This window comes from Pinus tabuliformis, chromosome 6, assembly GCF_031772625.1.
Source record: "Pinus tabuliformis cultivar Carrire ecotype Pingquan chromosome 6, CPIR1, whole genome shotgun sequence".
In the NCBI taxonomy this organism is placed as follows: Eukaryota; Viridiplantae; Streptophyta; class Pinopsida; order Pinales; family Pinaceae; genus Pinus; species Pinus tabuliformis.
In genome coordinates this window covers 619,646,616-619,710,799 of record NC_142292.1, presented here as the reverse complement: position 1 = coordinate 619,710,799, position 64,184 = coordinate 619,646,616, and the positions used below count along the sequence as shown (strand labels likewise).

General features: G+C 37.0%; 3 protein-coding genes across 3 annotated transcripts; 1 reads left to right on the top strand and 2 right to left on the bottom strand.

Annotated features, from left to right (window-relative positions):
- Positions 1-15,352: 15,352 nt before the first annotated feature.
- On the bottom strand, positions 15,353-18,758 carry LOC149260108 (uncharacterized). Its single transcript, XM_089456670.1, has 5 exons — positions 18,387-18,758; positions 17,596-17,756; positions 17,048-17,388; positions 16,104-16,678; positions 15,353-15,598 (listed from the first exon to the last, which is right to left on the bottom strand). Exons 1-5 carry the CDS (start codon positions 18,756-18,758, stop codon positions 15,353-15,355), a joined length of 1,695 nt encoding a protein of 564 aa, XP_089312796.1.
- A 96-nt stretch (positions 18,759-18,854) lies between these two features.
- Positions 18,855-20,659, bottom strand: LOC149260107 (uncharacterized). Its single transcript, XM_089456660.1, has 4 exons — positions 20,623-20,659; positions 20,253-20,425; positions 19,467-20,093; positions 18,855-19,364 (listed from the first exon to the last, which is right to left on the bottom strand). Exons 1-4 carry the CDS (start codon positions 20,657-20,659, stop codon positions 18,855-18,857), a joined length of 1,347 nt encoding a protein of 448 aa, XP_089312786.1.
- A 440-nt stretch (positions 20,660-21,099) lies between these two features.
- Positions 21,100-21,982, top strand: LOC149260106 (uncharacterized). Its single transcript, XM_089456655.1, has 4 exons — positions 21,100-21,193; positions 21,256-21,396; positions 21,496-21,566; positions 21,667-21,982. The coding sequence occupies exons 1-4, from the start codon at positions 21,100-21,102 to the stop codon at positions 21,832-21,834; spliced, it is 474 nt and encodes a 157-aa protein (XP_089312781.1). The 3' UTR covers positions 21,835-21,982.
- The last annotated feature ends 42,202 nt before the right edge of the window (positions 21,983-64,184 follow it).

Here is a 64,184-nt window from a genome sequence, read left to right as displayed (position 1 = left end):
TATTTAAAAACTGATTGTTTCTTTCAGCAGTAACACAAAAAAAACTTTTAGGAATACTTGGGTTCTTTTGCCTCAGACTTCACTTTGCTGGAGAGGATTTACTGCTGCAACAAAAGGAACCATCCTTCAGCTTCTTTATCACATTCAAAGAGCCTCGATCTGCTCTGATACCACTGTTGGAAATTTCTGGTAATTTCAAACACAAATTAACTAAATACAGAGCAATGCTCTGTTTTTCTCCGCAGGATCATTTGCACAGGGAAGCCCCAAAAAAAAATTATGAGTAAAGCAGAGTTTCTCAGCTAAAATAAACTTATATTAATTTATAAACTGCCTGATACAATTTTCTTCCTCTCTCTCAGAGGGATTCACCAAAAACTTTCTCCAAAAAAAAAAACTCTGCCTCTTTTACAACTGATTTTTACACTGCTGTGTAAAATCCTCATTCACATTTACTGCTATAAAAAGGGTTTTTACATTTACTGCTGTAGAATAAAAATTCTTACATTGATTTATGCTGTAAAAAACAATTTTCTTACATGGGTTTACTGCTGTAAAATAAAAAAAACCTTCACATTCGCCCAAGAATAATTTCTTACATGCCTCGTGGTTTTTCACATCCCATTTAACCAAAGTTTTCATTTAGGCTGCTGCTGCACACCATACACTTAATTATGCATTTCAATGCATATGCTCCACAAGAATTCGCACTGCTGTGCATTGATTTTCTTGTTATTTCCCTTGCATCCGTGAGCCCTCTTCTTTCCTAGTTTTCTATTCGCTACCGCGAACCAGTTTTTTTCCTTCCCATGTGCAATTACTATTAAAAGTCAATACTCACACATCATATTGGTTAACAAAAAAATACATGTCGTATGAAAACTTTAAATATTTTACCTAAAAGTACGACAAAGCATTAAATGCATTAAATGAAATGGGCGGTAAAAACAAAAACTAATGTTCTGGCAGGTTGAATGAGATCGAAGTGCGTTGACTTGATCGAACGCTTTTCGGATCCTACAGCCACACAACCTAAATGAACTTTAATGTTCGGGAGATGGGAAGTTTTGTGTTTGTACAATGGACACGTGGCTGGAGCGGATTGTGTTGGAGGACTCCAGGGAAAAACAACCTTTGACAAAAGGCGGTGCGATAAGGGACAATGGTTTTCTAAAGTGGTTTTCGGTTGCCATTTAATGCTACCACACGACAGGTGAAATTAATGTTTCAACAAATAAATATGACAAGATAATACCTTGGGTTTAGGTGGAGCGAAAGTGAGATAGATGCAAATAAAGCAGCACTCAAGTAGGATGAAAACAGCATTGACAACCATAACAACAATCTTTTCCCACCCATTGCTGATTAGAGGCTATCCATACCACGTGTATGTTGGAATATTAATTCCAACTGCATGCAGTGTTGGCGGACGTGGATAGTTGGACAGCGACGGCAGCACAGTCAGTTGCCAAATCCGCCATCGTGCAGCAGCAAACCTTCCAGCGAAACCGCCGTGAGCCTATTAGACCACTTTTGGTCAGCAAGCGGTTTTCGTACTAACGCACCCGATGCAATAAGATTTTTCCACGCGTAAAATGTACCTTCTCCAAAATAGCCATTCCATCAGGACATAATGTTCAGCAAGTAAGGAGCATTCGATATTGTTCCGGACCGTCTGATCGCAAGGGAGTTTGTCCGCCGTCGATTAACCCAAGCTCAGGGAAAATTTTAAGAACCCCCCCTAAATTTATAAATATAATAAATGGGCGAATCTCCATGGTATATAGGAAAAATGGAAGGCGATTTTATCAATAATATAATATGTATATATAATTTTTTGGCGAATCTCTCACCAGGCATGGCGAATATTTTACTCAATTATAAAATTTTGTAAGATCTTGGCGAGTCTTTCACTAAATAATAAAACTTTGTAAATTCCTAGTGAATCTTAGCATAGGCTACATGCTGGTTTAATTCCCCCATTTAAATAGGCTACATTCCACGCGAATACCATGGGTCAATACCATGTCCCATTTTGGTGAATACCATGGGTCAATACCATGTGCCATTTTTATTTTTATTAGAATATTTTACTCAATTATAAAATCTTGTAAGATCTTGGCGAGTCTTTCACTAAATAATAAAACTTTGTAAAGTCCTAGTGAATCTTAGCATAGGCTACATGCTGGTTTAATTCCCCCATTTAAATGGGCTACATTCCAGGTGAATACCATGGGTCAATACCATGTGCCATTTTGGTGAATACCATGGGTCAATACCATGTGCCATTTTTATTTTTATTAATTCTAATATTAGGGTTAATAATGGTTTTTTGCATGGTATTAATAACAATCTAGTCCATGGTATTTGTCCCACAATATTTTGGCCATAGGTTTCACCTAAATATAACCCATTTTTTTAGTGTTCGTAAATATAAGGTGACTTATGGAGTAAATATAAAAAAAAATGTTTTACTTGTTTACCATACCTCTCGTTTATTTATATTTTTATTAATTTACCATACCTCTTTTACAAATATGGTATTTCGCCCATAGGATTCACTTAAATAAAACCTCTTTCTTGAGCCTTCATAAATAGAATGAGGGTTATGGACTAAATATAAAAAGAGGTTTTATTTATTTATGATATGTCTAGTTTATTTATATTTTTATTTATTTACCATACCTTTTGAGTAAGTATAAAAAGATGTTTTATTTATTTACCATACCTCCACTTTACTTATATTTTTATTTTTTTACACCCTTACATGTATATAAGGTGACTTATGGAGTAAATATAAAAAATGTTTTATTTATTTACCATACCTCTCATTTATTTATATTTTTATTAATTTACCATACCTCTTTTATAAATATGGTATTTGGCCCATAGGATTCACTTAAATAAAACCTATTCTTGAAAATGGGCGAATGGATTCACTTAAATAAAACCTATTCTTGAAAATGGGCGAATGGAAGGTTGTAAGTCCTAATTTCAAGGGCTAAATTTACCTTTTTTACCCTCTCCCTTAAAATAAGGTGGGCTATTTGAGGTGATTTGTAAAAATGTACTATGATACAAAATATTTTCCCACTAAAAATTTAAAACCCCTTAATTTCGCCAAAGGGCGAACATTCGCCCCTAAAATTATCCTTGCACAAGCTGCGGACAAGCCTGCAGTTAATATTGCATGGAGTAAAACATACTTTTGGTTGACTGCCGTTCATCCCAGTAAAACAATTAATGCAATTTATTTGGGCTAGTAAAGTTTTTTAATTTTAATGTTTTTTATTATTACAGAAGTATGGGCGTAAAGACGTATGTAAGTTTTTATTTGAATGCATATGAATTGTATTCGATATCTTTTTATTATGGGTTGAATTTTGAAAAGCAATGGTGAAAAAATGCACAGCTTGTTCAAACAAAAATAGATAGAGTCTATGGTTATTGAGATGCGCAACAATGCATAAGAAATGTGTTGTTCATTGTAATCAAAGTTGCGCAACGCGTGAGAAATGTTTTTACGCACAACAGTGCGAATGTAAGTGCAGTGAGTGTGTTGTTTATTGAACTGAAAAAGGCAGCAGTGTGATGGCAAGAAGGAGAAGCACGACAGTGCGAATGTAAGCAGTGTGAAGACACAACACACAGCAAGATTTTGTTGAGATGGGAAATACGTGCAGCAGCGCGTGAGATGAAAAAGCATTGCAATATACAGCAGTGTGAATATAGAGGAACAGGCCAGCGTGGGAATTTTTTTTGTTGAAAGAAAACAGAGCAGCGCCTGTATATATTTTTGAGAATATGAAATTGCCATACGCAGTAGCGGAGAGGTAAGTTTTGTTGTTACTTGTTGAGATAAAACGAGAAGGAATTTGTAGCAGAGCATGAATGTAATATTTTGTTGAAAGAGAAATGTGTGGGATGCAGTAGCATATGTAATTTTTTTTTATTGCAAGGTAAATGTGAAATTCACCGCAGTGAGAATGAAGAAATGTGTTTTTACACAGCAGTGAAAAGGGAAATCGTGAATGAAGCAAGAGGATTTTTTTTTACAGCAGTAAATGTAAATGAGATCTTTACACACAACAGTGTAAAACCTGAGGAGGAGACAGAGTAATATTTTGTTGTTGAAATGTTTTCTTGGTGAATCCCTCTGTTAAAGAGGAAGGTGCTCTTCAGCACAGTCTCTTGGTGAAATCCCTTTGGTTAAGAGGAAGATGCTCTTCAGCATAATCTATGGTGAATCCCTCTGTGTGAGGAAGATGGTTTTTGTAACAGCAGTTTTGTAATCCCTCTGTTAAGAGGAAGACCTTTTTTTTGTAACAGGCAGGCATATTGATGAATGCAAAGTTTTTTTGGGTGTAGAAAAAATTTGTTTCTCTATGTCAAAAACAACGTCCCTGTGTTAAAGATCCTGTGGAGAAAAACAGAGCGTTGACTCTGTGTTCAGTTTATTTTGTTTTTGGGATTTTACCAGAAAAATCCCCAACAGTGGTATCAGAGCTAGTCCAGGCTCTTTGAAGGTGTCAAAGAAGCTGAAGGAAGGTTTATGGCTGTAGTATCTTCTCCAACAGAGTGAAGACTCAGTGAAGAAAGGATCCAGGTATTTCTCAAAGTTTTTTGTGTAGCTGTTGAAGAAACAGTCAGTGATTTTAAATACATAGTCAGGTATTTGAAGCATAGTTAAAAATGGCGAGGTCAAAGAAGAAAGTCTCCAATCCTCCTAAGTATGTGTCTCCCTCTACTACTAAAATAGAAGACAATCAATTTGAAAGAATTCTATTTGAGGCTCCAAGGTTCAATGGGAAGTTTTATATATGGGAAATAAAAATGAGGACTTTCTTAAAGTCTGAAGGGATTGAAATTTGGGAATCAGTGACTGATGATAGCAAGATGGATAGAGAATCCAAGGAGTACAATGCAAAAGCAGCAAAGACAATCTTGGACGGACTGCCTTATTCTGTAAAGAAGAATCTAGGAAAATATTCATCAGCAAAGGATATATGGGAAAGACTTCATGACCTTCACACAAAGGGAGCACTGACCATGACCATGAGTCAAGAAGGAAATTCTGAACCCATCATAGAAGCTGAAAATGAGAAGGTTGACATCATCAAGCTTCAAGTACAAGAAATGGATGAAGAGCTCGCCAAGCTTAAGAAGGAACTTGATCAAAGCAAAAGGAAGCATCATGAAGAAGTCATATCCATGACAAATCAATTGAATAAAGCAAAGAAGCAGGAAGATATCTTGTCAAGTCAACTTGAACAAAGGCACAAGAGAGTGAACAAACTTGTAGAAGAGATTGGACAGTACAAGGTAGAGGTCTCCTCCCTTAAGTCTGAATTACAAGAAGCCAGGAAGCAGGCACAAGGAGTTGAAAAGAGAATGGAGAGCAGTCAAGCAGAGAATGAAGAAATCTCCAAAATGAAGTTAGATATCATCCCCCTTAAAATAGTAGCAGCTGAAGCTACTCGTAGCAAGGAAGAAACTGAGGAACAACTTGCAAAGAAGAATAATGAGTGTGAAAGATTGGAAAAATAGATTGTCCTCAGAAAAAAGGTTGAAGGGATGAACAAAATCATGAAGATCTCTCAAGCCTTGGATGAAATGCTCAGCTATCACAGATCTCCATCTGATAAATCAGGACTCGGATATGCTGGTGAAGCCTCAAACAAGAATGAAAATGCTTTAAACAAAGGAGATGTGAAGAAAGCAGAAAGAAATTGTGATGCTCCTAGTTCCAGCAAAGGCAAGGAGAAAAATCAAGGCTACAATAGAAGAAATCCTACTCCAAGTAGAAAACCAGCTCCAAGAAGAAATGTTGATGATGTCAAAGAGGCAAGAGGTACCAAAGTTCATTTTTTGGTTATTGTTATTCTTGTTCAAACTTTGGTTATTCATGAACAATGTATAATGTTTCAAGTGTCATAACATTGGGCATATGGCATGTGATTGTAACTTAACATGGGCTCTTACACAAGCTAGACCCATGCAAAAGAAGAAAGTTACACAAGTATGGAGAAGGAAGGAAATACATTCTGAAAGTCCTTCGAGCTCCCCAGCCAATCTAAGTTTCTTTTGAGAAGACTCTGCCAAAAGAAGACAATGCATACACTTAGGGGGAGCATGTATTTCTTGATCATTATTGCTGAACTATATTAACAGTCATTCTTCTCATGAATGGAAGAAAGGAATTGAAGTCCCTTGAAGATCTTTTATAGGGGAGAGATATGGAATTAAATCTGCCATAAGAGCAGAGAAGAAAAGGTTGTAGGATAGCTTGGATATGAAAAGATTGGAAATCTTGCCTAAGGCAGAGAGAAAGAGGATATCACATGATTGGAGTGCCTGAGCAGAGCAGTTGAAATTAAAGGGGAGTGTTGGAATATTAATTCCAACTGCGTGCAGTGTTGGCGGATGCGGACAGCTGGACAGCGATGACAGCATAGTCAGTTGCCGAATCTGCCATCGTGTAGTAGCAAACCATCCAGCAAAACCGCCATGAGGCTATCGGACCACTTTTGGTCAGCAAGTGGTTTTCGTACTAACGCGCCCGATGCAATAAGATTTTTCCATGCGTAAAATCTACCTTCTCCAAAACAACCATTCCATCGGGACATAACGTTCAGCAAGTAAGGAGCATCTGATATTGTTCCGGACCGTCCGGTCGCAAGGGAGGTTGTCCGCTATCAATTAACCCAAGCTGCGTACAAGCCTGCAGTTAATATTGCGTGGAGTAAAACAAACTTTTGGTTGACCGTCGTTCATCCCAGTAAAACAATTAATGCACTTTATTTGGGCTGGTAAAGTTTTTTAATTTTAATGTTTTTTATTATTACGGAAGTATGGGCGTAAAGACGTATGTAAGTTTTTATTTGAATGCATATGAATTGTATTTGATATCTTTTTATTATGGGTTGAATTTTGAAAAGAAATGGTGAAAAAACGCACATCTTGTTCAAACAAAAATAGACAGAGTCTATGGTTATTGAGATGCACAACAGTGCATAAGAAATGTGTTGTTCATTGCAATCAATGTTGCGCAGCGTGTAAGGAATGTTTTTACACACAACAGTGCGAATGTAAGTGCAGTGAGTGTGTTGTTTATTGAACTGAAAAAGGTAGCATCGTGATGGCAAGAAGGAGAAGCACGGCAGTGCAAATGTAAGTTGTGTGAAGACACAGCAGACAACAAGATTTTGTTGAGATGGGAAATACGTGCAGCAACGCGTGAGATGAAACAACATTGCAATATACAACAGTGTGAATATAGAGGAACAGGCCAGCATGGGAATTTTTTTTGTTGAAAGAAAACAGAGCAGGCCCTTTATATATTTTTCAGAATATGAAATTTCCATACGCAGCAGTGGAGAGGTAAGTTTTGTTGTTACTCGTTGAGATAAAATGAGAAGCAATTTGCAGCAGAGCATGAATGTAATATTTCGTTGAAAGAGAAATGTGTGGGATGCAGTAGCATATGTAATTTTTTTTTATTGCAATGTAAATGTGAAACTCACCGTAGTGAGAATGAAGAAATGTGTTTTTACACAGCAGTGAAAAGCTAAATCGTGAATGAAGCAAGAGGATTTTTTTTTTTACAGCAGTAAATGTAAATGAGATTTTTACACACATCAGTGTAAAATATCAGGAGGAGACAGAGTAATATTTTATTGTTGAAATGTTTTCTTGGTGAATCCCTCTGTTAAAGAGGAAGGTGCTCTTCAGCACAGTGTCTTGGTGAATCCCTCTGTTAAAGAGGAAGGTGCTCTTCAGCATAGTCTCTTGGTGAAATCCCTCTGGTTAAGAGGAAGATGCTCTTCAGCATAATCTCTGGTGAATCCCTCTGTGTTAGGAAGATGGTTTTTGTAACAGCAGTTTTGTCATCCCTTTGTTAAGAGGAAGACATTTTTTTGTAACAGGCAGTCATATTAATGAATGCAAAGTTTTTTTTGGGTGTAGAAAAACTTTGTTTCTCTGTGTCAAAAACAGTGTCCCTGTGTTAAAGATCTTGTGGAGAAAAACAGAGCATTGACTCTGTGTTCAGTTTATTTTGTTTTTGAGATTTTACCAGAAACATCCCTAACAGTGGTATCAAAGCTAGTCCAGGCTCTTTGAAGGTGTCAAAGAATTTGAAGGAAGATTTCTGGCTACAGCAGCTTCTCCAACAGAGTGAAGACTCAGTCACGAAATGATCCAGGTATTTCTCAATGTTTCTTGTGTAGCTGTGAAGAAACAGTCAGTGATTTTAAATACATAGTCAGGTATTTGAAGCATAGTTAAAAATGGCAAGGTCAAAGAAGAAAGTCTCCAATCCTCCTAAGGATGTGTCTCCCTCTACTACTAAAATAGAAGACAATCAATTTGCAAGCATTCTATTTGAGGCTCCAAGTTCAATGGGAACTTTTATATATGGGAAATAAAAATGAGGACTTTCTTAAAGTCTGAAGGGATTGAAATTTGGGAATGAGTGACTGATGATAGCAAGATGGATAGAGAATCCAAGGAGTACAATGCAAAAGCAGCAAAGACAATCTTGGATGGACTGCCTGATTCTGTAAAGAAGAATCTAGGAAAATATTCATCAGCAAAGGATATATGGGACAGACTTCATGACCTTCACACAAAGGGAGCACTGACCATGACCATCAGTCAAGAAGGAAATTCTGAACCCATCATAGAAGCTGAAAATGAGAAGGTTGATCTCATCAAGCTTCAAGTACAAGAAATGGATGAAGAGCTCGCCAAGCTTAAGAAGGAACTTGATCAAAGCAAAAGGAAGCATCATGAAGAAGTCATATCCATGACAAATCAATTGAATAAAGCAAAGAAGCAGGAAGATATCTTGTCAAGTCAACTTGAACAAAGGCACAAGAGAGTGAACAAACTTGTAGAAGAGATTGGACAATACAAGGTAGAGGTCTCCTCCCTTAAGTCTGAATTACAAGAAGCCAGGAAGCAGGCACAAGGAGCTGAAAAGAGAATGGAGAGCAATCAAGCAGAGAATGAATAAATCTCCAAAATGAAGTTAGATTTCATCTCCCTTAAAATAGTAGCAGCTGAAGCTACTCATAGCAAGGAAGAAACTAAGGAACAACTTGCAAAGAAGAATAATGAGTGTGAAAGATTGGAAGAAGAGATTGTCCTCCTCAGAAAAAAGGTTGAAGGGATGAACAAAATCATGAAGAGCTCTCAAGCCTTGGATGACATGCTCAGCTATCACAGATCTCCATCTGATAAATCAAGACTCGGGTATGCTGGTGAAGCCTCAAACAAGAATAAAAATGCTTTAAACAAAGGAGATGTGAAGAAAGCAGAAAGAAATTGTGATGCTCCTAGTTCCAGCAAAGAAAAGGAGAAAAATCAAGGCTACAATAGAAGAAATCCTACTCCAAGTAGAAAACCAGCTCCAAGAAGAAATGTTGATGATGTCAAAGAGGCAAGAGGCAATGGTTATCATCAAAGGATCTCAAGGCATAAAGGCTTCAGAAGTACATCAAGGAAACCTCTATCTCCCAGGTAGCAAAGTTCATTTTTTGGTTATTGTTATTCTTGTTCAAACTTTGGTCATATGTCAAAAGACTGTAGAGCATTTCATAGAGATAGATGTTATGGTCTCCAACGACCTCCAAGAAACAATTTTATAGGAAGAAATCATGAAATCTTATTCATGAACAATGTAGAATGTTTCAAGTGTCATAGCATTGGGCATATGGCACGTGATTGTAACTTAACATGGGCTCTTACACAAGCTAGACGCATGCCAAAGAAGAAAGTTACACAAGTATGGAGAAGGAAGGAAATACAGTCTGAAAGTCCTTCGAGCTCCCCGGCCAATCTAAGTTTCTTTTGAGAAGACTCTGCCAAAAGAAGACAATGCATACACTTAGGGGGAGCCTGTAATTCTTGATCATTATTGCTGAACTATATTAACAGTCATTCTTCTCATGAATGGGAGAAAGGAATTGAAGTCCCTTGAAGATCTTCTTATAGGGGAGAGATATGGAATTAAATCTCCCATAAGAGCAGAGAAGAAAAGGTTGCAGGATAGCTTGGAGATGCAAAGATTGGAAATCTTTCCTAAGGCAGAGAGAAAGAGGATATCACATGATTGGAGTGCCTGAGCAGAGCAGTTGAAATTAAAGGGGAGTGTTGGAATATTAATTCCAACTGTGTGCAGTGTTGGCGGACGCGGACAGTTTGACAGCAACGGTAGCACAGTCAGCTGCTGACTCCGCCATCGTGCAGTAGCAAACCATCCAGCAAAACTGTTGTGAGCCTATCATATCACTTTTGGTCAGCAAGTGGTTTTTGTACTAACGCACCCGATGCAATAAGATTTTGCCACGCGTAAAATGTACCTTCTCCAAAACAACCATTCCATCAAGACATAACGTTCAGCAAGTAAGCAACATCCGATATCGTTCTAGACTGCGATCGCAAGGGAGGTTGTCCGCCGTCGATTAACCCAAGCTGTGTATAAGCCTGGAGTTAATATTGCGTGGAGTAAAACAAACTTTTGGTTGACCGCCGTTCATCCCAGTAAAACAATTAATGCACTTTATTTGGGCTGGTAAAGTTTTTTAATTTTAATGTTTTTTATTATTACGGAAGTATGGGCGTAAAGACATATGTAAGTTTTTATTTGAATGCATATGAATTATATTCGATATGTGTTTATTATGGGTTGACTTTTGAAAAGCAATGGTGAAAAAATGCATAGCTTTTGCAAACAAAAATAGACAGAGTCTATGGTTATTGAGATGCATAGCAGTGCATAAGAAATGTGTTGTTCATTGTAATCAAAGTTGTGCAGTGTGTGAGAAATGTTTCTATGCACAGGAGTGCGAATGTAAGTGCAGTGAGCGTGTTGTTTATTGAACTGAAAAAGGCAGCAGCGTGATGGCACGAAGGAGAAGCATGGTAGTGCGAATGTAAGCAGTGTGAAGACACAACAGACAGCAAGATTTTTTTGAGATGGGAATTACGTGCAGCAGCGTGTGAGATGAAACAGCATTGCAATATACAGCAGTGTGAATATAGAGGAACAGGCCAACGTGGGAATTTTTTTTGTTGAAAGAAAACAGAGCAGCCCCTGTATATATTTTTGAGAATATGAAATTGCCATAAACAGGAGGGGACAGGTAAGTTTTGTTGTTACTCGTTGAGATGAAACGAGAAGGAATTTGTAGCAGAGCATGAATGTAATATTTTGTTGAAAGAGAAATGTGTGGGATGCAGTAGCATATGTAATTTTTTTTTATTGCAATGTAAATGTGAAACTCACTACTGTGAGAATGAAGAAATGTGTTTTTACACAGCAGTGAAAAGGGCAATCGTGAATGAAGCAAGAGGATTTTTTTTTACAGCAGTAAATGTAAATGAGATTTTTACACACAACAGTGTAAAATCTCAGGAGGAGACAGAGTAATATTTTGTTGTTGAAATGTTTTCTTGGTGAATCCCTCTGTTAAAGAGGAAGGTGCTCTTCAGCACAGTGTCTTGGTGAATCCCTCTGTTAAAGAGGAAGGTGCTCTTCAACATAGTCGCTTGGTGAAATCCCTCTGGTTAAGAGGAAGATGCTCTTCAGCATAATCTCTGGTGAATCCCTCTGTGTGAGGAAGATGGTTTTTGTAACAGCAGTTTTGTAATCCCTTTGTTAAGAGGAAGACCTTTTTTTTGTAACAGTCAGTCATATTGATGAATGCAAATTTTTTTTTGGGTGTAGAAAAACTCTGTTTCTCTGTGTCAAAAACAACGTCCCTGTGTTAAAGATCCTATGGAGAAAAATAGAGCATTGACTCTGTGTTCAGTTTATTTTGTTTTTGGGATTTTACCAGAAAAATCCCCAACAGTGTATAGAATGCAGTTGTACAACACTATTGCGTATGGAAAGCCTGAAAAACTCTCCGTACTTCTCATTTGGATCACCTTCTTTATTGTAGTTCTGTTCAGGGTTAAAATATTATCATCGTTTATTAATACCATGAACCTCTCTGCGTTTCTCATTTGAATAACTTGCTTCAACCTAGTACTATTCAGGGCGATTACACTAAAATCATATCAGAAATTAATAATATGGGTTATGCGGTGATAACTATTACACTTACATAGATGCTCCGTACATAAGAAGAGCAATGGCACTTCCTGTAAAGTCATGTAAGATAAACCAGACGTTGACGTTACTATACAGTTCAACTACAGTTTAACAGGAACTAGAATCTAAACATTCAATCTATACATCCAACTTGAAAACTATGACATTTATAATAACAAAAAAAAGAGAACAAACACAATATTGCGGACTATGGTAGCGTTGACGAACCTAAAATGCCAGCCCCTAGACGTACAAATTTATTCTTCGTTTCTATGTTCTGGAAACACGAAACTCTGTGTCTGCAGGATGGTTAAACTTAAAAGCGAAAAACGAGGGGGTGAAGATACTATAGTGTGGGGTGCATACTTATAGCGCTAGTGTAAATTTTACTTCCATTCGTTGAAGGGTTCCGGGAAGGTGATCTCTGTGGGACCCTGCACGTATATTGTCACCTATTCGACAACAGAGAAAAAGACGAGATGGTAGCATAAAAATATCACAAAGGCTGGGTAAATATTTGAGTACAGTAAGGTAAAAAAATGTAGATCCGCATCGATTTTGATATTCCACTGGGTTAGGTTCATCTGGTTTGGTTTGGTTTTGTTTAGACTAATTAGGTTTCAAATTTTCCCATGTCACGTCCCCATCCATATATCCATAAATTTTTTTTTAAAAGTTATACATATCAACTTACCTAAACATAACGCTCATATGACTTTCCAATCATTATACCCATAACCATGCCAATTCTATATGCCTACAAGTGCACTTTACCTTTATTTTTCAATTATCAAAACGTTTACATAAGCATGAGCAATTATTAAACATATACATAAGCCTGAGTGTCTTAATGTATATATGCACAACTGTTTACGGATATACATATTCGATCTGCCTTTCTATATACATACATCACAGAGTTAATATATCCCATACTTTGGATTTACTCTACCCATGACAATCTGCTCGAGATAATTTCCAATGGTTAATGGTGTGGACTTGATGTCCCGCCGCAGTGCCTGTTGACAACTCATCCTACCATAAAAGCGGCAGTACTTCCAGGGCAGGTGGCATGACCTGGTTTCACCAGCCACGTGATGCTTTGGGATTGCGGACTTTGGTTTTATCGCCACAGGCTCCCGCCTTACTTCGACGGCTCAGATCAAGTTTGGTGATCGGAGGGTTGGAAATTGTCAAGGGTTTTACTAAGACTTTTAAGTGAATTCAGTTTGTCATTGCCTTCATTTGATGCCGCGGCCTTTGCGGACCTGGTTCGATGTTCCTTCCACGGTTCGATACCAACTCCCTTGTGCTTCCAGACTGCAAACCTCCAGGGTTTGTCTTCCTGTTCAACATCGAATCCTCACAGGTAAATTTAGTTGACAGTCCTTGGTTAAGTTTTTGAAGTTTTGTTAACCCGGAGGTAACGCTTACAGTTTTCTCATAGTTTCCTTGTCGGGTTTGTATAGCTGCAACCTGCTACGCTGCAGATCAATCTATGGCATTCTCTCCAGCGGCGCATCTCACCGGCATTACACAGGTATGTTATGACTTTTCGTACCCTGCCCTGGTTTATAGTGATTAGAGGTTCTAGTCTAAAGCTGTTACATATAATTTGGTATGAATCTTTATTGTTTCAGCACAGATTCCTTGCTTCCATTGTCGGTTATTCCCTGTGGGAAACCCTTACAGCTGCCTTCGCTGCATACGACGGAGAATCCTCTCTTGCGATATTTACGCTTGTAGACAGCCTCCGGCTCTGTCGTGTATGTTCAATCTTTACTATTAATTATCAGGCCGTCCTGTAACAACTTGATATTGACTGTATGGTCCATATAATATTTGGGGTTTAAGATCAGAACCCGTCTTAGTTTTATGGGGCTTGACCCCCTTTTTGAATGTAATGATATATTTATATTTGGACAGTGCTCCGTCGAAGCTGCTAGTATTTGCAACAGTACATAGACATTAAGCCTCCGGGCATTTCCTGTGTTTTAATGGAATTTTCATTTTGGTTGCCGATTTTTCAAATAGATATGTGGGTTATATTTTACTATGGCATTACTTGCTCACACGCGCCCTCCGCCTCGGTGTTACTGGGTTATGTTGACAGTTTTCAGCTCACGCTCTCTGCAACTTCTAAGGTTGCATAATATCATTCTACATGATATGTCTCGGTGGCTGTTCAGCGTCTGAACTCTCAAGCCCTTTCCTTAAGGAATCCCGTGAGCTTTCATGCATAACTTTTTACAGTTCATCTGTTTAATATGAGGGTTTGTATTTTACATTTGCATGCATAGTTTTTTTTTTTTTTTTTTTTCACAGTTCATGTGTTACATACGAGGGTTTGTAATTTTATTTGCATGCATCGCCTTTCGGCCATACTAAGAATAATACCCATCACCGTGTGCATGCACAGGTTCTCTGCTATGATTAAATCATCTCTCACAGTTATTTACTTCAGTTCTCGGGTTGGCTTAAATGTTTCTTTTTCTGGGCTACATGCAATGTGTAACGTACATTTAACACCACTGTCTTGCCTGTACAACATCACACAGTTCTTTCACTTGTTTGTATTCCACCAGTGCACGGTTAAGACCTTGTCACAGGTTCTTTGTTGGAGTCTTTTTATGCAGTGAATACCGTGACCCGATAGTAAATATTTGGAAGAATATAACTATTCTTTGTTTTATAAGTTCGCCCGTTTAAGAATACTCTCTACACAGAGTCATTAAGTAGTTTTGCACAGGTTAATGTCTGTTTTTGTTATTAACTACTCCATTATTCGGGACTGTTTCCAACCGCAGTCGGCTTTTTAGCTCAGAGTGCTAAGTCTGGATGTTAATGATCTTTCCCAAATCTAGACTCGGGATTCAGTCTTTTGGTCTGCGATGTTATGTTCTAAATGCATTATTTTTCTGTCGAACGGAAGAACTCTGTTAATGGAAATGAATCGAGACGGTTACTTGTAACCAGTGCTCAGACTCAGGCTACCTACTCCTATACAGCCTTACACGAACTCTGTAACCTTTACTTGACCCGAGTATTATCCCCGTCTGTCCATTAACTAACAATTTTCTACCTCAAGTTCACAAGGTACATTCTTTTAACAGTATCTAGGAAAAACAACCGTCTTTTCCTATTCAAATTACTGCAACTTTAATGCATTTTCATTTTTTTCTATCAGGGACTACCAGTTTGGAACCGTACCTGATTTCCTCTGTCAGGAATGGTTTTTGTTCAAACAGAAGGTCACCTGAGCTTAATTTCTGCTCTCCTCCCAGCCAATGAGATCCATCCTTCAGACGGAGTTCTCCCCCCGAGCAATCCTGCAGGCCTCCAGCCCTCAACAGGAACAGTGCACTCCTTGTGCCAGGTTATCTGGTCCTCACCAGACTTAACCTCCCTGCTCTCCTTCTTCTTGGAGCAAGATTTTTGTTTTCTTTTTCCTCTGTCTGTCCCAACAGCACAGAATGCCTTAGCTAGGGCTTTTTCCCCCTTTTAGAGGGTAGTTCCATCAGTTATCACAACTGATCCTTTTCTTTAAGATTCACCTCTTAGAGGCTGCCAGCAATTCCAAGAAAATATTTAAATTAAATTATTCATTCAAAATTTGTTTGCCACAGTTTTGTTTAAAACATAACAACAACTGTATTAGTCTTTTACCACAGTAACTTTCAAATTTACATAAACCTGGGGTCATTACATCTCCCCCTCCTGAGATTGGACATCGTCCCGATGTCTATCTCCTGTAAACAGGTTTGGATAAGCCTCTCTAAGGAGTTCCTCATCTTCCCAAGTGGCCTCCTCTGGTCCATAGTGCTGCCACTGCACTTTAGCTTGGGAAATAACTCGTTTCCGCAGCTGCACTTCTCTCCGGTCGAGAATGGTCAGTGGTTCGACCAGAACCTCGCCTTCCGGCTCGACCTGCAAACAGAAACGGATTTAGTTATTTTTCATTTTATAAACAATGCTTATCCATAATAACCAGATTACTTCTTACCTGCACATTCTGCCATTGAATCACATGTTTAGGATCGTAAACGTATTGCTTTAATACGGTTACGTGAAACACATTGTGAATCCTAATATGGTTTGGTAGGGCAAGTTGATAGGCGACCGGTCCTACTTTGGCCAAGATCTGGAAAGGCCCAAAGTAACGAGGTGCTAGTTTGGCACATCCGCTCCACTGCAAGGTACTCCTTCTTGGTTGGATCCTCACAAATACATGATCCCCAACCTGGAATTCCTTAAATCTTCTTTTTTGATCAGCGAAACTTTTATGCCTGTCCTGAGCGGCTTTCAAGTTTGTACGCACCCTTTTTACTGTATTCTCCATTTCCTGTAACATATCAGGACCAATTCGCAACCTGTCTTCCGGTCCACCCCAGCTTGCGGGTGTGCGGTACTTCCGCCCATACATAACCTCAAAAGGACTCATCTGAGTTGAGGAATGGTACCCATTGTTGTATGCGAATTCGAATAAGTGGAGATAGTCCTCCCATTGAGTTGGCTTCATCATAACGCATGCTCTCAGCATGTCTTCCACAACTTGATTTACTCGTTCTGTTTGGCCATCTGTTTGGGGATGATAAGCTGTACTAAAATTCAGCTGTGTTCCCAGTTCCGCAAACAATGTCCTCCAAAAAGTTGATGTAAACTTGACATCCCGATCGGAGATAATCACTTTCGGCAGCCCATGCAATTTGAACACATGCTGCATGAAAATATGGGCAATTTGTACAGCCTTATATGTCGATTGCAAAGGTATGAAGTGTGCTGCCTTACTCAGCTTATCCACTACCACCATAATGGAATCATTATGCTTCTTGGTCTTGGGCAGTCCCGTTATAAAATCCATGGAGATAGTCTCCCACTTCCATTCTGGAATGGGTAGAGGTTGTAACAGCCCTGCTGGGTGCATGTGTTCCGCCTTAATTTGCTGACATTCTAGACAGCGTGCTAGATACTCAGCTATTTCTTTCTTCATTTTTGGCCAGTAGTATTCTTTGCGGAGTGTGGTAACCATTTTCTGGTAGCCCGGATGTCCCGCATAATGGATGGTATGAAATTCATCCAAAATCAGCTTCTTAATGCTGTCTTCTTTGGGCACATACAGCTTATTATTAAAGCACAACATATCAACATCATCTAGTTTGTACCCTTGTTGTAATTCCTTATCAGATTGCTGCTGTAATTTCTGTTTGATGTGCTGATAAACAGCATCTTGTTCAGCCGCTATTTTTATCTTTTCCAATAAGGTACTTTGCCACTTACTAACTGAAATTCTGCACACGCATTGCACCTTCCGACTTAATGCATCCGCTACTCGGTTCTCCTTACCCTTTAGATGCTTAATTTCAAAGTCGAACCCACTTAAGAAGTCAGCCCAGCGAGCTTGTCTTGTATTCAAGGTGGGTTGACTGAAGTAGTTCGTTAAACTGTGGTGGTCTGTTAATAACAGAAATTTTCTGCCCAAAAGGTAATGTCGCCACATTTTCAGGGCATGAATGACAGCAGCCAGCTCCATGTCGTAAGCAGAGTATTTCTGCTCATGCTCTTTCAACTTTCTAGATTCATAAGCAATGACTCTTCCTTCCTGCATCAGCACTCCTCCCACACCTTCTTTGCTTGCGTCCGTGCAGACTACATAATCCTTGTTAGGATCAGCGATACTTAATATAGGTGCAGTAGTAAGTAAGTGCTTGAGCTGCTCAAAGCTTTTCTGGCACTCTGAGGTCCACTTAAATATTCTTCCTTTCTTTTGCAAAGAGGTGATTGGGTATGCTACTCTCGAAAAGCCTTCGACAAATCTTCTATAATACCCTGCTAACCCCATAAAGGACCTAATGTCTGCCACGTCCTTTGGTATAGGCCACTCCATTATAGTTCTAATCTTCTCAGGATCCACTGCGATGCCCTCTTTAGTGATCACGTGGCCCAAATATTGTATCTCCTCCTTGTAAAAATCGCATTTACTGAACTTTGCATATAATTGATGTTCCCGCAAAGTTTGCAACACCAATCTAAGGTGTTCCTCATGTTCCTTCCTTGATTTGCTGTAAATCAGAATGTCATCTATGAATATCAGCACAAATTTGTCTAAAAATCGCTGAAACACACTGTTCATCAAACACATGAAAGTGGCAGGTGCATTTGTCAGCCCAAAAGGTAGCACCACGAACTCATAGTGCCCATACCGCGTTCTGAAGGCGGTCTTAGCGATATCTTCCTCTTTTATTCTGATCTGATGGTAACCAGATCGCAGATCAATTTTTGAAAATACCGTTGCCCCCTTCACCTGATCAAAGAGCTCGTCGATTCTAGGCAAAGGATATTTGTTTTTGATTGTAAGCTTATTTAGCTGGCGATAATCAATGCACATCCGAAAGGTTCCATCTTTCTTTTTGACGAACAGCACTGGGGCTCCCCAAGGCGACACGCTGGGACGGATGTAATTTTTATCTAACAGTTCTTGTAGATGCATCTTTAATTCTGTTAGTTCTGGCACACTCATACGATAGGGTGCCCGTGATACAGGTGCTGCCCCTGGAATTAGCTCAATAGTGAAATCCACATTCCGTTTTGGTGGTAATCCCGGCACTTCCTCGGGAAAAACATCTGCAAACTCCTTCACTATTGGAATGTTACCCAGCATGGCAGTTGTGTCTTTCTGATTTGCGTATCCCACCTGGATAGCGTAGATTTGGCATTTCTTCTTGATGCACTTAGCTAACTGGGTAGCCGTAATAGGTCAAATCTGCACAGGGTGTCTGATTCCTTGCAATTCCTGCTGATCTCCCAGGTCATCCTTATAATATATGGTCTTGGTCTTGCAGTTCACCAAGGACCAGTGTTTCTCCAACCAGTCCATCCCAATCAAAATATCATAGGAGCCCAACGGTAATACATTCAAATCTGCCACTATTGGCTGCCCTGCTAAGGTTAAGGCACAATTATTTACCTTGGCCAAGACTCGTCTCTTGGCTCCTATAACTAGTTGGACCAGCCACAGATTTTTGAATTTTTCAGCTTGCAGTTTACACTGTTCTACTATATTCGGACTAATATAACTTAAGGTAGCCCCTGGGTCTATAAGAACAGCTAAGGACAGGTTTGAGATTTTACCTTCGAATTCAATCATAGATGGCTGGTACTCCGCTTGACGGTCCTCCAGCGCCGCATTGATTCTGGGCACACTACGTGCCACGTCCCCAACCGTTGATGCCTCATGTATCTGAGATATTTGGTCTGTTCCTTTCCTCTGTGGGCAGTTTTTAACATAGTGGGGTCCTCCACAACCCCAACATTGCACTGGTGGTCTGGTCATCCCCTCACCATCTGATCTAACAGACTGCTCATTTGCCTTAGATTCGCTCATTGGTCTGGACCGGGGCGCGTTCCTTGCAGCAGGTCTGCTACTTAGTCCTTTACCAGTACTCTTATTTCCACTGCTGCGACTTCCTTTGCTGCTTCCAACCACCCGACCACTTCTTTTCTCATTCCATCTCTTGCTGGAAGTGTCCCCCTTCTGTTTACTCTGCTGGTAACAGATTCTCGCCTTACGGATGGCTTCATCCATGGTTCTAGGATTATCGAATTCAATCCTTTCCCTTATGTAGGAAGGTAGGCTGCTCACAAACCTCTGAACCTTGGCTTTTTCCTCCTTGATGTAAGGTACATAACGTAGCAGCGAGGTAAAACGATTAATGAACTCGTCCATGGTCTGCTGTCCCAGTCTTAAGTCGTGAAATTCTCTTGCCTTCTCATCATAGAAGCGCTCTGTCAGGTACCTCTCCTTGAAATACTTCTGGAACTTTTCCCATGTAATAGTTCGTTCGCTGACCCCTTTGACTATCTTGATTTCCTCCCACCACAAGGTTGCCTTGCCTTGTAGCTGGAAGATTGCCAATCTTGCTTTCAGGTTGTGGTCGTACTCATACAATTGAAAATACTTGTTCATATTGATCAACCAGGCTTCAGCAGCTTCCTCCTGCTCACCATCAAAATTTGGAGGTTTAATCTTTCAGAATTCTCCCTGCAATTCCACTTTCTAACGTTTTGATGTTTGCTGTTGAGGTGCATTATCAGAGTGATCCTCCTTATCTTCGGAATTTTCAGGTTCCATTTGATGATTTTGTTCTTCTGTTACCCTTTGTTGTTCTGCACTGGGGTTGGACAGGGGTGGGTTTTTCCTGTCTGACAGGCTCTTCAGAATCTTTTCCTGTTCAACTGTGAGACGTGCGTTGTCCTCTCGCAACCGTGCCATTTCCTTTTTCAATTCCTGGACAGCTTCCAGGATTGCAAGGTTAGTACTCCGTGACTCTGCATCCAATTGCACCCACAGTTCTGCATTCTCTTGAGGGTTACTGCCGGGTTCTTGTATTTTGTCTCCTTTCTGGTTTTAACTGTTGATTGTTGCAATTCTGTATATCAGTTCAAATAAACAGAACACAGTTAAGTACATTGTTAGCCTGCATGAGTTGCTTGGTGTACGCTTCTGCATACTAGATATGTTCTACCTGAGGCCACAGTGTTGAAACTGGGCTCTGATACCATTTGTCACGTCCCCATCCATATATCCATAAAAAAAAATTTAAAAGTTATACATATCAACTTACCTAAACATAACACTCATATGGCTTTCCAATCATTATACCCATAACCATGCCAATTCTATATGCCTACAAGTGCACTTTACCTTTATTTTTCAATTATCAAAACGTTTACATAAGCATGAGCAATTATTAAACATATACATAAGCCTGAGCGTCTTAATGTATATATGCACAACTGTTTACGGCTATACATATTTGATCTGCCTTTCTATATACATACATCACAGAGTTAATATATCCCATACTTTGGATTTACTCTACCCATGACAATCTGCTCGAGATAATTTCCAATGGTTAATGGTGTGGACTTGATGTCCCGCCGCAGTGCCTGTTGACAACTCATCCTACCATAAAAGCGGCAGTACTTCCAGGGCAGGTGGCATGACCTGGTTTCACCAGCCACGTGATGCTTTGGGATTGCGGACTTTGGTTTTATCGCCACAGGCTCCCGCCTTACTTCGACGGCTCAGATCAAGTTTGGTGATCGGAGGGTTAGAAATTGTCAAGGGTTTTACTAAGACTTTTAAGTGAATTCAGTTTGTCATTGCCTTCATTTGGTGCCGCGGCCTTTGCGGACCTGGTTCGATGTTCCTTCCACGGTTCGATACCAACTCCCTTGTGCTTCCAGACTGCAACCCTCCAGGGTTTGTCTTCCTGTTCAGCATCGAATCCTCGCAGGTAAATTTAGTTGACAGTCCTTGGTTAAGTTTTGAAGTTTTGTTAACCCGGAGGTAACGCTTACAGTTTTCTCATAGTTTCCTTGTCGGGTTTGTATAGCTGCAACCTGCTACGCTGCAGATCGATCTATGGCATTCTCTCCAGCGGCGCATCTCACCGGCATTACACAGGTATGTTATGACTTTTCGTACCCTGCCCTGGTTTATAGTGATTAGAGGTTTCAGTCTAAAGCTGTTACATATAATTTGGTATGAATCTTTATTGTTTCAGCACGGATTCCTTGCTTCCATTGTCGGTTATTCCCTGTGGGAAACCCTTACAGCTGCCTTCGCTGCATACGACGGAGAATCCTCTCTTGCGAGATTTACGCTTGTAGACAGCCTCCGGCTCTGTCGTGTATGTTCAATCTTTACTATTAATTATCAGGCCGTCCTGTAACAACTTGATATTGATTGTATGGTCCATATAATATTTGGGGTTTAAGATCAGAACCCGTCTTAGTTTTATGGGGCTTGACCCCCTTTTGAATGTAATGATATATTTATATTTGGACAGTGCTCCGTCGAAGCTGCTAGTATTTGCAACAGTACATAGACATTAAGCCTTCGGGCATTTCTTGTGTTTTAATGGAATTTTCATTTTGGTTGCTGATTTTGCAAATAGATATGTGGGTTATATTTTACTATGGCATTACTTGCTCACACGCGCCCTCCACCTCGGTGTTAGTGGGTTATGTTGACAGTTTTCAGCTCACGCTCTCTGCAACTTCTAAGGTTGCATAATATCATTCTACATGATATGTCTCGGTGGCTGTTCAACATCTGAACGCTCAAGCCCTTTCCTTAAGGAATACCGCGAGCTTTCATGCATAACTTTTTACAGTTCATCTGTTTAATATGAGGGTTTGTATTTTACATTTGCATGCATAGTTTTTTTTTTTTTCTTTTTCACAGTTCATGTGTTACATACGAGGGTTTGTAATTTTATTTGCATGCATCACCTTTCGGCCATACTAAGAATAATATCCATCACCGTGTGCATGCATAGGTTCTCTGCTATGATTGAATCATCTCTCACAGTTATTTACATCAGTTCTCGGGTTGGCTTAAATGTTTCTTTTTCTGGGCTACATGCAATGTGTAACGTACATTTAACACCACTGTCTTGCCTGTACAATATCACACAGTTCTTTCACTTGTTTGTATTCCACCAGTGCACGGTTAAGACCTTGTCACAGGTTCTTTGTTGGAGTCTTTTTGTGCAGTGAATACTGTGACCCGATAGTAAATATTTGGAAGAATATAACTATTCTTTGTTTTATAAGTTCGCCCGTTTAAGAATACTCCCTACACAGAGTCATTATGTAGTTTTGCACAGGTTAATGTCTGTTTTTGTTATTAACTACTCCATTATTCGGGATTGCTTCCAACCGCAGTCGGCTTTTTAGCTCAGAGTGCTAAGTCTGGATGTTAATGGTCTTTCCCAAATCTAGACTCGGGATTCAGTCTTTTGGTCTGCGATGTTATGTTCTAAATGCATTATTTTTCTGTCGAAGGGAAGAACTCTATTAATGGAAATGAATCGAGACGGTTACTTGTAACCAGTGCTCAGACTCAGGCTACCTACTCCTATACAGCCTTACACGAACTCTGTAACCTTTACTTGACCCGGGTATTATCCCCGTCTGTCCATTAACTAACAGTTTTCTACCTCAAGTTCACAAGGTACATTCTTTTAACAGTATCTAGGAAAAACAACAGTCTTTTCCTATTCAAATTACTGCAACTTTAATGCATTTTCATTTTTTTCTATCAGGGACTACCAGTTTGGAACCGTACCTGATTTCCTCTGTCAGGAATGGTTTTTGTTCAAACAGAAGGTCACCTGAGCTTAATTTCTGCTCTCCTCCCAGCCAATGAGATCCATCCTTCAAACGGAGTTCTCCCCCCGAGCAATCCTGCAGGCCTCCAGCCCTCAACAGGAACAGTGCACTCCTTGTGCCAGGTTATCTGGTCCTCACCAGACTTAACCTCCCTGCTCTCCTTCTTCTTGGAGCAAGATTTTTGTTTTCTTTTTCCTCTGTCTGTCCCAAAAGCACAGAATGCCTCAGTTAGGGCTTTTTCCCCCTTTTAGAGGGTAGTTCCATCAGTTATCACAACTGATCCTTTTCTTTAAGATTCACCTCTTAGAGGCTGCCAGCAATTCCAAGAAAATATTTAAATTAAATTATTCATTCAAAATTTGTTTGCCACAGTTTTGTTTAAAACATAACAACAACTGTATTAGTCTTTTACCACAGTAACTTTCAAATTTACATAAACCTGGGGTCATTACATCCCACCTAGAAGATTATGAAAATTTCCATATGATTTTGGTAAAATTAGGCAAATCTTTTTGTAAATATAGGTTACAGTAGTCAAGCTTTAAAATTTTGGGCGCCCATAGTTTTTGATATCGAGCTCTAAAATTTTGGTGGCTCATGGCTTTTGATGATACTAAATCCATTTACATTATCAAAAACACAACTAGAAAGCTTTAAAATTTAGGTGGCCATGAATTTTTTAATGTCAAATCCCAAAATTTTGGTGTCCAAGAGTTTTTGATGTCAAACTCCAAAATTTTGGTGGCCCAAAGTTTTCAATAATACTAAATCCATTTTTCACATAAAAACAATTAGAACACTCTAAAATTTTGGTGGCCAAGAGTTTATGATATCAAACTCCTCAATTTTACAAATGTCTAGGGTTTAGTGTCCTAGATTTTAGTTTATTTTCTAAGGTTTGATTTAGATTGGGAATGCCACTCACTGCTGCCTTTAGGAATGCTTTGATGGTTGTTGCCTTTTAATTTCCTGTGGCTTTTCTTTACGTCATTCTGCCTAGGTACACATAAGAATTATTTTCATTCAATTGGGAGTTAAAAAAATGTTTTCTATTCATTTTTATTATTTTAGTGCCCTTATGATGTATGGTTTTTTACCTTATAAGTTTCTAATCCCAATTAAAAAAATAGAAATCAATAAAATTAAGGTTTTGAGTACTATGATGTCCCCTATATTATAGTGTAAATAATAAAATTTATTGATGCTAAAAATAAGAAATATAGATCAAAAAATTTATTAGTTTACATTTAAATTTTTTGAAATAAAATTTATGTAGCTCAAATTAAGTATATATGTCTTCCCCATTCTTGATGAAATATCAATTTGACTTAAAATCTTAAAATAATCTACTTTAAATTTAAAATCATCATAACTATAAATTTTCTATGTCGTCCAATTATTTCAACATTATGCTACATTTAAATTAAATTGTTTACATACTATTTTTTTAGAACATAGCCTAAAACATTGAAATGTATTTTACTCGTGATATACAACTACCAAGTAAAACGGGTTATTATAAACACTCACCATAAAACTATTAAAAAGTATGTTATTATAAACCTAAAAGTTTACGTAGTCCTCTCATTATCTCGACAACAAATATTCCTAATCATAAAAATCATCCTTTCCTAAATCATAAAATCTAATTTTACTAAATCATAAAATCTAATTACCCTTTAAATATTGTACACGCAACACTCAAACAACAAGAAATGTAAAGCATGAAAGGATATAAAATTCTAAAATCACATAGTTCGTGTTCCCTGATGTCATTGTAAGGTAACGAGAGTGTAATTGAGCTCTTATCCGGGATTTATATCCAAGTTAAGGTGGTGAGAGAGTAAGTGAGCTCTTATATGGGAATTATAACTAACTTAGCTCTTATGTGGCTATACAAATTATAACTAATTTCTCTATTCTCCAAGGTAGGCGTGGGATTCAGGGTAGTGAGAAAGAAGGCGAGGTAGCATAGTTCACGGAATGGGTAGGGTAATAACCCAGAATATTTGATTTGCGTCACCCCCGTATTTTGAGAAAATAGTTATGGGATAATAAAGAATAATATAAGAATATGCTTATGAAATTAAGGAGTCCACCTTAAAGATGTAAATAATATCAATGGTAATATATAGTATATTTTATTATATTTCATTCTGAATCAGTTTTATGTTACCATCATGTTACCCACAAACAAAGTAAAAGCTATTCCATAAACAGTCGTAAAAGCTATTACACAAACAATTTTTCATGTGATACGTACTATGATAAATGTAATTGATATATTATATCAATTATATTAACAAATTTGGTTGAAATATTGATAGATATTAATGGTATAAATTTAATAATAATTATTATATTATTATATCCATAATAATAAAATAATATTATAATATTAATGAAATAATTATAATAATTATAATTACAATTTATAATAATAATTATTATATTATAATAATATGATAATATTATTTATATCAATATAAACCCAATGCATTATAAACCCATGTAATAATATTAAATCTAAAGGATTAATATTATCAATCTAACCGATTATTATAAAAAATCTAAGAGATTAATAAATCCAATAGTCTAATATTAAAAAATCAAGAGATTAATATTGAGAACACAAGGTATTAATATTATAAACTAAAGGGAATATTAATATTATACATATTCATGGTAAACCCAAACATGAATATTAAACACTAGGATTAATATATTTAAATGTTGATAATATAAACTTTAATATTAATAGGATTAATATTATAAACCCTTTAATTTTGTAAATATGATTCATAAAAGCCTAGAAATATATTAAAAAACAATTTAGATGATTTGAAAGATTTGAAAGAATCTTTTCATAAAATTTTCAAGAATGTTTCCATGAAATTTTGTGTTTATTTATTTTTCTATTTTCAAACAATTCAATAATTTAATTTCCTAAAATAGTAAATAATATTATTATAATAGTAAATATTTGCATGTTATAGAAATTAATTTTTTAATTTGAATTGAAGTTATCAAATTTTGACTTATTAATTATAATTATTAAAAATAACCCAAGGAAGAGAGGTTTTGTTAAAGCTTTCCTCAAAGATGGTAAGTGTCACGCCCCCAAGTCTACGGTTAATTTTTTTCCGTGCCCGGCGGGGTGCGGCACCACCGAACGTTCACTTTTTAACAAGTTCCCGTTTATGGACTACGCCTTAACCAACATAACCAGCTTTAAAACTGATATATAAACAAGCCTTTACTTATAACCATAACCTTTAATCTTCATAAATTCACATATCCATTCATAACATCATTATATGCAATTCAAACCAAAAAGACAATTGCAACAATAATAAAGAACGGGAGGGGCAACTCCCGGTAAGAGTCTACCCGATATAATTTTATAAGAAAACTTGGTTACAACAAGTGTGCCCAGCAATGCTCCGTGGCCAACACTTAGATAATTACAACAGCGGCAAGATTGCCGTTTACAACAGCCCGATACCAAAATACACCCGGTAGGCACGAGCTCGCCCGAACTGTCAAACACCACCGCGTTATTTTCTGCACCCGCTGTTCTACCGTGACCTGTTTCGACCTCCGAACTGATCTCGGCTTGGCTGCGCAATTATTCACCAAATGCGCACGAGTAATGCGCACTTGCCTTCTCTTGTTCCTAGAGCGAACACCAAGAGAGCAAGTGCGTTGTTGATTGATCGATTGCTTGGTTGATGAATGAGCTGCCTTGCGCCATCTTTATATAGCCTTCCAACTCGTCCATTCGAGGGGCGTTAGCTTCTCAAGCCGACCCCAAACATATGCGATGAAGCCCCAAATTTAACTTATGGGCAGGTCGGCCCTTACCCAAAGGCAAGGTCAACCTTTGCTCTTATAAACTCGCATCCCTTCGCATTTAATTTTACATGTGTTTCGTGAGTGCTCCATGAGCTCGTCGCATTAGCTCACAAGACTGTCGCCCAGCTCGCACCTTCGCTGTTCTGTTCGCCCGTCCTGCGCTACATAGCCAGCTCGCTGTTCGCACCCGTTCCACTGTCGTGTCCTGTCCGCCCGCCGTGTGGATGGACGCCCACCCGGGTCGTCCTCCCCTCATTCGCGTCCGCATGCCCAACTGTCCACACCTTCGTTTGAACCGACCTACGGTCACACTTCCACCCACCAGCTCGTGGTCGTGTCCCGGATGTCAGCTCGCCCTTTGGGTGTGGTTCGCCCTTGGGTCGCCCGCCCGTTTGGTGCGGTTCGCCCTCGAGTCAAGTCATCGTGTCAGCTCGCCCGAGCTTCCTGTTGTGACTTTGCTACCGGTTCAGGTCGTTGTGCCCAGCTCACGTTCGCTGCAACTCGCCTGTGCCCGCCTCCGTTTGCCGAACCCGCAGCTCGCCCGAACCTATGATCGTGTCTGCCGCACACGGGTAGCGCGCCCGGGGCACCCGCCCGTCGTGCACGGGTCGCCCGCGGGTCGCCCACCCGGGTCGCCTGCCCATCGTGCACGGGTCGCCCACGAGTTGTCCACCCGGGTCGCCCGTCGGGTGAAGGCGCGCCCCTGCCCAGAATGCCAGGGCGTTACACTCTCCTCCACCTGAAGACGTTGTCGTCCCGACAACATTCCGCCTTAGTGATTTCTCTACCAAGACATCTCCATGAGCTTAACTGCCCATGTATACCAAGTGTCACACATCCAACCATGTACCAACACTTAACTTCACTGTTCCATGCCCAGGTCCATGGAAACCCCATCTTTCTGCAGCATGTTATGTTCACCATACCTTCTCAACCAAGTTGAGGGCTCACTGCCATGAGCAGCTTAACAATGAGCCCCATCTTCTTTGTCATCTAAGAAGATGTGGAGCGAGAAGAGCCTGGAGGCTCTCCCTCACTAATCAGTTTGATCCATCTGTCAGGATCCTCAACCTCCATCCTTTGTAGATATGCTTCCCGATCTTCCTTCCGGATGTTCGGCCTCACATATAGGTCATCATCGTCATCATCGTCCTCCACCAACTCTAGCCTTCTCGATAAGTCTGAGATGCTATCTGAGAGTGTTTGGATGACCACAGATTGTTCTGCAATCTTTGCTTCCATCGTAGACAACCGCTTGTCCACCTTTACCTTGTCCTCCATCTGCATTCCTCCTAACTTACGATCGGGTTTTGTTACACCAATGGTTGGAACACCAATGGGCACATCTTCCCTTCCATCGTAAATGAAGAGCTTCCTCAAATGTGGCACAACCATAGCTTCAAACTGTTTCATAAACTCCATCCCCAATACTGCCTCATAGTCATCAATCCGCACTATGGTGAAATCCACCTTTCCGGTCCATTCACCAAGTGTAGTGTCCACCTTATCGGCCATACCAAGGATTGCCATCGGAGGAGAATTCACCGTCTTCATTTGTGCCTTCACAGGTACAAATTTCAGCCCAAGTCTCCTTGCGGTATCTTCACTCATGAAGTTATGTGAAGCCCCACTATCGACCATAGTGAGTACATCAGCTCCACCGATCTTCATTTGAACATACTCTAACAGATTCCTTTCTGGATCCCTCCTAGAAGGCACTTCCGTAGTAGCAGCTGCACCAAGTATCTGCATCATTCCTACAGAAGCATTGTCATCCTCCTCGGCAGGTTGTGTAACTGCATTCAACTTTGGTTTAGATGGGCAATTCTTCACCGTGTGTGGTCCCTCACATAACCAACACTTTAAAGGCTTCTTCATCTTTGCACCATCATCTGTTTTCGGAGTATCCTCCTTCTTCCTTTCCTTCGGTTTGTCGGGCTTCTTTCTTTCATTGGAAGCCTCATCATAGTGGTCCACCAGCTTGTCAACCGCAGCAAAAGCCTCCTCAAGTGTTCTAATCTTCTGTCTCTTCACCTCGTTGCGGGCCCAAGGTTTCAACCCAATAATAAATTTGAACACTTTGTCTTTTTCTGCCATGTCGGGAAGTTCCAAGGTTGCACTTGAAAACTCTCGCTGATATGCTTGCAAGCTTCCGGTTTGTTTGATGAATTTGATCTTTTTCCTTGCTTCCCATGTTTCATCCTGGGGACTGAAATGGGTTTGCAAAACTTTCTTCATATCATCCCACGAAGTGATGTCATCAGCATTACCATTGATAATCTGATCTACCTTCCTTCGCCACCACATCTTGGCATCATTTGTCAGGAATTGAGCGGCTACCTTGACTTGTGTCTCCCCATCGGGTAGACTTAACCTTTCCAAGTACTGCTCCATGTCCCACAAGAAGTTACCAAGTGTTTTTGCACTCCTTGTACCGTCATAAGATTCCGGCTCTTTGACCTTCACATGAGGTACTCCTCCACCTGAGTTACACCTCACGGCCCTTTTCAATACCACAATCTCATCCTTGGCTTGATCAAGACTCTTATTTACCTTGTCAAGAGTCCCTCTCAAGTTTGTGATTTCTGCAAGGCCTTGATCTCTCGATTCTTCGACCTCTTTGACTCTTCCTTCCAATTGTGTACACAGAAGATCTGTGTATTCAAATTGTGTCTTGAGCTCTTCGTGTTGAGTACGGAGTTCCAGCAGTTCTTCTCTGACCTTCAAGATTGCTTCTCGTTCTTTGGTAAGAGAGTCCACATCTTGATTCCAAGAAGACTCCAAAGCCTCTATCTTTTCAATCACCTTTCCCATGAACTCAAGATGAGGATCCTTCACGGGATCCTTCATTGTATGGCTAGACCCGGCTTGAGAGTTAGCGGCCATCTTCTTTTGCGACCTTGTTTCGACCATTCATCGGCTTCCCCAAGTCACCTGTAATAACCGTGCCAACTGTCAACCTTCAAGTGTGTGAGCAACCCTGCTCACCAGCTCTAAACCAAGCTCCGATACCACCTGTCACGCCCCCAATTCTACAGTTAATTTTTTTCCGTGCCCGGCGGGGTGCGGCACCACCGAACGTTCACTTTTTAACAAGTTCCCGTTTATGGACTACGCCTTAACCAACATAACCAGCTTTAAAACTGATATATAAACAAGCCTTTACTTATAACCATAACCTTTAATCTTCATAAATTCACATATCCATTCATAACATCATTATATGCAATTCAAACCGAAAGACAATTGCAACAATAATTTAGAACGGGAGGGGCAACTCCCGGTAAGAGTCTGCCCGATATACTTTTATATGAAAACTTCTGTTTACAACAAGTGTGCCCGGCAATAATCCGCAGCCAACACTTAGATAATTACAACAGCGGCAAGATTGTCGTTTACAACAGCCTGATACCAAAATACACCCGGTAGGCACGAGCTCGCCCGAACTGTCAAACACCACCGCGTTATTTTCTGCACCCGTTGTTCTACCGTGACCTGTTTCGACCTCCGAACTGATCTCGGCTTGGCTGCGCAATTATTCACCAAATGCGCACGAGTAATGCGCACTTGCCTTCTCTTGTTCCTAGAGCGAACACCAAGAGAGCAAGTGCGATGTTGATTGATCGATTGCTTGGTTGATGAATGAGCTGTCTTGCACCATATTTATATAGCCTTCCAACTCGTCCATTCGAGGGGCGTTAGCTTCTCAAGCCGACCCCAAACATTTGCGATGAAGCCCCAAATTTAACTTATGGGCAGGTCGGCCCTTGCCCAAAGGCAAGGTCGACCTTTGTTCTTATAAACTCGCATCCCTTCGCATTTAATTTTACATGTGTTTCATGAGTGCTCCATGAGCTCGTCGCATTAGCTCACAAGACTGTCGCCCATCTCGCACCTTCGCTGTTCTGTTTGCCCGTCCTGCGCTACATAGCCAGCTCGCTGTTCGCACCCGTTCCGCTGTCGTGTCCTGTCCGCCTGCCATGTGGATGGACGCCCGCCCGGGTCGTCCTCCCCTCATTCGCGTCTGCACGCCCAACTGTCCACACCTTCGTTTGAACCAACCTGCGGTCACACTTCCGCCCACCAGCTCGTGGTCGTGTCCCGGATGTCAGCTCGCCCTTCGGGTGTGGTTCGCCCTTGGGTCGCCCGCCCGTTTGGTGCGGGTCGCCCTCGGGTCGAGTCACCGTGTCAGCTCGCCCGAGCTTCCTGCTGTGACTTTGCTACCGGTTCGGGTCGCTGTGCCCAGCTCACGTTCGCTGCAACTCGCCTGTGCCCGCCTCCGTTTGCCGAACTCGCAGCTCGCCCGAACCTGTGATCGTGTCTGCCGCACACGGGTAGCGCGCCCGGGGCACCCGCCCGTCGTGCACGGGTCGCCCACCCGGGTCGCCTGCCCGTCGTGCATGGGTCGCCCACGAGTTGTCCACCCGGGTCGCCCGTCGGGTGAAGGCGCGCCCCTGCCCAGAATGCCAGGGCGTTACAGTAAGGGTCCTAAGGTTAAGACTGACACATTTGATCAACATTCAGGAGCTCACCTCCGCTTCATCCAAGGGACAACAGAAAATATTGTGAGAATCTTGAGGAAACATAATGTTCGCTCAACCTTTAGACCCCTCAATACCATTAGAGGCTCCCTAAAGTTGGTTAAAGACCAGGTGAACCCTATGGATTTTGAAATGTGTTTATGTCATCCCATGTTCATGTGGGACCTCATACATAGCAGAAATGGGTTGGTCTATTGACCAAAGGATTAAAAAACATGTTGTTGCTATCAAACATGGGAGGACCAAATCTTGCTCTTTAGCAGAACATGTAGTGAAGACCAAACATCACATATGCATTGTGGAGGTTAAGCTATTCGCAAGAATTTCTCATTTTCATCAATGCAAGTTTAGGGAAGCCATTGGAATTGAGCGATCCTCTAATAACGTTAATAGGGATGATGAATTGAAAATTAGTAGCTGTTGGATTTCTGCCCTCTCCTCTCACTCTTTCCCCTCTTTTTCTGAGCTTTTTATCCCTTTTTGTTTTATAGAGGATTCCCCTCTCTTAATATTTATTTTTATTGTTTTTTAGTAATATTATGTATTTGTGATCAATTTCATTTATTACTATTAACATTTATTATTAATATTATTATTATGTTTTCTTTTAACACTGCCTTTTTTATTTTCTATATAATTTTAAATAGTTTTTATTTTATTATTGTTTATTTATCCCCTTTTATTAATTATATATATATATATATATATATATATATATATATATATATATATATATAATTGGTTATATTTTTATTCTTATTTTTATTAACGCACACTCTCACTTTTTATTTTTATATATTTATTTATCCTCTTTATTATTTATTTATTTATATTTTGTTTAGTTTAGTTTAGTTCTTTAGTTATTTATATATTTTTATTTTATTTTATTTTACTCAATTTTTCCTATTTGGATAATCAAATAAATAAATACATTAATAAATAAGGAATGAATAAGCTAATTAATATATTAAATAATTATTTCAATAAATTATATTATTATTTATTAATTATCTAAGCAATTTAATTTAAATAGCATTTTGGTTGGTTTATAATATTATATATATAAATTTCCCTCCCCACTCAAATATAGTCGTTTTCCTCTAACCGTTAGGTTTACCTATCATCTTATTTAAACTTCCTCCGAGATCTGCCTCTTCATCTTGTTAGTAGATGGACCACACTCGGTGGTTCGAAACGCGTTGATCAAATACTCTCTATGTGATTTTTTCCTAAAGTTTTCTTGAATTAACAAATGAATGAATATTATTAATTTATATTAATAAAAATATTATTATTATCATTATTATTTAAAATAATAGTATTATTAATAATATTATTTAAAATAATAATCTAAATATTAAAGTATGGGCCTCATCAACAAGTCGAACCAGGGGGTGGTTTTGCCTTGTGCTAGGAGGAGGAGAGAGGAAAAAAAATCGAGTCAACTAAAGGCTAGTGTAGAAACATCACCCATGGTAGTTGTGTCTATGATAGCCATTTACATGAGGAGGTTTCTTCTTATAAATATTTGGGTATTAACTTTCCTCATCACCTCCACTCAAATTATAGCATCGAGAAAAGAATTATTGGAGGTTTCAAAGCTTATTATGTGCTAGAAAACAATTGTAAGCCAGTTGACCTTTACATTTGGAGTAAAAAAAGTTCCTCTCTGAGACTCTCATCACCTATGTTATCTTATAGATATGTGAATTTTGGGGGTGTAGTATATATAGGGAGTTGCGGAGAAATATTGAGATGATCCAAAAGCAGTTCATAACCTACAACCTCAACATCAAGGGAAATACTCCGTGTCATATCATCTTAGTCGAAGGTGGCATGTCTCCCATTGAAAGTGCGACTATGTTTACATATTTGATGTATAAGAAGAAGCTTCACAATATGGAATCCAAGAGGCCCCCAAAAATTGCTTCTAACTTTAATCAAAACCCACACATGTGCCCCAAGCTTGGGTGGCATTAGGATGCTCAGTATTTTCTAAAACTTTTGGGGGATTAAGGAGGATATCATCATGGGAAGCAAGGACAATATCAAAGATACCATTAACCGCAATTTTAGCGACAAGATGTGGGATGTTAAGAAGATGGAGGATAAAAGGAAGCTAAGGTACTATAAGGAGGTGATCAACCCCACCATTGATAACCATAATTATCTCTCTATGACGACTAGACACTAAGAGTAAAATGAATATCGCTAGGATAAGAACTAAATCTCATGAACTTTAGAGTGACACCAAGTGATCGTCTACTCCCAAGACTCCCTAGGGTGATAGAATTTTCCAGATTTTCAATACTAAGAAGGTGGAAGATGAAAATAACTTCCTTCTAGAATATCATGGCTTCCAGACACAATAATGGGAAAATAATGGGCTTGATGCCGTAGATGCAAAAATCAAGTTCCCTCTAGCTATAGAAGTCAAATAAATTATTAGCTATCCCAAAACATTTAATAACATTTTAACATAAGTGACAAGTAAAGTTCATATGATTTCCAAAATTGTACAATGTTGTTTTTGGTTGGAGTTAGAAATGCATTAATTACTTCTTTTGTATAGGTTTTGGTAGGTTATGTGGTGTTTCAAGTCTAAATAAAGTGATAGTTAGTAAAGCATGTGAGTTAAAGTTGATATAATTATTATTAGCATTTTAAAGATTCTTCTAAGTTGTGGAATTCAACAACATTGTAGTGTGTTATTATAGGATGTTGTTGTGACTTATCTAGTGTTTAATTATTATAGCAACTTATTTTTCTCCTATGTCTCCCATAGTGGTACCAGGCTAAGGAATTTGAAGAATCCTCTACCTAAGAATGAAACATGCTCTTGTAGAGTTGCTACCCCAACCATTGCAGATAATATCCTCTACCAAGAACCATAGTCGCAATACTCGAGCCCCCATCTTAAATTGTAGTCACGAGCCTACAGCCTCGATTGTAAGCCAACTCCCTAAGTGTTTCCATTGTGATCTTGCGTCACAATAGTCACTTTATCATTTACAAGAACTTTTTAGTGACTCAACTTGATATTGATAGGTGTTTGAAAAACAGCTGTTGAATGAACCATTTTCATAAAAACCTCTACCATTTTGAGCAAGGGGCTACCATCATATGTTGGAAGCCAGTAATGCAACAAAGAAAGAAATAGAGAGGTAAACCAAAACAATGGTTTGTAAACCCATTTCCATTAAAAACGCTCTAGTATAGAGGACCATTTTCAAATTCATTTGAGAGATACACCAAATCAAAGACTTTGGAAACCCACATCCATTAAAAACTCCTAGTTACGTTACTTTCATAGTCGCTTTTGTTGAGGGGGTGATGAGATACATTTGGTATTTGAGGAAGCCACCATATTGAAAGGATGAGCATTGTGAGCCCTAGTTGTTTGCTAGAGTGGTATCTACAACTCTCATTTGTTTTGCATATAAATTGTAATTGTTTGAAGGTTTTTTGCAAGCTCAAGACCATGATAAATATTGGAAAATATCATATTCATCAGAGAATGGATATTTTCAGTTGTCCTTATCTTCCACCCCCTCCTATTTTCTTTGGTAGAAATTATGAATTGTGGGAGATTAAGATACTAATAGATTATTTATGGGACATTCTTTTGAATGGGTTTGAAGAACCCTCAAGCCAGGTAGCCTATGAGGCCATGACTAAAGGTTAGAGGGAGAAACTTGAAGAGAACAAGGAGTATGAAACATCATTGTTTCTTATTCAAAAAGGCTTGGATGAGAGGATGCTTCCTAATATTGCTACAAAAACCACATCCAAAGAAGCTTGAAATATTCTACAAAGGAAATAAAGTGAAAATGTCAGCAACACCGATCAATAGAGCATTGCAGTTGTTGACGAAGTGATTATTGTGACAAAAGAACTAGAGGATTTTGATATTGCAATATTAATTTAAGAAGTCATGGAAGGGGCTATCGATGTAGAATAATAAATGTAAGACATGAAAAGTGTAGTTGTCATAAACAATATAAACAAATTTAATAAAGAAATTTTCGAGGAAAAAATGATTTTGTATGAGATGAAGAGAGAAAACATGGTGAAGAAAATGAAGATACACATGTACATGATGAAATTGAAACCACCTTTGTTATAAAAACCCTTTTGTTCCTCCGATGTAGATATCACTATATGAATTTGTTTATCTAAATTTACGTAAAAATTCAAATGATGGTTGGGATGTGCGAGTCGACATGGATTCAGAATTGGAGGAGGAAAGGTTGCTTGTGCGGTGTTTAAGGCAAGTTAAGTGCACCTCATAATTGTACCTTACATATCCCATGACAAATTAAATGACATTAAAAATAGATAGTAAATTTTGGTATGGGCAACCTAAGTGGTGGAAATTATATGAACTTTACATGTCATTTATGTTAAAAGGTTATTAAATGTTTACGGATAATTAATAATGTATTTGGCTTCTATAGCGAGAGGGCAGTTGAAATTCTGCATCTACGACATCGAGCCCATTGTTTTCCCAATATTCTGTCAGGTGTCAATGATTCTGCCATGCATTTGTCTCCTAGGATGAAGTGATAATAACCAAGCAAGCATTCTTAAGAACATAATATCATTTTATGGACTATGAAATTTATGATCATTTTAACGGAAAAAGTAGAAGCATTCAGGTAGCATGGAACTATAATTAAACTGTATGCTACAATCTACTAGGCCTTAGGGGATGATAGGAAATTAAGGAAATGTGAATTTTGATTTTTTTAATGGGATTCAGGATTTGGGATTTAAATGTTGGAGAGTGAACTCTCTTATAGAATGGAGAAATCTTGAACATTTTTTTTTTGCCTCATAATATGTTATGAAATGAAGTTCCAACTAAGGATCTTGCATGTTCGAATTCAATGACATGAATGTATTTTCAACAAATATACGTGCGTTGCCTTCTTATTTTCAAGGTTTCTTTCCAAAGCTGTAAAGTTTTGGAAATTGTTTTTTCATTTATATTTAAAATGACTTTATTGTTAGCTTTAAAAAAATTGGAATTTATTCCTTTTTTTTCCATAAAGAACAGAGATTTCAAGTAATTAAAATCACTATTTGCGAACATTAAATGTTGAAACCACCTCAAAATAACATTCAAAATGATTCTGTTTTTTTTTTTTATATTTTTTCATATTCTCTCTAGAGAAACAGTAGTTGGAATTATGGACATATAGTCTGTATAGAAATAGTATTTTTTTAATCTCAGCTATTGTCCTTGAAGAGAAAAAAATGTAATTGTCTCTAAAGAGACAAAAATGAGAGTCTCTCTACAGACACAAATGAAAGTGTCTCTATAGAGACAAATGAAACTGCCTCTTAAGAGGCACTAATGTCTCTATCTTTATAGAGACAAGAATAATATATGTTCTATATTGTCTTTATAGAGACAAATTTTTAAGACAATAATTTTGAGACACCCGCTTAAACACAATAATTAAGACAATACACAAGTTTCCTTTTTTCTCAAGTTAAGACAATTGACTCGAAAATTGTCTTAAATATTGTCTGAAAACACCCCCCACATGTAGTAGTGTGGGTTTACAAACCCTTGATTTGGTTTATCTCTCTATTGCTCGCTTTGTTCCATTGTTTCCTTCCTACATATGATGGTAGCCCCTTACTCAAACTGGTAGAGTTTTCTCTGCGAATGGCCCATTCAACAATGGTTTTTGAAACACTTCCCAGCATTAAGTTGAGTCACATAAAGATCTTATTGATGATAAAGTGACTACTGTGACTCAAGCTCACCATGACAACACTTTAGGGAAGCAACTTAAGATCCGCATGACTACAACTTAAGATGGAGCTACAGCATAAGATGGGGGCTCCACTATTACAACTATGGTTCTTGGTAGAGGCACTTAACTGCAATGGTTGGGTAACAACTCTACAAGAACATCCATCATTCTTAGATAAAAGATTCTTCAAATTCCGTAGACATAGGAGAAAATTAAATTACTATAGTAATTAAACACTAAATTAGTAACCATAACACCCTATAATAACACACAACAATGTTGTTGAATTCAACAATGTAGAATTTTTTTTTTAAATGCTAATAATATTTATACCAATATTAATTCACATGCTTTACTGACTGTCAATATTTAGACTCTAAACTCCACATAACCTACCAAAACGTATATAAAAAAAATAATTAATACATTTCTAATTCCAAAAAAAACAACATACTGCAGTTGTGAAAATTATATGAACTTTACATGTCACTTCTGTTAAAAAGTTATTTAATGTTTAAGGATAGCTAATAATTTATTTGAGTTCTATAGCCCAGGGCATTTGTCCTCTTGCATCTGTTACATCAAGCCTACATTCAGTTTGGCATATTTCAGTCATGATTTCGTCGCATTTGTAAGCCATTTGTTTGAAATTCGAGTTTGGGCGTGCATCACATTCGAAGCTGAGAGTTGCACTAAAGTTGCTTTCGCTTTACGCATATGGATACCCCAAATGTTTTGTGCTTCCCTGGTTCAAAATTTAATTAAATTCTATGATAATAGATTTAAATTTTACGTTCTTCTATTTAGATATCACAAGATTTACGGACATTGCTGAATGACAGATATGGAAACTGGACTGTTTTAATAAATCATAGAGTCCACAGAATTTTACATGAACTTATCACACTTCGGTATCATTCACTGACTGAAAGCCCGACTCGTAATTCGATATGGCTGCACACTAGCAAGTGTGTAAAATAACGAAAATACGATGCAATTTCTATCGCAGAGGATAAAGAGTTTGGTCGGCTTCGGCCAAGTCATACATTCAACTGCATTTCGATATCTTGGTCATCCAAGGGGCATTTTGGTTTTTCCACGTCGCTCCTCTCTTTCATAAAGTCACGTTGTTTGCCTCCATCCATCTTTTCGTTTTCAACGCGTTGGCTCATTTTGGCTCGATAAACACAGAATAAAATCATCTGAGCCAACCCTAATAGCACACCGACAAAGTTTGGTGGCTGCAAAAACAAAGTATGATTCAGTTGTAGCTTATAACGTCAGTGAGAACAAGAAACACTATACGCCAGAGGAATTCTCTGATATAAAGTAGTAATGTTACCATGATGATGATATCCTTGCTAAGAGCCCCATATACCATCCATAGCACACTTCCAAGGAAAGAAAAGAAGGAGAAATAGAAGCTGGGCATGAATTCCACCCTCTTGGTTTGAATTACCGTTCTCTGCAGTTTAAGAAACTCGGTAAATAATATTAACAATAAATGCCATGTTGTACACATAACAATAACTAAATCTAAACAATGGATGCGCCATTATAAAGAGCTAATGCAGTGTAAAGCTTACAATTACAGATAGTGGAGAAGCATAGAGAATGGCAGTTGCCACTAATCCTGCAGTTCCTACAACAGCCTTCCTTTTGTTGTGATCATGGACAGCCAAAAAGGAAGTTATTGCAATAGTTCCAAACACCATCAACACGCCTATAACCATTCCTACCATTTTCCTCTGCAAGAAATATTCATTGAACATTAACTGATTTTGAACTGGCAAATGATTCCAAGGATCTAAGTCATGTTGATTCACAAAAATAGGCCTTCTGGAACCTCAAAACTATTTGCAGCAAATAAATATGACAAGATAATACCTTGGGTTTAGGTGGAGCGAAAGTGAGATCGATGCAAATAAAGCAGCACTCAAGTAGGATGCCAACAGCATTGACAACCATAACAACAATGTTTTCCCACCCATTGCTGATTAGAGGCGATCCATACCACGTGGGTACAACGCTATTGCGTATGGAAAGCCTGAAAAAGTCTCCGTACTTCTCATTTGGATCACCTTCTTGAATGTAGTTCTGTTCAAGGTTAAAATATTATCATCGTTTATTAATACCATGAACCTCTCTGCGTTTCTCATTTGAATAATTCGCTTCAACCTAGTACTATTTAGGGCGATTACACTAAAATAATATCAGAAATTAATAATATGGGTTATGCGGTGATAACTATTACACTTACATAGATGCTCCGTACATAAGAATAGCAATTGGCACTTCGTGTAAAGTCATGTAAGATAAACCAGACGCTGACGTTACTATATAGTTCAGCTACAGTTTAACAGGAACTAAAATCTAAACATTCAATCTATACGTCCAACTTGAAAACTATGACGTTTATAATAACAGAAAAAAGAGAGCAAACACAATATTGCGGAGTATGGTAGCGTTGACGAACCTAAAATGCCAGCCATTAGACGTACAAACTTATTCATCGTTTCTATGTTCTGGAAACGCGAAACTATGTGTCTGCGGGATGAGTAAACTTAAAAGCGAAAAACGACGGGGTGAAGATACTATAGTGTGGGGTGCATACTTATAGCTCTGGTGTAAATTTTACTTCCATTCGTTGAAGGGTTGCGGGAAGCTGATCTCTGCGGGTCCCCGCACGTATATTGTCACCTATTCGACAACAGAGCAAAAGACGAGATGGTAGCATAAAAATATCACAAAGGCTGGGTAAATATTCGAGTACAGTAAGGTAAGAAAACATAGATCCGCATCGATTATGATATTCCACCGGGTTAGGTTCATCTGGTTTGGTTTGGTTTTGTTTAGACTAATTAGGTTTCCAATCTTCCCACCTAGAAGATTATGAAAATTTCCATATGATTTTGGTAAAATTAGGCAAAATTTTTGTAAATATAAGTTACAGTTTTCAAGCTCTAAAATTTTGGGAGCCCATAGTTTTTGATAACGAGCTCTAAAATTTTGGTGGCTCATGGCTTTTGATGATACTAAATCCATTTACATTATCAAAAACACAATTCGAAAGCTTTAAAATTTAGGTGGCCATGAATTTTTTATGTCAAATTCCAAAATTTTGGTGGCCAAGAGTTTTTGATGTCAAACTCCAAAATTTTGTTGGTCCAAAGTTTTCAATAATACTAAATCCATTTTTCACTTCAAAACAATTAGAACACTCTAAAATTTTGGTGGTCAAGAGTTTATGATATCAAACTCCACAATTTTACAAATGTCTAGGGTTTATTGTCCCAGATTTTAGTTTATTGTCAAGGGTTTGATTTAGTTTGGAAATGCCACTCACTGCTGCCTTTAGGAATGCTTTGATGGTTGTTGCCTTTTAATTTCCCGTGGCTTTTCTTTACGTCATTCTGCCTAGGTACGCATAAGCATTATTTTCATTCAATTGGGAGTTAAAAAAATGTATTCTATTCATTTTTATTATTTTGGTGCCCTTATGATGTATGGTTTTTTACCTTATAAGTTTATAATCCTAATTAAAAAAGTAGAAATCAATAAAATTAAGGTTTTGAGTACTATGATATCCCCTATATTATATTGTAAATAATAAAATTTATTGATGATAAAAATAAGAAATATAGATCAAAAAATTTAATTAATTTACATTTAAATTTTTTGAAATAAAATTTATGTAGCTCAAATTAAGTATATACGTCTTCCCCAATGAAATATCAATTTGACTTAAAATCTTAAAATAATCTACTTTAAATTTAAAATCATCATAACTATAAATTTTCTATGTCCTCCGACTAGTTTCAACATTATGCTACATTTAAATTAAATTGTATACATACTAATTTTTAGAACATAGCCTAAAACATTGAAATGTATTTTACTAGTGATATACAACTACCAAGTAAAATGGGTTATTATAAACACTCACCATAATACTATTAAAAAGCATGTTATTATAAACCTAAAAATTTAGGTAATCCTCTCATTATCGCGACAACAAATATTCCTAAATCATAAAATCTAATTTTCCTAAATCATAAAATCTAATTACCCTTTAAGTATTGTACACGCAACACTCAAATAACATGAAATGTAAAGCATGTTCGTGTTCCCTGATGTCATTGAAAAAGGTAAGGTCGCGAGAGAGTAATTGAGCTCTTATCCGAGAATTATATCCAAGTTAAGGTGGTGAGGGAGTAAGTGGGCTCTTATCTGGGAATTATAACTAACTTAGCTCATATGTGGCTATACAAATTATAACTAAGTTCTCTATTCTCCAAGGTAGGCGTGGGATTCACGGCAGTGAGAAAGAAGGCGAGGTAGCATAGTTCACGAAATGGGTAGGGTAATAGCCCAGAATATTTGATTTGCTTCACCCCTGTATTTTGAGAAAATAGTTATGGGATAATAAAGAATAATATAAGAATATGCTTATGAAATTAAGGTTTCCACCTTAAACATGTAAATAATATCAATGGTAATATATAGTTGATTTGCGTCACCCCGGTATTTTGAGAAAATAGTTATGAGATAATAAAGAATAATATAAGAATATGCTTATGAAATTAAGGAGTCCACCTTAAACATGTAAATAATATCAATGGTAATATATGGTATATTATATTATATTTCATTCTGAATCAGTTTTATGTTACCATCATGTTACCCACTAACAAAGTAAAAGCTATTCCATGAACAGCCGTAAAAACTATTACACAAACAATTTTTCATGTGATACGTACTATGATAAATGTAATTGATATATTATATCAATTATATTAATAAATTTGGTTGAAATATTGATAGATATTAATGGTATAAATTTAATAATATTATTATATCCATAATAATAAAATAATATTATAATATTAATGAAATAATTATAATAATTATAATTACAATTTATAATAATAATTATTATATTATAATAATATTATCTATATCAATATAAACCCAATGCATTATAAACCTATGTAATAATATTAAATCTAAAGGATTAATATTATCAATCTAAACGATTATTATAAAAAATCTAAGAGATTAATAAATCCAATAGTCTAATATTAAAAATTCAAGAGATTAATATTGAGAACACAAGGTATTAATATTATAAACTAAAGGGAATATTAATATTATACATATTCATGGTAAACCCTAACATGAATATTAAACACTAGGATAGGATTAATATATTAAATGTTGATAATATAAGCTTTAATATTAATAGGATTAATATTATAAACCCTTTAATTTTGTAAATCTGATTCATAAAAGCCTAGAAATATATTAAAAAAACAATTTAGAGTGATTGGAAAGATTTGAAAGAATCTTTTCATAAAATTTTAAAGAATGTTTCCATGAAATTTTGTGTTTATTTATTTTTCTATTTTCAAACAATTCAATAATTTAATTTCCTAAAATAATAAATAATATTATTATAATAGTAAATATTTGCATGTTATAGAAATTAATTTTTTAATTTGAATTGAAGTTATCAAATTTTGACTTATTATTTGTAATTATTAAAAATAGCCCAAGGAAGAGAGCTTTTGTTAAAGCTTTCGTGAAAGATGGTAAGGGTCCTAAGGTTAAGACTGACACATTTGATCAACATTCAGGAGCTCACCTCTACTTCATCCAAGGGACGACATAAAATATTGTGAGAATCCTGAGGAAACATAATGTTCCCTCAACCTTTAGATCCCTAAACACCATTAGAGGTTCCCTAAAGTCGGTTAAAGACCGGGTGAACCCTATGGATTTTGAAATATGTTTATGTCATCCCATGTTCGAGTGGGTCCTCATACATAGGAGAAATGGGTTGGTCTATTGACCAAAGGGTTAAAGAACATGTTGCTATCAAACATGGGAGGACCAAATCCTGGGCTTTAGCAGAACATGTAGTGAAGACCAAGCATCACATATGAATTGTGGAGGTTAAGCTCTTCGCAAAAATTTCTCATTTCATCAATGCAAGTTTAGGGAAGCCATTGGAATTGGGCAATCCTCTATCAACGTTAATAGGGATGATGACTTGAAAATTAGTAACTGTTGGATTTCTGCCCTCTCCTCTTACTCTTTCCCCTCTTTTTCTTAGCTTTTTATCCCCTTTTGTTTTATAGAGGATTCCCCCTCTCTTATTATTATTTTTATTGTTTTTTAGTAATATTATGTATTTGTGATCAATTTCATTTATTACTATTAACATTTATTATTATTATTATTATTAATATGTTTTTTTTTAAACACCGTCTTTTTTATTTTCTATATAATTTTAAATAGTTTTCATTTTATTATTGTTTATTTATCCCCTTTTATTTTATATATATATATATATATATATATATATATATATATATAATTGGTTATAGTTTTATTTTTATTCTTTTTAATGCACACCCTCACTTTTTAATTTTATATATTTATTTATCCTCTTTATTATTTATTTATTTATATTTTATTTAGTTTAGTTTAGTTATTTAGTTATTTATATATTTTTATTTTATTTTATTTTACTCAATGTTTCCTATTTGGATAATCAAATAAATAAATACATTAATAAATAAGGAATGAATAAGCTAATTAATATATTAAATATCTATTTCAATAAATCAAATTATTATTTATTAGTTATTTAAGAAATTTAATGTAAATAGAATTTTGGTTGGTTTATAATATTATATATATATATATATATATATATATATATATATATATATATATATATATATATATTTCCCTCCCCACACAAATATAGTCATTTTCCTCTAACCGTTAGGTTACCTGTCATCTTATTTAAACTTCCTCCTCTTCATCTTGTCCTGTAGATGGACCACACTCGGTGGTTCGGTGGTTCGAAATGTGTTGACCAAATACTCTCTATGTGATTTTTTCCTAAAATTATCTTGAATTAACAAATGAATGAATATTATTAATTTATATTAATAAAAATATTATTATTATCATTATTATTTAAAATTATAATATTATTAATAATATTATTTAAACTAATAATCTAAATATTAAAGTATGGGCCTCATCAGCAAGTCGAACTAGGGGGTGGTTTTGCCTTGTGCTAGGAGGAGGAGAGAGGAAAAAAAATCTAGTCAACGAAAGGCTAGTGTAAAAACATCACCCATGGTAGTTGTGTCTATGATAACCATTTTCTTGAGTAGGTTTCTTCTTATAAATATTTGGGTATTAACTTTCCTCATCACCTCCACTCAAATTATAGCATTGAGAAAAGAATTATTGGAGGTTTCAAAAGCTTATTATGTGCTAGAAAATAATTGTAAGCCAGTTGATCTTTACATTTGGAGTAAAAAAAGTTCCTCTTTGAGACTCTCATCATCTCTGTTATCTTATAGATATGTGAAATTTGGGGGTGCAGTATATCTAGGGAGTTGTGGAGAAATATTGAGATGATTCAAAACCAGTTCATAACCTACAACCTCGACATCAAGGGAAATACTCCGTATCATATCCTCTTCATCGAAGTTGGCCTGTCCCACATTGAAAGTGTGACTATGTTTACATATCTGATGTATAAGAAGAAGCTTCACAATATGGAATCCAAGAGGCCCCCAAAAATTGCTTCTAACTTTAGTCAAAACCCACACATGTGCCCCAAGCTTGGGTGGCATTAGGATGCTCAGTATTTTCTAAAACTTTGGGGGATGAAGGAGGAGATCATCATGGGAAGCAAGGACAATATCAAAGATACCATTAACCCCAATTTTAGCGACAAGATGTGGGATGTTAAGAAGATGGAGGATAAAAGGAAGTTAAGTTACTATAAGGAGGTGATCAACCCCACCGTTGATAACCATAATTATCTCTCTATGTTGACTATCACTAAGAGTAAAATGAATATTGCTAGGATTAGAACTAAATCTCGTGAACTTCAGAGTTTCACCAAGCAATCATCTACTCCCAAGACTCCCTAGGATGATAGAATTTTCCAGATTTGCAATACTAAGAAGGTGGAAGATGAGAATAACTTCCTTCTAGACAATCATGGCTTCCTGACACAATAATGGGAAAACGATGGGCTCGATGCCATAGATGCAAAAGTTCAAGTTCCCTCTAGCTATAGAAGTCAAATAAATTATTAGCTATCTCTAAACATTTAATAACCTTTTAAGATAAGTGACAGGTAAAGTTCATATAATTTCCACAATTGTACAATGTTGTTTTCCGTTGGAGTTAGAAATGTATTAATTACTTCTTTTGTATAGGTTTTGCCAGGTTATGTGGTGTTTCAAGTCTAAATAAAGTGATAGTTAGTAAAGCATGTGAGTGAAAGTTGATATAATTATTATTAGAATTTAAAAATTCTTCTAAATTGTGGAATTCAACAACATTGTAGTGTGTTATTATAGGATGTTGTTGTGACTTATCTAGTGTTTAATTATTATAGCAACTTAATTTTCTCCTATGTCTCCCATAGTGGTACCAGGCTAAGGAATTTGAAGAATCCTCTACCTAGGAATGAATCATGCTCTTATAGAGTTGCTACCCCAACCATTGCAGATAATTTCCTCTACCAATAACCATAGTCGCAATACTCGAGCCCCCATCTTAAATTGTAGTCACGAACCTAGAGCATCGATTGTAAGCCAACTCCCTAAGTGCTTCCATTGTGATCTTGCGTCACAATAGTCACTTTATCATTTACAAAAACTTTCAAGTGACTCAACTTGGTATTGATAGGTGTTTGAACAACAGCTGTTAAATGAACCATTTTCATAGAAACCTCTACCATTTTGAGCAAGGGGATACCATCATATGTGGGAAGCCAGCAATGCAACAAAGAAAGAAATAGAGAGGTAAACCAAAACAATGGTTTGTAAACCCATTTCCATTAAAAACGCTCTAGTATAGAGGACCATTTTCAAATTCATTTGAGAGATGCACCAAATCAAGGACTTCGGAAACCCACATCCATTAAAAACTCCTAGTTATGTTACTTTCATAGTCGCTTTTGTTGAGGGGGTGATGAGAAACATTTTGCATTTGAGGAAGCCACCATATAGAAAGGATGAGCATTGTGAGCCCTAGTTGTTTGCTAGAGTGGAATCTACAACTCTAATTTGTTTTGCATATAAATTGTAATTGTTTGAAGGTTTTTTGCAGGCTCAAGACCATGATAAATATTGGAAAATATCATATTCATCAAAGAATGGATATTTTCAGTGGTCCTTATCTTCCACCCCCTCCTATTTTCTTCGGTAGAAATTATGAATTGTGGGAAATTAAGATACTAATATATTATTTATGGGACATTTTTTTGAATGGGTTTGAAGAACCCTCAAGCCAGGTAGCCTATGAGGCCATGACTCAAGGTTAGAGGAAGAAACTTGAAGAGAACAAGGAGTATGAAACATCATTGTTTCTTATTCAAAAAAGCTTGGGTGAGAGGATGCTTCCTAATATTGCTACAAAAACCACATCCAAAGAATCTTGAAATATTCTACAAAGGACATAAAGTGAAAATGTCAGCAACACCGCTCAATAGAGCATTGCAGTTGTTGACAAAATGATTATTGTGACAAAAGAACTAGAGGATTTTGATATTGCAATATTAATTTAAGAAGTTATGGAAGGGCCTATCGATGTTGAATAATAAATGTAAGACATGAAGAGTGTAGTTGTCATAAACAATATAAACAAATTTAATAAAAGAAATTTCGGAGAAAAAAATGATTTTGTATGAGATGAAAAGAGAAAACATGGTGAAGAAAATGAAGATACACATGTACATGATGAAATTGAAACCACCTTTTTTATAAAAACCCTTTTGTTCCCCCGATGTAGATATCACTATATAAATTTGTTGATCTAAATTTACGTAAAAATTCAAATGATGGTTGGGATGTAGGAGTTGACATAGATTCAGAATTTAAGGAGGAAAGGTTGCTTGTGCAATGTTTAAGGCAAGTTAAGTGCACCTCATAATTGTACCTTACATATCCCATGAACAATTAAATGACATTAAAAATAGATATTTAATTTTGGTATGGGAAACCTAAGTGGTGGAAATTATATGAACTTTACATGTCACTTATGTTAAAAGGTTATTAAATTAGCATTTTTGGGATTCAACTGCGTTAAGTAAGTCATTCAAACGTATGACCATTTCCATGAGAGGTAGTCGTAACTGACTAATTTCTCATGATTTTTGAATAGTTCACTTAGCACTCATTGCATCGGGTGATGCTCACAGGGGTGAAGAAGTGGGATTGAAACTAGTGAAATGTGGAGAACGAATCACATAGCATCAATCATCACTTCCGATGCAATGAGTGCTAAGTGAACTATTCAAAAATCATGAGAAATTAGTCAGTTACGACTACCTCTCATGGAAATGGTCATACGTTTGAATGACTTACTTAACGCAGTTGAATCCCAAAAATGCTAATATAATGCACTGCGTAAATCCCCCATACTTAGGTTATTAAATGTTTACGGATAATTAATAATGTATTTGGCTTTTATAGCGAGAGGGCAGTTGAACTTCTGCATCTACGACATCGAGCCCATTGTTTTCCCAATATTCTGTCGGGTGTCCATGATTCTGCCATGCATTTGTCTCCTAGGATGAAGCAATAATAACCAAGCAAGCATTCTTAAGAACATAATATCATTTTATGGATTATGAAATTTATGATCATTTTAACTGAAAAAGTAGAAGCATTCAGGTAGCATGGAACTATAATTAAACTGTATGTTACAATCTACTAGGCCTTAGGGGATGATAGAAAATTAAGGAAATGTGAATTTTGATTTTTTTAATGGGATTCAGGATTTGGGATTTAAATGTCGGAGAGTAAACTCTCTTATAGAATGGAGAAATCTTGAACATTTTTTTTTTGCCTCATAATATGTTATGAAATGAAGTTCCAACTAAGGATCTTGCATGTTCGAATGCAATGACATGAATGTATTTTCAACAAATATATGTGTGTTGCCTTCTTATTTTCAAGGTTTCTTTCCAAAGCTGTAAAGTTTTGGAAATTTTTTTTTCATTTATATTTAAGATGACTTTATTGTTAGCTTTAAAAAGATTGGAATTTATTCCTTTTTTTTCCGTAAAGAACAGAGATTTCAAGTAATTAAAATCACTATTTGCGAACATTAAATGTTGAAACCACCTCAAAATAACATTTAAAATGATTCTGTTTTTTTTTATATTTTTTCATATTCTCTCTAGAGAAACAATAGTTGGAATTATGGACATATAGTCTGTATAGATATAGTATGTTTTTAATCTCAGCTATTGTCCTTGAAGAGAAAAAAATGTAATTGTCTCTAAAGAGGCAAAAATGAAAGTCTCTCTATAGACAAAAATGAAAGTGTCTCTATAGAGACAAATGAAACTGTCTCTTAAGAGGCACTAATGTCTCTATCTTTATAGAGGCAAGAATAATATATGTTCTATATTGTCTTTATAGAGACAAATTTTTAAGACAATAATTTTGAGACACACGCTTAAACACAATAATTAAGAAAATACACAAGTTTCCTTTTTTCTCAAGTTAAGACAGTTGACTCGAAAATTGTCTTGAATATTGTCTGAAAACACCCACCACATGTAGTAGTGTGGGTTTACAAACCCTTGATTCAGTTTATCTCTCTATTGCTTGCCTTGTTCCATTGTTTCCTTCCTACATATGATGGTAGCCCCTTGCTCAAAGTGGTAGAGTTTTCTCTGCAAATGGCCCATTCAAAAATGGTTTTTGAAACACTTCCCAGCATTAAGTTGAGTCACATAAAGTTCTTATTGATGATAAAGTGACTACTGTGACTCAAGCTCACCATGACAACACTTTAGGGAAGCAACTTACAATGGAGGCTCTAGGCTCATGACTACAACTTAAGATGGAGCTACAGCTTAAGATGGGGGCTCCACTATTACAACTATGGTTCTTGGTAGAGGCTCTTAAGTGCAATGGTTGGGTAACAACTCTACAAGAACATCCATCATTCTTAGATAAAAGATTCTTCAAATTCCTTAGACATAGGCGGAAATTAAATTGCTATAGTAATTAAACACTAAATTAGTAACCATAACACCCTATAATAACACACAACAATGTTGTTGAATTCAACAGTGTAGAATTTTTTTTAAGTACTAATAATATTTATACCAATATTAATTCACATGCTTTACTAACCGTCAATATTTAGACTCTAGACTCCACATAACCTACCAAAACCTATATAAAAGAAATAATTAATACATTTCTAATTCCACAAAAAAAACAACATACTGCAGTTGTGAAAATTATATGAACTTTACATGTCACTTCTGTTAAAAAGTTATTTAATGTTTAAGGATAGCTAATAATTTATTTGAGTTCTATAGCCCAGGGCATTTGTCCTCTTGCATCTGTTACATCAAGCCTACTGTTTTCCGCTTTCCATTATTCTGTCTGGCATATTTCAGTCATGATTTCGTCATGCATTTGTCAGCCATTTGTTTGAAATTCGAGTTTGGGCGTGCATCGCATTCGAAGTTGAGAGTTGCACTAAAGTTTCTTTCGTTTTACGCATATGGATACCCCAAATGTTTTGTGCTTCGCTGGTTCAAAATTTAATTAAATTCTATGATAATAGATTTAAATTTTACTTTCTTCTATATAGATATCACAAGATTTACGGACATTGCACAAGAATTACGGACATTGCTAAATGACAGATATGGAAACTGGATTGTTTTAATAAATCATAGAGTCCACATAATTTCACATGAACTTATCACACTTCGGTATCATGCACTGACTGAAAGCCCGAGTCGTAATTCGATATGGCTGCACACAAGCAAGTGTGTAAAATAACGAAAATACGATGCAAATTTTATCGCAGAGGATAAAGAATTTGGTCGGCTTCGGCCAAGTCATACATTCAACTGCATTTCGATATCTTGGTCATCCAAGGGGAATTTTGGTTTTTCCACGTCGCTCCTCTCTTTCATAAAGTTGCGTTGTTTGCCTCCATCCATATTTTTGTTTTCAACGCGTTGGCTCATTTTGGCTCGATAAACACAGAATAAAATTATCTGAGCCAACCCTAGTGGCACACCGACAAAGTTTGGTGGCTGCAAAAACAAAGTATGATTCATTTGTAGCTTATAACGTCAGTGAGAACAAGAAACACTATACGCCAGAGGAATTCTCTGATATAAAGTAGTAACGTTACCATGATGATGATATCCTTGCTAAGAGTGCCATATACCATCCACAGCGCACTTCCAAGGAAAGCAAAGAAGGAGAAATAGAAGCTGGGCATGAATTCCACGCTCTTGGTTTGAATTACCGTTCTCTGTAGTTTAAGAAACTCGGTAAATAATATTAACAATAAATGCCATGTTGTACACGTAACAATAACTAAATCTAAACGATGGATGCGCCATTATAAAGAGATAATGCAGTGTAAAGCTTACAATTACAGATAGTGGAGAAGCGTAGAGAATGGCAGTTGCCACTAATCCTGCAGTTCCTACAATGGCCTTCCTTTTGTTGTGATCATGGACAGCCAAAATGGAAGTTATTGCAATAGTTCCAAACACCATCAACACGCCTATAACCATTCCTACCATTTTCCTTTGCAAGAAATATTCATTGAACATTAACTGATTTTGAACTGGCAAATGATTCCAAGGATCTAAGTCATGTTGATTCACAAAAATAGGCCTTCTGGAACCTCAAAACTATTTGCAGCAAATAAATATGACAAGATAATACCTTGGGTTTAGGTGGAGCGAAAGTGAGATAGATGCAAATAAAGCAGCACTCAAGTAGGATGCCAACAGCATTGACAACCATAACAACAATGATTTCCCACCCATTGCTGATTAGAGGCAATCCATAGCACGTGTACAGAATGCAGTTGTACAACGCTATTGCGTATGGAAAGCCTGAAAAACTATCTGTACTTCTCATTTGGATCACCTTCTTGAATGTAGTTCTGTTCAGGGTGAAAATATTATCATCGTTTATTAATACCATGAACCTATCTGCATTTCTCATTTGAATAACTCGCTTCAACCTAGTACTATTCAGGGCGATTACACTAAAATAATATCAGAAATTAATAATATGGATTATGCGGTGATAACTATTACACTTACATAGATGCTCCGTACATAAGAAGAGCAATGGCGCTTCATGTAAAGTCATGTAAGATAAACCAGACACTGACGTTACTATATAGTTCAGCTACAGTTTAACAGGAACTAGAATCTAAACATTCAATCTATAAGTCCAAATTGAAAACTATGACGTTTATAATAATAGAAAGAAGAGAGCAAACATAATATTGCAGAGCATGGTAGCGTTGACGAACCTATAATGCCAGCCCCAAACGTACAAAGTTATTCATCGTTTCTATGTGCTGGAAACTCGAAACTCTGTCACTACTACATCTAGGGGGGTTTTAAGATAATATTTAAGACAATATTTGAGTCAATTGTCTTAGGACAAAAAGAAACTCAAATATTGTCTTAAATATTGTCTCTAAGCGGGTGTCTCAAAATATAATGTCTCAAAAATTTGGCTTTATAAAGACAATATAGAACACATATTATTATTGTTTCTATAAAGACAATTTGATTTGTCTCTCTAGAGACAATTTCATTTCTCTCTAGCGACAACTTCATTTGTCTCTTTAGAGACAATTACATTTTTGTCTTTTTAGAGACAATTCCATAATTCAAACTATTGTCTATGTAGAGACAATATAAAAAATTATTTAAAAAAAATAAATGTCAATAATTTAACCTATTGTCTCTCTAGAAACAATATAAAAAATTATTTAAAAAAAATAAATGTCCATAATTCAAACTATTGTCTCTCTAGAGACAATATAAAAAATTATTGAAAAATAAATAAATGTCCATAATTCAAACTATTGTCTCTCTATAGACAATATAAAAAATTATTTAAAAAAAAATAAATTTCCATAAATCAAACTATTGTCTCTCTAGAGACAATATAAAAAATTATTAAAAAAAAAAATTTCCATAATTCAAACTATTGTCTCTCTAGAGACAATATAAAAAGTTATTTTAAAAAAAATAAATAAAATCATTTTGAATGTCTGCTGGCTTGTATCGTTCTCACCTAGAACAGATTCATAATATAATAAGCAGGAATCTTCCACACAATACATATATATAATTTCAGTTCCCCATTAATGATCTTTAAAGGGGAAGTATAAAACAAGGGTGAGAATATTTGCAAATCTATTCCAAACATTAAAATTTACGCTAGATTTGGAACTTACATTTATGATATATTTTTGCAATTTCCAAAGACTTAAATTTTAGGAAACAAAGAATGTGTGCTAAAAAAAATTAAATTAGAATTTAAAAATATTATGCTAAATTTGAACTTAGGTTGATTATAAATTTTAACAAGAAACAAGGTTATGAGTTAATTTTGATCTATAACGATTAAATACAAAGCAATTGTTAAAATTAAATACAAAGCAATTGTTAAAATTAACTGAAGAAAAGATCTTTATGACGGGAATATGCTTTTATATAATGATCGACATACTTACCCAATGACTATTCGCAATATGACCGTATAAAGCCTATCGTGGAAACAGGAGTTTAAGCCAAATTGCCACTGCAATCATCATTGTGATCCTATTGTTAACTGTGCAGATTCAAAGTCTCTGCTGATATTATAATTTATTATAATTAAAAATAAAAGTGGCTTACGCATGTCCACGAAAGGAAAGCAAGCTGGAAAGCATTCTGCAGGAACCATCAAGCCTTTATGTCATTGTCATAAATATAATAGACACAATTAAGGAAATAAAATTTATAACGCAATTATTTCGATACCTTGAAAAGAGTGAAATGGATCAAGAATATAATAAGTTTAGGGCGATCGAACCAAAACAACTTATCGGTTTCCTGCACCACTGGAATTCCTTTAACTACAGAATGTCTCAATTGAATTGCTAAGGCCATCTCTAATATTATAAGTTGCAGCTTCACCCCAACTATCAAAACTATTTTCACAAGTAATGCAACAATAAACACGCAGAAGTCAATAGTTGACAACTTTTCTATATCATTAACTTATATCATTAGTAATTCTACATCCGAACAGTTACAGGGACTTACAGCTAAGGGAACAAAGGAGAACCAAAAGTATGAATGCCAGTCTGCTCACCAAGTAATGCAGCCAGTGAAAGAGACAACGTCAGATTCGCTAGTAACAGAAACAAAACTAAACATTGGAGTAAGACAGAGAGTTGTGAAGTCTTACTATGCAAGTGGATAAGCAAAAAGCCCATGGCAAAAGTCCATAGGGGAACATTGCAGATAACACAATAACTTTTGTAGTGTTAGGTAAAAAGCAAGGGGAGGTTTCCCAGAGAAACAAAACAAAAGGAGGACTGAGAAGCGTTGCAGGAGGAAAATCAATTATTTTTGCTAGAGACCAAAGTTTTTATGCACAAAAAGTTAATAGAACCTGATTCCAATCACCCTCTTGAAGTCGTCATCGAATGATCTCTTTATATAAAGAGATCAATAACTATACGGAGTGCACAGAAAGAAACTACCGGAAGGAAAGAAAGAAAGAAAAACCTTTCTTCTTCTGCAATCCACACCAACAACAATTTAGATATTAATTTCTAAACGCAAAACTTAAAACAAGAAAAGATGCCACTGTCATCACGCAAAGACAACCTTTTATTATTATCACACTTATTACATACCACTCTATACATGCTACACCCAACCGTGAATACATAACATTATACACATCTACACCTATCAATTAATACATATCCTGCTAATTTCATGGCAAGAAGAAATTACCATCACTCGTCACAGCTAGGATCACCTCATTTGTGACCACCGTGCCCACCAAGGTGTTCTTGGTTGCAGCTGCCTGGTCGACCACCAAGGCCGCCAATGCTCGAACCCACGACGTGACCTACACCAACACCAAGATCCATTGATGCCTCCACTCAATTGCAGGTATGGCTAATCATAGTCAAGCTGAATGAGAGCAAAATGATGAGGAAAAGATAGTGATACATAATCCTTGTGGAACAAAGTAGCTCCATTTTAGCATGATGTAACTGAATACGTAACTCACTACAGGTGCAAAAAACCACGGCTCAATAGCTAATTTGAGCAGCAAAATGTGAATGAAATGTATTAGTATGCACCATTATTTATAATAATCAATTTCCGTGACATCCAATTCCATTTCGTTTTGTTGTGCAATCCATGGCTTAACTATGGGAAATGACAAAAACAATTAATCTATGGCCGCCATTCTTTATAATCTCATTATTTATAATCTATGGTGCTACGTTCGACTCCATTGTTTCAACACCACTTCCAATCTATAAAGCATTGGGAAGGCTTGACAACCCAAAACCGATGCAGTGGGAGTATCAAGAAATAGATGTCAATAAAAATCACGAGACTCTGGAACCCAACCATGTCATGGAGGTAAAACAAATATCGATTCATGGAGCTCTTCTGAATTATACGCCCCTCATTTATGTAAAATTCACAGATTTGAATTGTTGAACATGTCTGCATACAGATAAGAACGAGATTTAGAGCATCGAATGAGATTTCATTTCAACATAAACAATTTCAGATTGTGAGTTAAAGTATTATTGAATCTAGAGATTTATTATAGAAGTTTATTATACAACTCAGTGTGATGTGCAATCATTAAAATTGAATTGAAATTTTGTTAGGTAGATTAAAATAAAAATTATAAAAAATCTATAGAAAAATTTCATGTCAGAATTAGAACTGGAATTATAGACTTTACGCCAAAGAAATACTGAACAAGGATATACATACTAATAGAAGTAAATTACCGGAAGTGCTGGAATCTGGAAGAATCGCAGACAACGGAGGAGCTTCTTCCTCAGTTAGAAAACTGAGGATGGACTCCAAAGAGACACATAGGTAAATACCCTAAATCGTGCTGGTGAGCACGTCAAAGAATATAGTGAAGAACAAATTTTCCAAAACCCTACGGGTAGGAATCCCGCAGAGCTAGAATATCCAAGAAACTTACAAGCAAGATTTAGCTATTCCAGACATCAAATCATAAACAGCAAGGAACCATAGTTAAACATTGTCGCAGAGAACAAATGTAGAAATTATTGATAGTTCAGTGTTGTATCTATTCCTGATAAACCGTAAAAACACAAATGGAAAATCCTGATAGAGGCTGCCATGGCCATATACTCACATCATCCGAGCAGAAAGCAAGAACGGGAGAAAACATTATTTATATCACATAATGCAGCATGAAACGATAACCATCCAACAGTAGACTATAAGTCTTAAAATTCATGCGACCAAAATATTTGAAAGAAATAATAAGCTTAAAACATCACAATGCGAACAACAACACTCAGGTTACTTCCTGAGGAATGTTTTCCAACACATTTTCAATCCACAAAGAACAACCAAAATAAGCCACGGGATTAGCCATGGCATAGTTAAACACAGAACTACACCGGTGCGGCCACTGTTCAAACCCGGAAGCTGGAAAGACAAAACCGTCTACACGAGTACAGAACATAGGTCTTAACCACTACAACTCTCAGCTGTTAAAATATTACAACACTTCTAATTTAGGTTGACTTCGAACTAACTGTGTAGCAGAAGCAGTTATACACTTGGGAGCCGAAAAACACCAGCTCCAGATAACCAGAGGAGCCAAGCTCTGTCGAAAAGAAACAAACCGAAGATAAATCCCTTACCTGGAAATATCAGGCGATGAAGTCTCGCAAGGTGCCCACCACGCAACAACGACGGCTAGCTCTGGGACTCTTTGAGGAAAACCCGACAAGAAGAGAGTACCGCATCAAACATTAGCAACAGAGTTTCTGGAAAACAAATAAACAAAAAAAAACTTCAGTGACGAGGAATTTCCCGAAAAGTTACATTATAGAGCACTTACCCGGGTTCCACCAAACGATGAGGAAGCCATAACCCTGCATCTGTAGACCTTCCAACTCATTGGAGACCCCCCATTAAAAAAAAAAAAAGTCTGAGACCCCCCAGGGCGCTTATTGGTGACTTAGCCCATAAGAATCAGGACGACAAGTTGAGCAAGGTGGTACCATTCAATTGTTAGTGCAAAAAAAAAAAAATCGGGCAGTCCCAAATTTCAAGTGCATCGGATCGGTGCATGGTAGAAACTAGAGCTCAAGCTATGGCCAATGAGAAGATCAACAAACTTGAAGCATCCTTGAAAGACATCCAAGACTAGCTGACGAAAATAACTACAGCACTCTCTATGGGCAAGGCGGAAGCCCACAAGGAGGCATATATTGGCAATGAACACAGTGAGGGTGAGTCTAGCCACTCTCTTCACCTCTAGGGCACCCACCAACAATCCCGTCCGCGACCACCTAAGCTGGACATGCATAAATTTGATGGCTCTCACCTGGCAGCATGGCTAGTTCAAATGGAGAAATATTTCAATCTGAATTACATCCTGGATAATGCCACTCAACTTAGTGTGGGGAACATGTACTTGGAAAATGAAAGATGGCAATGGTGGCAATGGCATCAACGTTGCTATGGAAGGCCCTTGACTTGGGACACATTCAAAAAAGCTCTTATGGATCGCTTTGACCATGATTCTGCTTTTTTGGGTCGTCTCACTAAGCTCCGACAGACTGGAACAGTGGATGAATATATTACAGCCTTTGAAGCCTTAGTTTTCTGCACTTTAGGTCTACAAGATGAGTTCTACAAGGAATGTTTTATCAGTGGTCTTAAAGAGGCCATACAAGCTCATGTCTGACTGCACCACCCTCCCTCATGGCTAGAGGCTTGCAAGATAGCTCGTGAAGTTGAACGTGCATTAGCGGCCCAGTCCAATCGCCCAAATTTCACCGCCAAGGGTCACCCCCCATAGGCTCATAGCACTACCCAAACACTTAAGGTTCAAAAGGTGTCACCTGTAGAAATGGCGGAAAGAAGAAAGCAGGGATCATGTTACTACTATGATGAAAAATACTCCCCCGGGAATAAATGCAAGGAGCCCAAATTTTTTCAAATTGATGCTACTGATCATAGCTCATCGGAGGAAGCCCCACCACTTGAGGAACCAGAGGAGGAAGAAGAGGACAGCTAGAAGGACAATGTACTTGAAGAACCAATTATTTCGTTGCATGATTTGGCAGGGATTTCTTCGCCTCAAACTCTCAAAATCAGAGGTTTTATTAAGCATCGCCTAGTAGTAGTCTTGATTGATAGTGGAAGTACACATAATTTTATCCATCAAAGAGTCGCGGAAGCAGTGCATTGTTTTGTACGAGCAGTTTCTAACTTCCAAGTCCAAATTGCTGATGGGGGAACAATGAAATGTGAAGGCCGCTATGAAAATGTCAAACTTCAAATGGGTGATTATCAGTTAAAGACCCACATGTTTCCCATACACATGGGAGGGTGTGACATTGTCCTCGGTGCTAAATGGCTTCGCACACTTGGCCCAATCATAGTGAATTTCGAGGAGTTATATATGAGCTTTAAGCAAAACAACCACACACATACCCTCCGCGGACTCTAGGCGGGAGCTCCCTCAATCATCAGCTCACATTAGATGGAGAAATTGTTAAAAAAGGGCCATCATGGAATTATAGCTCAATTTAATGCCATCCAGGCCTTCAAACCCAATTCTCTTCCGATTCATCCTGAGATGCAACAGATCTTAAATAACCATCTGCCAGGCTTTGACAAGCCTCATGAGCTTCCACCCTCGATAGGGGAACATGATCATAGCATCACTTTGGTCCTAGGGTCCCAACCACCAAATGTGCACCCATATAGATATCCATTCGCCCAAAAGAATCAAATAGAAAAAATAATCAAGGAACTTTTGGAAGCAGGCGTCATTCATCCCAACATTAGTCCTTATTCATCACCGGTGGTCATGGTGCTCAAGAAAGATGGGGAATGGTGTATGTTTCTAGACTTCAGGGCCCTCAATAAGTTGACAGTCAAAGATAAATTTCCCATCCCGGTTGTTGATGATTTGCTGGATGAACTAAATGGGGATCAATTCTTCACTAAGCTTGATCTTCGCTCAGGCTACCACCAAATTCACATGAAAGAAGTGGACATTCCAAAGACTGCTTTCAAAACTCATGAAGGCCATTATGAGTTTCTGGTCATGCCATTCGGTGTTTGTAATGACCCATCTACGTTTCAGAGCCTTATGAACCACCTGCTCAAACCATATCTCAGAAAATTTGTCCTTGTTTTCTTCGATGACATCCTCATATACAGTCACACTTGGGCCGCACATCTTCAGCATGTAGATTTGCTCTTGCAACTGCTCCGCGAGCATAAATTATTTGTTAAGATGTCCAAGTGTTCTTTTGGCATGGAAGAAGTTGAGTATTTGGGCCACATTATGGGGTGTGAAGGTGTAAGGGTGGACCCCAAAGAGATCCAGGCAATGCAGGATTGCCCTCAACCTAAGACCTTGAAGAGCCTGAGAGAATTTTTGGATCTCACGGGCTATTATCACAAATTTGTCTGCAACTATGGTCGCATTGCGAGGCCCTCACTCAACTCCTCAAGAAAAATTCATTCCTATGGAATGAGGAAGCACAACAGGCCTTTACAGCTCTCAAAAATGCCATGTGTTCCACTCCAGTCTTAGCACTACCCGACTTCACCAAATCTTTTGTCATTGAATGTGATGCTTCGGGTACGGGTATTGGGGCGGTCTTAATGCAGGAAGGTTGACCCTTGGCCTTCACAAGCCAACAACTAAGTGGGAAGAATCTGGGACAATCTACCTATGAGAAGGAGATGATGGCCATCTTACATGCAGTAGATACCTGGCGACCTTACTTATTGGGGCGACACTTCCAAATCCACACAGACCATCAAAGTCTTAAATTTTTTTGGAGCAACACCTATCCTCACCACAACAAAATAAATGGCTCAGCAAAATGCTGGGATATGATTATGAGATAATTTACAAGAAAGGGTGCGAAAATATTGTAGCAGATGCATTATCTTACCAATTTGAGGAGGAAAGTACCCTACTCGCAATTTCCCTTCCCATTCCAGAATGGATTGAAGAGGCTCGCAGGGAATGGTTTTCACATCTCTGCCTCTCCCAAGTCATTACTCAATTGCAGGTGGATCCAAATTCCACCAAGGGCTACTCGTGGTAGGATAAGATTCTTCGCTACAAGGACAGAGTTGTAATATCACCAACATCCGCCCTCAAAAGTTGCATTTTGGCGGAGTTTCACTCATCTGCCACTGCAGGACATTTAGGCTTTCAGAAGACGTATGCTCACACTCAAAGATCATTTTTTTGGATAGGGATGAAAAAGGACATTCTTACTTTTGTAGCGGAATGCGACGTCTATCAGCGCCACAAAGGAGAGATAGTCAAAGCACCAGGCACATTACAACCATTGCCCATTATAACATTTTAAACCCTAAACCCTAAAGCCTAAGAATTTTATAACATTTTAACAAGCATTTTGTAACTTTTTTTATGTTTTTATTAAAATAATTTATCAAAGTGTTATAAATCCCAAACCCTAAACAATAAACCCTATCCCTAAACACTAAGAATTTTATAAAATTTTAAAATACATTTTTGTAACTTTTTTAAGTGTTTATTAAAAGCATTTAATAAAGTGTTATAACCCTAAACCCTAAACCCTAAGAATTTTATAACATTTTAACAAGAGTTTTGTAACTTTTATTTAAGTGTTTATTAAAATAATTTACTAAAGTGTTATAAACCCTAAACCCTAAACCATAAACACTAAACCCTAAACCCCAAACCCTAAACACTAAATCCTAAGCATTTTATGATCTATTAAAAATAATTTTGTAACTTTTATTTAAATGTTTATTAAAAGAATTTACTAAGGTGTTATAAAACATAAACCTTAAACCCTAAACCCTAAACCCTAAACATTTTATAACATTTTTAAAAGTGTTTTGTAACTTTTATTTAAGTGTTTATTAAAAGAATTTACTGAATTGTTATAAACCTTAAACCATACACCCTAAAACCTAAACCCCAAAAACTAAACCCTAAGCCCTAAACCCTAAACCATAAACCCTAAGAATTTTATAACAATTTAAGAAGAATTTTGTAAATTTTATTTAAGTGTTTATTAAAAGAATTTACTAAAGTGTTATAAACCCTAAAACATAAACACAAAACCCTAAACCCTAAACACAAAAGCATAAACCCTAAACCCCAAAACATAAAACATAAACCCTAAACCCCAAACCCCAAAGCCTAAGCCCTAAACCGTAAACCCTAGACCCTAACCATTTTATAACATTTTAAAAATTGTTTTGTAACTTTTATTTAAGTGTTTATTAAAAGAATTTACTAAAATCTTGTAGACCCTAAACACTAAAGCCTAAACCTAAACCCAAACCCCAAACCTTAAACCCTAAATCCTAAACCCTAAACCTTAAATCCCAAACCCTAAACCCTAAACCCTAACCATTTTATAACATTTTAAAAAGTATTTTGAAACTTTTATTTAAGTGTTTATTAAAATCATTTACTAAAGTCTTATAAACCCTAGTTACAAATAATCCACCCAAGCTTTAACCCTTGCATTACAAAAAAAAGGGCTACAATATGATTACATCAAGAAGATATGAATGATCTAGTGACTATGTTGTGAGAATGATGACACTCTCCCCATTTTATAAGATAGGCCAGTTATGCAAATAATAGAAAATGGATCAATTGCACATAAACCTAATATAAGTTATTACAGTATATCCACATGAGGGTAGTTTAGTGAAGATGTACAAGTGTCATGTGGTGGTTGGAAGCCACCTCCAAAGTTTCATGGTATTTAAGCTAAGGATCCACATTTCAAGCACTCCTTGTGACATGGTTTTGTGCTCTCTAAAAGAGGATCCAAGCTTTAATTCTCCTCATCATGTCCTAATTCAAAAGAAACTCCAAGTATTGCACTCTCCAAGAAATAATCCCTCAATACAACCACTCAACATCTTAGATTATGACATGTGCTTGTAGTGGTCCTAGGGAGGAGTGATTTTACTCCTAGTGCATGTTATGATGATCCAAACTTATGTAGGAATGCAAAAGAATAAAAATATAAACATAAACATAGAGTTGAAGCAGAAATAAAACTTCATGTCATTAATATCAAAGAATTGAAATATGCTTACATACAAAATGGAAATAAACTAGCTTGGGCAATGGTAGCTTATCTCAAAGAAGAGATGTGGTGGCTACATGTTGCAGTTATGCCTCTAAAGCTCCAACAATCGTTCTAGAATATATCTATAATATATGTACATAGTAACCATTTTAGGGTAGGTTGCAACTATATGATCTAGCGTTAACAGTCATACCCATGGTAGAGGATTTTTGCTCTACCATGGGTATGACTGTTAACACTGACAAAACAAAAGTTATGATTATCAAATCCAAGAAGGACACTTACGCTAATTTTATGTATGAAAATAATAACTTGGAGGAAGTGTATTCTTACAAGTACCTAGGAATTGATATTCATCACAAGCTCAACTGGAACCATAGCATTGAGAAAAGGATTATTGGGGGCTGGAAAGCTTATTTTGGTCTTGAAAATAATTGTAAAACAACAAACCTCGTAATGTGGGATAAAAAGAAGTTCCTCTTTGAAACTTTAGTCACTCCTGTTATCTTATATGGCTATGAGATTTGGGGTTGCAGCATCTCCAGAGAATCATGGAGAAAGATTGAACAAATCCAGAAGCATTTTATAACTTATAACCTGAAAATTAAAAGTAATACACCCTATCCTTTTCTCCTTATAGAAGCAAGTCTTTCCCCTATTGAGAGCCTAGCTATGATTAGGTTTCTATTGTACAAGCACAAACTCAATAACATAGACGATCATAGACTTCCTAAGCTAGCTTTAAATTCCAGCCAAAACCACCTAAGGCTCAATCGAGGGTGGCATAAAGACACAAGGGCCCGGTTAAACTATTGGGAGATCAATGAGAATGATGCATTGCAAAACATAAATAACATTAAAGATATTGTTACTTCTAAATTCAAAGAAAAAATGTGGTGTGAGAAAGATTTAGCGGCTAAAAAAAAATTAAGTTATTATAAGAAGGTCATCAACCCCACCCTAGAAGATCAAAAGAATCTCTCTATTTTAACTAGCTCAAAGAAGAAAATTAATATAGCAAAGATTAGAACGAATTCTCATGAGCTCCATAGTGAAAAAGGTCGTTGGGCAGTTCCTAAAACACCATGGATGGAAAGGACCTGCCATATATGTGAGAATAAGAACATCGAGGATGAAAAGGACTTCCTCTTAGAGTTCCTGATGTACAACCACATTAGATCTCAATTTCACAATCTTTGTTACATTACTAACCTTCCTAGCCTTTTACAATGTCAAAATTATAGTGAGCTAGGGAGGCTTCTCTCCAAGCTTTTTGAGCATAGGAATAAAATCTTAAATCAAAATAAATAATTTGTTTCTTTAGGTCCAATAGACCAATGTTTGGTCTCAGCAGACGTTAACCATCCTCATCATCATCATATATATATATATATATATATATATATATATATATATATATATACGAGGTTTTATTACATGACATAAACATCAAAACTATGTTATATTATATTAACACTAAAATTTGAAACTAAATAATTTTTAGGGTGTGCTATAGCTATGGCCTCAAAAGTTCAACTGCATTGTAAGGCACATGTTTTAATGGGCATGGTTATTTAAATTGTAACATGTATTTTAGAGTAAGAGGCACACATTAATATCAATGTTAGTAGTAATATTAACATTAATGATAATACTAATGTTAATATATTAATAATAATATTAATATATATTATACTAGTATTAATATATTAACAATGATATTAATATATATTATATTTACTAATATAAAGAATATATATGTTGTTATTTATATTACTTATATTAATGCTTTAACGTAATAATATTAATAAATAATCAATAGTATTCATATTCATAAATTATTGTTTTATATATTAGTTAATAATCAAACTATTAATACTTCATGTGGCTTACCCCGGATGCGGGTGATGGCATGTCAGAGAGGGACGAGCCACATGCCCAGCATGTGCCGCCCCATGCCAACATCGCGGAGTAATGGCTCACTGCCGCCAGGGTATAATATTCAGCCGCCCGAGCTCTGGGCATTCAATGTTGCGCAGGGTGAAGCGACGGGGAGGCAGAAAGCAGTTATGGAATTCTCTGTTCGAGGGAAGGTTGAGGGATTTTACAAGGAAGACGGATCAATGCAGATGCATTTTCTTGGTAAGGCCTGGGTGGTGCAGGCTCGGAAAGTTTCTGGACGGGTGGGCGCTCTCCTCCCTCAAAACGCAATCACTGCAATCCGCCATTGCGAATCTAGTGAATGTCTCACAAGGGAACAGAACTCCAAGAGCAATTGGAGTGAATTTGGGGCGAAAGGTGAAGTCTCTCGCTCGGGCAAAGTCTGCTCCGGGTTTGCTACTTCTGTGCGTGGTCTTTGGGCAGTTGAGTTCCGCCCTGCATCATTTCGGGTTCTGTTATCCTTTGGCAGTCACCGCGGGGACTTCAAGCCCACGAGCTCGGTCCTGGAACAAGCTGAAGAAGACGTGGAGTCTATGGCACGATTGCGGGAGAGGCAACCGAGCAGAAGGGGAC

What these genes read in the sequence shown, in the direction of transcription:
- LOC149260106 (XM_089456655.1), top strand. Translation starts at nt 21,100, where the DNA reads ATGACCTGGTTTCACCAGCCACGTGATGCTTTGGGATTGCGGACTTTG. An exon ending in ACTTCGACGGCTCAGATCAA is followed by an intron (nt 21,194 to 21,255) that starts GTTTGGTGATCG and finishes AAGTGAATTCAG; the next exon opens with TTTGTCATTGCCTTCATTTG. An exon ending in ATCTCACCGGCATTACACAG is followed by an intron (nt 21,567 to 21,666) that starts GTATGTTATGAC and finishes TTATTGTTTCAG; the next exon opens with CACGGATTCCTTGCTTCCAT.
- LOC149260107 (XM_089456660.1), bottom strand. Translation starts at nt 20,659, where the DNA reads ATGGTATCAGAGCCCAGTTTCAACACTGTGGCCTCAG. An exon ending in TTTCAACACTGTGGCCTCAG is followed by an intron (nt 20,426 to 20,622) that starts GTAGAACATATC and finishes AATTGGATGCAG; the next exon opens with AGTCACGGAGTACTAACCTT. An exon ending in CCAGTGCAGAACAACAAAGG is followed by an intron (nt 20,094 to 20,252) that starts GTAACAGAAGAA and finishes GATGGTGAGCAG; the next exon opens with GAGGAAGCTGCTGAAGCCTG.
- LOC149260108 (XM_089456670.1), bottom strand. Translation starts at nt 18,758, where the DNA reads ATGCTGGGTAACATTCCAATAGTGAAGGAGTTTGCAGATGTTTTTCCC. An exon ending in ATCAGGTGAAGGGGGCAACG is followed by an intron (nt 17,757 to 18,386) that starts GTATTTTCAAAA and finishes GATCCTAACAAG; the next exon opens with GATTATGTAGTCTGCACGGA. An exon ending in TCTAGCACGCTGTCTAGAAT is followed by an intron (nt 16,679 to 17,047) that starts GTCAGCAAATTA and finishes ATCCCCAAACAG; the next exon opens with ATGGCCAAACAGAACGAGTA.